General features: G+C 43.5%; 3 protein-coding genes across 3 annotated transcripts; all 3 read left to right on the plus strand.

The window, feature by feature from the left end:
* Positions 1-16856: 16856 nt before the first annotated feature.
* On the plus strand, positions 16857-17777 carry LOC142198608 (taste receptor type 2 member 40-like). Its single transcript, XM_075269636.1, has one exon. It carries the CDS (start codon positions 16857-16859, stop codon positions 17775-17777), a length of 921 nt encoding a protein of 306 aa, XP_075125737.1.
* A 3838-nt stretch (positions 17778-21615) lies between these two features.
* Positions 21616-22491, plus strand: LOC142198609 (taste receptor type 2 member 40-like). The gene has a single exon (XM_075269637.1). It carries the CDS (start codon positions 21616-21618, stop codon positions 22489-22491), a length of 876 nt encoding a protein of 291 aa, XP_075125738.1.
* Positions 22492-32860: 10369 nt separating this feature from the next.
* On the plus strand, positions 32861-33760 carry LOC142198610 (taste receptor type 2 member 40-like). Its single transcript, XM_075269640.1, has one exon. The coding sequence runs from the start codon at positions 32861-32863 to the stop codon at positions 33758-33760; it is 900 nt and encodes a 299-aa protein (XP_075125741.1).
* The last annotated feature ends 38329 nt before the right edge of the window (positions 33761-72089 follow it).

Genomic DNA, 72089 nt, shown 5'->3' on the forward strand with positions numbered 1-72089 from the left:
TCCACCCTGAATTGGTCCAAACTGGGGTTTTTAGAGGCTCCCTCCACCATGAATTTGCCCAAACTGGGCTGTTTAGAGGCTCCCTCCACCATGAATTGGTCCAAACTGGGGTTTTTAGAGGCTCCCTCCACCATGAATTGGTCCAAACTGGGGTTTTTAGAGGCTCCCTCCACCCTGAATTTGCCCAAACTGGGCTGGTTAGAGGCTCCCTCCACCATGAATTGGTCCAAACTGGGGTTTTTAGAGGCTCCCTCCACCATGAATTGGTCCAAACTGGGTTTTTTAGAGGCTCCCTCCACCATGAATTGGTCCAAACTGGGGTTTTTAGAGGCTCCCTCCACCATGAATTGGTCCAAACTGGGGTTTTTAGAGGCTCCCTCCACCATGAATTGGTCCAAACTGGGGTTTTTAGAGGCTCCCTCCACCATGAATTGGTCCAAACTGGGGTTTTTAGAGGCTCCCTCCACCATGAATTGGTCCAAACTGGGGTTTTTAGAGGCTCCCTCCACCATGAATTTGCCCAAACTGGGCTGGTTAGAGGCTCCCTCCACCATGAATTGGTCCAAACTGGGGTTTTTAGAGGCTCCCTCCACCATGAATTGGTCCAAACTGGAGTTTTTAGAGGCTCCCTCCACCATTAATTGGTCCAAACTGGGGTTTTTAGAGGCTCCCTCCACCATGAATTTGCCCAAACTGGGGTTTTTAGAGGCTCCCTCCACCATGAATTTGCCCAAACTGGGCTGGTTAGAGGCTCCCTCCACTATGAATTGGTCCAAACTGGGCTGTTTAGAGGCTCCCTCCACCATGAATTGGTCCAAACTGGGGTTTTTAGAGGCTCCCTCCACCATGAATTGGTCCAAACTGGGGTTTTTTAGAGGCTCCCTCCACCCTGAATTTGCCCAAACTGGGCTGGTTAGAGGCTCCCTCCACCATGAATTGGTCCAAACTGGGGTTTTTAGAGGCTCCCTCCACCATGAATTGGTCCAAACTGGGGTTTTTAGAGGCTCCCTCCACCATGAATTGGTCCAAACTGGGGTTTTTAGAGGCTCCCTCCACCATGAATTGGTCCAAACTGGGGTTTTTAGAGGCTCCCTCCACCCTGAATTTGCCCAAACTGGGCTGGTTAGAGGCTCCCTCCACCATGAATTGGTCCAAACTGGGGTTTTTAGAGCCTCCCTCCACCATGAATTGGTCCAAACTGGGGTTTTTAGAGGCTCCCTCCACCATGAATTGGTCCAAACTGGGGTTTTTAGAGGCTCCTCCACCATGAATTGGTCCAAACTGGGGTTTTTAGAGGCTCCCTCCACCATGAATTTGCCCAAACTGGGCTGGTTAGAGGCTCCCTCCACCATGAATTGGTCCAATCTGGGGTTTTTAGAGGCTCCCTCCACCATGAATTGGTCCAAACTGGGGTTTTTAGAGGCTCCCTCCACCATGAATTGGTCCAAACTGGGGTTTTTAGAGGCTCCCTCCACCCTGAATTTGCCCAAACTGGGCTGTTTAGAGGCTCCCTCCACCATGAATTGGTCCAAACTGGGGTTTTTAGAGGCTCCCTCCACCATGAATTGGTCCAAACTGGGGTTTTTAGAGGCTCCCTCCACCATGAATTGTCCAAACTGGGGTTTTTAGAGGCTCCCTCCACCATGAATTGGTCCAAACTGGGGTTTTTAGAGGCTCCCTCCACCATGAATTTGCCCAAACTGGGCTGGTTAGAGGCTCCCTCCACCATGAATTGGTCCAAACTGGGGTTTTTAGAGGCTCCCTCCACCATGAATTGGTCCAAACTGGGGTTTTTAGAGGCTCCCTCCACCATGAATTGGTCCAAACTGGGGTTTTTAGAGGCTCCCTCCACCATGAATTTGCCCAAACTGGGCTGTTTAGAGGCTCCCTCCACCATGAATTGGTCCAAACTGGGGTTTTTAGAGGCTCCCTCCACCATGAATTGGTCCAAACTGGGGTTTTTAGAGGCTCCCTCCACCCTGAATTTGCCCAAACTGGGCTGGTTAGAGGCTCCCTCCACCATGAATTGGTCCAAACTGGGTTTTTAGAGGCTCCCTCCACCATGAATTGGTCCAAACTGGGTTTTTAGAGGCTCCCTCCACCATGAATTGGTCCAAACTGGGGTTTTTAGAGGCTCCCTCCACCATGAATTGGTCCAAACTGGGGTTTTTAGAGGCTCCCTCCACCATGAATTGGTCCAAACTGGGGTTTTTAGAGGCTCACTCCACCATGAATTGGTCCAAACTGGGGTTTTTAGAGGCTCCCTCCACCATGAATTGGTCCAAACTGGGGTTTTTAGAGGCTCCCTCCACCATGAATTTGCCCAAACTGGGGTTTTTAGAGGCTCCCTCCACCATGAATTTGCCCAAACTGGGCTGGTTAGAGGCTCCCTCCACCATGAATTGGTCCAAACTGGGCTGTTTAGAGGCTCCCTCCACCATGAATTGGTCCAAACTGGGGTTTTTAGAGGCTCCCTCCACCATGAATTGGTCCAAACTGGGGTTTTAGAGGCTCCCTCCACCCTGAATTTGCCCAAACTGGGCTGGTTAAAGGCTCCCTCCACAATGAATTGGTCCAAACTGGGGTTTTTAGAGGCTCCCTCCACCATGAATTGGTCCAAACTGGGGTTTTAGAGGCTCCCTCCACCATTAATTGGTCCAAACTGGGGTTTTTAGAGGCTCCCTCCACCATGAATTGGTCCAAACTGGGGTTTTTAGAGGCTCCCTCCACCCTGAATTGCCCAAACTGGGCTGGTTAGAGGCTCCCTCCACCATGAATTGGTCCAAACTGGGGTTTTTAGAGGCTCCCTCCACCATGAATTGGTCCAAACTGGGGTTTTTAGAGGCTCCCTCCACCATGAATTGGTCCAAACTGGGTTTTTAGAGGCTCCCTCCACCATGAATTGGTCCAAACTGGGGTTTTTAGAGGCTCCCTCCACCATGAATTGGTCCAAACTGGGGTTTTTAGAGGCTCCCTCCACCATGAATTTGCCCAAACTGGGCTGGTTAGAGGCTCCCTCCACCATGAATTGGTCCAAACTGGGGTTTTTAGAGGCTCCCTCCACCATGAATTGGTCCAAACTGGGGTTTTTAGAGGCTCCCTCCACCATGAATTGGTCCAAACTGGGGTTTTTAGAGGCTCCCTCCACCATGAATTTGCCCAAACTGGGCTGGTTAGAGGCTCCCTCCACCATGAATTGGTCCAAACTGGGGTTTTTAGAGGCTCCCTCCACCCTGAATTGGTCCAAACTGGGGTTTTTAGAGGCTCCCTCCACCATGAATTTGCCCAAACTGGGCTGTTTAGAGGCTCCCTCCACCATGAATTTGCCCAAACTGGGCTGTTTAGAGGCTCCCTCCACCATGAATTGGTCCAAACTGGGGTTTTTAGAGGCTCCCTCCACCATGAATTGGTCCAAACTGGGGTTTTTAGAGGCTCCCTCCACCCTGAATTGGTCCAAACTGGGGTTTTTAGAGGCTCCCTCCACCATGAATTTGCCCAAACTGGCTGTTTAGAGGCTCCCTCCACCATGAATTGGTCCAAACTGGGGTTTTTAGAGGCTCCCATCCACCATGAATTGGTCCAAACTGGGGTTTTTAGAGGCTCCCTCCACCCTGAATTTGCCCAAACTGGGCTGGTTAGAGGCTCCCTCCACCATGAATTGGTCCAAACTGGGGTTTTTTAGAGGCTCCCTCCACCATGAATTGGTCCAAACTGGGTTTTTTAGAGGCTCCCTCCACCATGAATTGGTCCAAACTGGGGTTTTTAGAGGCTCCCTCCACCATGAATTGGTCCAAACTGGGTTTTTAGAGGCTCCCTCCACCATGAATTGGTCCAAACTGGGGTTTTTAGAGGCTCCCTCCACCATGAATTGGTCCAAACTGGGGTTTTTAGAGGCTCCCTCCACCATGAATTGGTCCAAACTGGGGTTTTTAGAGGCTCCCTCCACCATGAATTTGCCCAAACTGGGCTGGTTAGAGGCTCCCTCCACCATGAATTGGTCCAAACTGGGGTTTTAGAGGCTCCCTCCACCATGAATTGGTCCAAACTGGAGTTTTTAGAGGCTCCCTCCACCATTAATTGGTCCAAACTGGGGTTTTTAGAGGCTCCCTCCACCATGAATTTGCCCAAACTGGGCTGGTTAGAGGCTCCCTCCACCATGAATTGGTCCAAACTGGGCTGTTTAGAGGCTCCCTCCACCATGAATTGGTCCAAACTGGGGTTTTTAGAGGCTCCCTCCACCATGAATTGGTCCAAACTGGGGTTTTAGAGGCTCCCTCCACCCTGAATTGGCCCAAACTGGCTGGTTAGAGGCTCCCTCCACCATGAATTGGTCCAAACTGGGGTTTTTAGAGGCTCCCTCCACCATGAATTGGTCCAAACTGGGGTTTTTAGAGGCTCCCTCCACCATGAATTGGTCCAAACTGGGGTTTTTAGAGGCTCCCTCCACCATGAATTGGTCCAAACTGGGGTTTTTAGAGGCTTCCTCCACCATGAATTGGTCCAAACTGGGGTTTTTAGAGGCTCCCTCCACCATGAATTTGCCCAAACTGGCTGGTTAGAGGCTCCCTCCACCATGAATTGGTCCAAACTGGGGTTTTTAGAGGCTCCCTCCACCATGAATTGGTCCAAACTGGGTTTTTAGAAGCTCCCTCCACCATGAATTGGTCCAAACTGGGGTTTTTAGAGGCTCCCTCCACCATGAATTTGCCCAAACTGGGCTGTTTAGAGGCTCCCTCCACCATGAATTGTCCAAACTGGGGTTTTTAGAGGCTCCCTCCACCATGAATTGGTCCAAACTGGGGTTTTTAGAGGCTCCCTCCACCATGAATTGGTCCAAACTGGGTTTTTAGAGGCTCCCCCCACCATGAATTTGCCCAAACTGGGTTTTTTAGAGGCTCCCTCCACCATGAATTGGTCCAAACTGGGGTTTTTAGAGGCTCCCTCCACCATGAATTGGTCCAAACTGGGGTTTTTAGAGGCTCCCTCCACCATGAATTGGTCCAAACTGGGGTTTTTAGAGGCTCCCTCCACCATGAATTTGCCCAAACTGGGGTTTTTAGAGGCTCCCTCCACCATGAATTTGCCCAAACTGGGCTGGTTAGAGGCTCCCTCCACTATGAATTGGTCCCAAACTGGGCTGTTTAGAGGCTCCCTCCACCATGAATTGGTCCAAACTGGGGTTTTTAGAGGCTCCCTCCACCATGAATTGGTCCAAACTGGGGTTTTTAGAGGCTCCCTCCACCCTGAATTTGCCCAAACTGGGCTGGTTAGAGGCTCCCTCCACCATGAATTGGTCCAAACTGGGGTTTTTAGAGGCTCCCTCCACCATGAATTGGTCCAAACTGGGGTTTTTAGAGGCTCCCTCCACCATGAATTGGTCCAAACTGGGGTTTTTAGAGGCTCCCTCCACCATGAATTGGTCCAAACTGGGGTTTTTAGAGGCTCCCTCCACCCTGAATTTGCCCAAACTGGGCTGGTTAGAGGCTCCCTCCACCATGAATTGGTCCAAACTGGGTTTTTAGAGGCTCCCTCCACCATGAATTGGTCCAAACTGGGGTTTTTAGAGGCTCCTCCACCATGAATTGGTCCAAACTGGGGTTTTTAGAGGCTCCCTCCACCATGAATTGGTCCAAACTGGGGTTTTTAGAGGCTCCCTCCACATGAATTTGCCCAAACTGGGCTGGTTAGAGGCTCCCTCCACCATGAATTGGTCCAATCTGGGGTTTTTAGAGGCTCCCTCCACCATGAATTGGTCCAAACTGGGGTTTTTAGAGGCTCCCTCCACCATGAATTGGTCCAAACTGGGGTTTTTAGAGGCTCCCTCCACCATGAATTTGCCCAAACTGGGCTGTTTAGAGGCTCCCTCCACCATGAATTGGTCCAAACTGGGGTTTTTAGAGGCTCCCTCCACCATGAATTGGTCCAAACTGGGGTTTTTAGAGGCTCCCCTCCACCATGAATTGGTCCAAACTGGGTTTTTAGAGGCTCCCTCCACCATGAATTTGCCCAAACTGGGGTTTTTAGAGGCTCCCTCCACCATGAATTGGTCCAAACTGGGGTTTTTAGAGGCTCCCTCCACCATGAATTTGCCCAAACTGGGCTGGTTAGAGGCTCCCTCCACCATGAATTGGTCCAAACTGGGGTTTTTAGAGGCTCCCTCCACCATGAATTGGTCCAAACTGGGCTGTTTAGAGGCTCCCTCCACCATGAATTGGTCCAAACTGGGGTTTTTAGAGGCTCCCTCCACCATGAATTGGTCCAAACTGGGGTTTTTAGAGGCTCCCTCCACCCTGAATTTGCCCAAACTGAGCTGTTTAGAGGCTCCCTCCACCATGAATTGGTCCAAACTGGGGTTTTTAGAGGCTCCCTCCACCATGAATTTGCCCAAACTGGCTGTTTAGAGGCTCCCTCCACCATGAATTGGTCCAAACTGGGGTTTTTAGAGGCTCCCTCCACCATGAATTGGTCCAAACTGGGGTTTTTAGAGGCTCCCTCCACCATGAATTGGTCCAAACTGGGGTGTTTAGAGGCTCCCTCCACCATGAATTGGTCCAAACTGGGGTTTTTAGAGGCTCCCTCCACCATGAATTGGTCCAAACTGGGGTTTTTAGAGGCTCCCTCCACCATGAATTTGCCCAAACTGGGCTGGTTAGAGGCTCCCTCCACCATGAATTGGTCCAAACTGGGTTTTTAGAGGCTCCCTCCACCATGAATTGGTCCAAACTGGGGTTTTTAGAGGCTCCCTCCACCATGAATTGGTCCAAACTGGGGTTTTTAGAGGCTCCCTCCACCATGAATTTGCCCAAACTGGGCTGTTTAGAGGCTCCCTCCACCATGAATTGGTCCAAACTGGGGTTTTTAGAGGCTCCCTCCACCATGAATTGGTCCAAACTGGGGTTTTTAGAGGCTCCCTCCACCATGAATTGGTCCAAACTGGGGTTTTTAGAGGCTCCCTCCACCATGAATTTGCCCAAACTGGGGTTTTTAGAGGCTCCCTCCACCATGAATTGGTCCAAACTGGGGTTTTTAGAGGCTCCCTCCACCATGAATTTGCCCAAACTGGGCTGGTTAGAGGCTCCCTCCACCATGAATTGGTCCAAACTGGGGTTTTTAGAGGCTCCCTCCACCATGAATTGGTCCAAACTGGGCTGTTTAGAGGCTCCCTCCACCATGAATTGGTCCAAACTGGGGTTTTTAGAGGCTCCCTCCACCATGAATTGGTCCAAACTGGGGTTTTTAGAGGCTCCCTCCACCATGAATTTGCCCAAACTCTGCTGGTTAGAGGCTCAATCCACCCTGATTTTCAAAACAAATGTTGGTGCCAACCTCAACTTACTACAAGGGCCAAATTCACTGCTGGTGACAAGCTCTCCTCACTGCAAGTGCCAAATACACATGTTTCAAGGTGTTTTCCTACTGTCAGAGAGGTGGTATTGAGTGTGTAAAGTGTGTAGTTGTTAGGCTGTGATGTTGGGGTAATAGAGGGTCTTTGGTGTGTTAGATGCCCCCAGACATGCTTCCCCTGCTGTCCCAGTGTCATTCCAGAGGTGTTGGCATCATTTCCTGGGGTGTCATAGTGGACTTGGTGACCCCTCCAGACACGGATTTGGGTTTCCCCCTTAACGAGTATATGTTCCCCATAGACTATAATGGGGTTCGAAACCCGTTCGAACACACGAACAGTGAGCGGCTGTTCGATTCGAATTTCGAACCTCGAACATTTTAGTGTTCGCTCATCTCTATACACTATGTATTATAGATAGGTTCCTAGGAGCCCTGACAGTATTCTACACTGTGTTTTATAGATAGGTTCCCTAGGAGCCCTGACAGTGTCATACACTATGTTTTATAGATAGGTTCCTAGGAGCCCTGACAGTATTCTACACTATGTTTTATAGATAGGTTCCTAGGAGCCCTGACAGTATTCTACACTGTGTTTTATAGATAGGTTCCTAGGAGCCCTGACAGTGTTCTACACTATGTTTTATAGATAGGTTCCTAGGAGCCCTGACAGTGTTATACACTATGTTTTATAGATAGGTTCCTAGGAGCCCTGACAGTATTCTACACTATGTTTTATAGATAGGTTCCTAGGAGCCCTGACAGTATTCTACACTATGTTTTATAGATAGGTTCCTAGGAGTCCTGACAGTATTCTACACTATGTTTTATAGATAGGTTCCTAGGAGTCCTGACAGTGTCATACACTATGTTTTATAGATAGGTTCCTAGGAGCCCTGACAGTGTTCTACACTATGTTTTATAGATAGGTTCCTAGGAGCCCTGACAGTATTCTACACTATGTTTTATAGATAGGTTCCTAGGAGTCCTGACAGTGTCATACACTATGTTTTATAGATAGGTTCCTAGGAGCCCTGACAGTGTTCTACACTATATTTTATAGATAGGTTCCTAGGAGCCCTGACAGTATTCTACACTATGTTTTATAGATAGGTTCCTATGAGCCCTGACATTGTCATACTCTATGTTTTAAGCCAATTTAACCCTTAAGTACTATCACGTCTATCATACACCACTATCATACACATATCATTATGATAGACACCATGATAGTATTTAAGTGTTAAACTCTGATTCGAAGATAATTTATTTGGCCCAAAAGCAGCCACGTGACCAAACCACCCATACCTGAAATGAAACTTCAGAGGTTCTCCCTTGTCTAGTTTTGAGTATTTTAGCACATAAGAGAATGACCTGTAACCAATGTCTACTGAATGCTGACACAGAATGTAAAACATGTTCACACTAATCCATGAAAATCTCATGCAAAGCACCTTGAAGGTTGATATTTGCATCTCTAGGAACATAACCTTCTCCAGGTAGATTACACCAGTACAGTGTCTACTCCGAAATCATTCCTAGTCTACTCCCTGCTGTGTTATCAGAACATATTGGAAATCTATACTAAGACACAAGGACAATGCATTCCACGCTTCATATTGTCTTCTCCTCTTTTCTTTTTGCTGAAATTTTCCTAGGAATAATAATCAATGCCTTTATTGTCATTGCCATTGGCATTGAGTGGAAGAAGAACAGACAGCTCCAGCCCAGTGACCAGATCTTGTCATGTCTGGCTCTTTCTAGGTTGTCCTTGTTGTTGATAGTATTGGTCATCAACTTTTTCATCACTTTTTTCCCACATCTACAGATCCATGCTAATGAATTTGTTCTTATGGTCCGCTTATTTTTTAGCTACAGCAGCATCTGGTTTGGTACCTTGCTCTCGGTTTTTTATTGTGTGAAAATCACTACTTACAATCACATCTTGTTCACCTATGTGAAGACCAGGATCTCCAAGTTGGTTCCTTGGTTCATTGCTGGATCTCTCTTGGCTTCACTGTCTTCTAGTCTTCCTATAGGCTGGTGTGTCTTTCCACAGTACAAGTTGGATTCATTCAATGTCACCGTGCATGTTCGCTCAAAAGTTCCAACGTTTGTCAACTTGTTCCTCATCTACAACTTTGGCTCCTCTCCACCACTTGTCCTTTGTTGTGTCTCCGTTGTCCTTCTTGTTAAGTACCTTTGGACACACACCAGGATAATGCAAGAAAGTGCAAATTTCCGAAACCCAAACCTGGTGTCTCAATTCAGAGTTTTACGAAGTATGGCTTGTTTTCTCTTCTATATATGTTGTGTATTATATCATTGTTAATTTGACAGCCACCGGGATAGTCAGACATGATAGTCCCTGGATTGTTCTATGCTCAGTCTTTACATCTGCTACACCAGTCCTTCATTCTGCTGTCTTAATCTTCACCATCTCAAAGCTACGTTGTGCATTTCAGAGTTTTTTCTGTCTTCCCAAAATTTTGACTCAAGAGGTAAAGTCACTCCATCTACAGTCGAGGACTGTGGATCCAGAAAGTTCACAAGGTGGAGATTAATTCATGTTAGTTTGTGTTGGTTTTACCAAAATTGAGCACCAAGTTATATGTTCATAGAGTGACATTTCGATAAGACAAACTGTTGATAACTAGGGCATCTGTCAAGACTTCATGGTCCTCATGGTCCAGGTAGCATGCTACATAAAAATGGAACCCAAAATTTAGTAACCCAACTTGAAATTTCATAGACAATGTAGCCGAGGCTTCCAGCTATGTTCTCTTTGTTAGCGTACGTGTGGTGGTTACTGTGAACAGCTGGTTGGTGGGGGTGCTGGTTGTCAGACCCCCGATCCATGTGATAGTTATGATCTCTCCTAGAAATAGGCCATCAATATCTATTCCATGGAAAACCCCTTTAACCCTTGCTCAAAATGCCATCCACATATACTAACGAGATTGAGTTTGGTTATTGATAGGATGACTGAGGTTGCACCTTTGTCTATGAAACACTGGCCCAATGGAGACCCAAATGGTCTATTCTGCAGGTAGAGTCCATAAGGATCTCTGTTTGGTCCATTTTTTTAGCCATTCTAATATTTTTTGGATGGAATGGAAAGAAAACCCAATTTTGCAAATCGCTCTGAACTTCGTAGGAGACCAAAAACCTGATTGTAAAATGTTACAAACAGCCCAAGTCCCTGTTGTGTTCCTGGATACCACAGGAATTACCATGGATTCCACCCTCATTATTGTCTTCTCCTCTTTTCTCTTTGCTGAATTTTTCCTAGGAATAATAATCAATGCCTTTATTGTGATTGCCATTGGCATTGAGTGGAAGAAGAACAGACGGCTCCAGTTCGGTGACCAGATCCTGCTATGCTTGTCTCTTTCTCAGCTGTCCTTGCTGTTGATAGTATTGGTCATCAACTTTTTCATCACTTTTTTCCCATATCTTCAGTTCCATGCTAATGAATTTGTTCTTATGGTCTGCTTATTTTTTTAGGCTACAGCAGCCTTTGGTTTGGTACCTTGTACTCGGTTTTTTATTGTGTGAACATCATTACTTACAGTAAAACATTATTCACCTACGTGAAGACCAGGATCTCCAAGTTGGTTCCCTTGGTTCATTGCTGGATCTCTCTTGGCTTCACTGTCTTCTAGTCTTCCTATTGTCTGGTGTGTCTTTCCACAGTACAAGTTGGATTCATCCATTGTTACCATGCATGTCCGCTCAAAAGTTCCCAATTTCATCAACTTGTTCCTCATCTACAATTTTGGCTCCTCTCCACCACTTGTCCTATGTTGCGTCTCGGTTGTCCTCCTTATTAAGTTCCTCTGGGCACACATCAAGATAATGCAAGAAAGTGGAAATTTCCAGAACCCAAACCTGGAATCTCAAATCAGAGTTTTAAAAAGTATGGCTTGTTTTCTCTTCTTATATGTCACATACTATATCGTTGTTGCTTTGTCAACCACTGAGATAGTCAGACACAATAGCCCCTGGATTGTCCTATGCTCAGTCATTACTGCCGGGATGCCAGTTCTTCATTCTGCTGTCTTAATCTTTACCATCTCAAAGCTCCGTTGTACTTGTCAGAGTGTCTTCTGTCTTCCCAGCAGAAAGGAGGTAAAGTCAGTCCATCAACTTTCACGGACCATATGCATTGAAAGGTCGGAGGTTGAAGATTAGTTTCAGGTTAGTTTATGATTTAATTTTGACTTTTTGGCTAAAATGTCAAAAACTTGTGAAATATTTACAAAACTGAGCATTGTATAAGAGTGACCCCTGTCAGAAAGTAATCCAAAATTTGGTTAACAAGTGTCCAAAGGTTCTTCCAAAAGATGGGGCCAGTAGTTGTAGGTTATAACTAGAGATGAGCGAGTAGGTATTCAATCGAATACTACGGTATTCCAAAATACTCGTACTCAATTGAATACTACTCGCTATTCAAATGGAAAAATTTGATGCAGAACCAGCGTTGATTGGCCGAATGCTATACAGTCAGCCAATCAACGCTGTTTCTTCTCCTTACCTTTAGAAGTCTTCTCCGCACAGCGTCCCCGCGGCGTCTTCCGGCTCTGAATTCACTCTGCCAGACATCGGGCCTGGGCAGAGCTGACTGCGCATGCCCATGCTACAGGAAAATGGCCGCTTTGACTGTAAGCGTTCAACCCTAATTCCGATCCCAAAAAAATTGGGATCGGAATTCCGATCGCGATCATGAAATTTACTTGATTGTCAATCCGATCCCGATTGCTCAACCCTAGTTAGGACTGACCCATGGACCTACCATTCTACTGCCAAGGCAGAGGTCACGTTCTCCTAGATAAGGTATATAACTTTGAACTATATGTACAGAATTGAGAAAAAGTTTTAGGCAAGCGTAGGGAAAAAATGCTACAAAGTAAGAATGTCTTCATAAGCAGAAGTGTTAATATGTTATTTTGCTATTTATTCTGCAGCAGGACAACTCTAAATAATCAGCCAATGTCATCAGGAACTATCTACAGGGAACATTGTCCAATCTGTCTGGGGTTATCTGAAAAGACAGAAGGATTGGACCAAGCCTACGTCCATGGCGGGAACGACCTCCCTACCGAGTTCCATCAAAAATGGTGTACAAGTGTCCCTCTAGATTGGCTCTGGCCAAAATAAAGAGAATCTGGGTCTAAGTCTTGGCCTCAGGTCATGATCTGAAGATAGGAGAAGAACAATACAACGGCTGAAGCTCCAAGTGACGTAAATGTACAAGAAATGGAATCATCAGTAGTGGAACCAGTAGAGAAACCAGATCAGAAGAGCCATGAGAAGATCCAAGGTCAAGAACATGATAGGTCAGACAAGGGCAAAAATTAACTTAATAAATGTGTGTAAATTATTGTGTATATTGTATATGTTGGTTTATGATCAAACAATACAATATGAATGAACTTATGCTACTTTGTTTAACCTAATAAATTGCCTAAAATTGGACTCTCTCATGTCATTTTGGTAACCATAAAACCTTAGTAAAATCTGTCACCCAATTGTGCCACACCAGGCACAGAAAATACATTGGGGAAGATAAGATAATGAAAATGGGGGAAAGTTGTCAACCCACCAACGCATCTCTTCTTGGCGTAGATGGCTGATAATAGGGAAAATCTTTGGTGTGTGGCCTTTTCTTGCACCAAGGATGTAACCTGTTCCCTGTTCTGTGCTTTGCTCACCATTTTCCATGAACGTGGATGAAGACCATAACTGACCAGGGCGGGGACAACTCAGGAGAGGCGTGCACCATTCAGGGTGTTTGTTAAGACTGGTGTATGAAAAGACAGTGTTACTACATCTGACTCAATGTGCCAAAATTCTGGCATAATTTGCTCCAAAAAAGTTGCACACATGCTTTATACTACATTTTAGATAAGTGGGTGGAGCTTATTGGGAAGGGAACAGGGCTAGTCAAAGGGGATGTAAAGTTCTTAAAGGGGTTGTCAGAAAATAAAGAAAGGCTTATTAATTTTCAATTCCTTCGCTGCTCCCATTACGATGTTGTCTTGGTTCCCTGCTGGTCTCCGCTTCTTGGTTCTTCTCAACACAGAGGATATGACTGCTCAGCCAATCATGGGCCGCAGTAGAGACCCGCCTTAACCAACAATTGGCTAGGTAGCATTTCCACTGGGTGTTAAGGGTGACCAGGAAGAAGAGGGAACCTGAGCATTGCTGAAATGGGAGCAGCAGGGGATCGGTAAGGTGAATCTGCTTTTCTTAACTACTGATTAAAAAGTCATTTTTGTTCTCACGACAAAAACTTAAAGGCTTATGTTTTGACCTCTCAAAAAATATATATTGAGGAGAAAGTTTATAAACAAATCCTCCAGGACAGTAAAGTACATGGAAATTCACACCAGCTTAATATTAATATATGACTATGTAAAGACCATGTAACACCTCTGGATCTCCACGTTACCATTAGCCAATTCGAGTAAAACTGAATTTTTCAAAAGTTTCAGGTTACTCGAACCCAAAATTTTGGGGGGTTCATCACTCAGGAAACACTATTATACTCTGGAGTCTACTCCGACCCCATGGTATAATAAGTAGAGTCCCAGGGTATTAAAGTGGGGGTCCCTCAGCCTCTCGACAACCTCCTCATGACTTTTCCGGCCTCTGGCTGACTTCACATGCCTCAGTCACTGCTGGGTCCCAATCATAGGCTTGGGTTAAGCGTCATAATGTTGATGCTTTCCACATGACCACTGAGGTCCATCCACAGGCCTTAGCTATGACTCCTGGCTGTGTGCCATAAGCCAGAGGTCAGAAGAGGCCTGAAGAGAATCCCAGAAGACCACCAGATGCTACCAGGATGCCAAGGAGGGTGAGGTAAGGTGGGTATAACTGTATTATTTGTCCTCACCTCCCCATGGCCTTCACTTATTATACTTTGGGGTCTGAGAAGACCCTAAAGAAGACCCGGCCATGCTGCTCTGATGTTTTCTTGTGGTGGAAGTCCTTGCCGGCTGTGACATCCCGAGTTCCATTCCTTAGGTTGCTGTTTGGTGTCAGCGGTCATGGTGAGGACTTTCCCTGGAAAACAAAAATTTCTGGCCTAAGGACAACTAGGATCCAAATGACCCCTTGAACGGAAACCTAATCTACTAAAAAAGAAGTTACCTGTGGAAGCCCGCAGAACCCATATGATAGGGTTCCACATGGTTTCTGCTTGGTTTCCACCCAACGAGAGGGGAACAAATCCCCTTATGGAGAACCACCGCTGGTGTGAACCCAGCCTTACAAAAAAAAAATACAGCTCCATACACTTTTTAAGGGAAAATATGACTTTTTCCAAAGTTACAGTCAGGATACAAAACTTTCTTTGTGGGTTCCATCCCAACTTTCCTAATTTTTTGTTAAACCAGTCTTGGTGGACACACATCAGACCCATGAGATGAAGTGGGACAGAGTTAGTCTTCCATAGTATCTAAATTCCCTTTCTCAGAAAATATTTGATTGAGGAAAATCGTATCTGCCTAATCTTCTAGCAGCTTGTATTTATTCATCCTATTTAGAGATGAGCGAGTAGTATTTGATCGACTAGGTATTCGATTGAATACTTCGGTATTCGAAATACTCGTACTTGATCGAGTACCACTCGCTAATGCAAAAGTTCGATGCAGAACCAGCATTGATTGGCCGAATGCTATACAGTCGGCCAATCAACGCTGGTTCTTCTCCTACCTTTAGAAGTCTTCTCCGTGCAGCTTCCCCGCGGCGTCTTCCGGCTCTTCATTCACTCTACCAGGCATCGAGCCTGGGCAGAGCCAACTGCGCATATCCGCTTGTAGTGCGGACATGCGCAGTCGGCTCTGCCCAAGCCCGATGCCTGGCAGAGTGAATGAAGAGCCGGAAGACGCCGCGGGGATGCTGCATGGAGAAGACTTCTCGGAGGATCCAGCCCGACCCTCACTCGTGGACTTGGTAAGTATAATTTGATTGAACGTTGCCTACCCCTGAAATGAGCATTTTCCCCCCATAGACTATAATAGGGTTCGATATTCGATTTGAGTAGTTGAATATTGAGGGGCTACTCGAAACGAATATCGAACCTCGAACATTTTACTGTTCACTCATCTCTAATCCTATTCCTTCAGAATCTCAAAATATTCAGAAACCTCCTCACTAGGGTTGAGCCGATCTTGAGATTTCAGGATTGATTTTAAAATCCGATTTCCGATCATTTTCCAGGCGATCCCGATCTCAATCGTGAAATTTGCTCGATTGCCGATCGGGATCCGATTCTTCCTGATTGCTGAAACCTAATTGTATATTATATATACGGTTGGGTTGAGCCGATCTTGAGATTTCAAAATCAGATTAACGATCATTTTCCAGGCGATCCCGATCGTGAAATTTGCTCGATCGCCGATCGGAATCTGATCTATCCCGATCCCGATCGCTCAACCCTACACCTCACTCAAGACAAACCAATCTAATGTAACATTCTAAATACTATAACTACTGTCCAGCAATCCATACATCAACCCAGTCTTTTATATTACAGGTTCTTGAAGGTTAATTTCCCTTCTCTCCATGTTGACTCCAATATATGCTTTAAAGGGGCCTTCCTATCTACAGGATAGGGCATAACTTGCAGATCAGTGAGGCTCTGACCGCTGAGACCCCCACAGATCAGGATAACAGGGGAGTTTAGTCCAATATTTTGAATGGATCAGTGGTTTTCATTTTGATGGGAGAGTCAAGAATAGCCAAACTCGGCTGGAGTGATGTGTGTGCTGCCTGACCACTGTATCACACCACTCCATTCAGAACAGGGGATAAACCCCCTCTTTATCCTAATTGGTGTGGGTCAGAGTTCACTGATCTGCAAGTTATTCCCTATCCTTCAGTTTGGGGTCTCGTCGTTCTTGTTTGGGACGTGTGGGTATGGGGGACATAGAGTGGGTGGGTGATGGGCCTAAAGGTCTTTGGGTGGTAGGTGGGGGAGGTTTAATAGTCTCTGGGGTCTCATCATTCTTGTCTGGTGGCAGCTGGACACGTATTGGGCAGCAATCCCTACAGTGGACTCCTCTTCTCCAAGTAGGATGTAGAGTTTCCTCTTCTCATCGATTGATTCGCACCCCCTTGCCACTGCCCACCTGAAAGTACAGTATCCAAGTAACATATCAGCAACCAAAACTAACAGCACTTATTGCTCAGGAATAGGGGGGACTAGAGAAAAAAATCCAGCTGCACCAAAGTCACTGGAATAGAGCTTGTTAAAGAATGGAAAGAACTGGAGTTTTTGGAGTTGGTGACAGGTCCTCTTTAATGATTGTTACAAGGACAGAGTGTCTACTAAATGCATATTTTATGGTTTATAGACAGAACAGGTGCAAGGAGGATTTACATAGACTGAAACTTGCTGGATGGATTTTCATATCTAACAAGAGCAAGAGGAGAGGATCACACAGTCTGAAGCTGGACTCTAAAGTCAGATCTCTTGACATCAAATATCGAAGGAGAACACAAAGATGACACTATTTTCCCTGCAGAATGTTGTCCTCGCTCTGATTTGTATCCAGTGCACTGTGGGCATCATACTCAATGGCTTCATCGTGGCTACTAATATCAACAACTGGAGAAGACTGAAGACTTTGCAGACCTGTGATAAGATCTTGGGCTGCCTGGCCACTTCCAGATGTTTGCTTCTTTTCCTTATAACATTATTGAAAGCCCTGTTTATATTTTTCCATCAGTTATTTCTAAGCCCAGTGTTTGTTTCATCAATGTTCGTGGGCATACTATTACTGAACCATGCCAATCTTTGGTTTGCTACCATCTTGTGTGTTTTCTATTGTGTGAAGATCACAAACTACAGCCATAAGTTCTTCATCTTCCTGAAGACCAGGATCTCCTCTCTAGTCCATTGGTTCATTCTTGCATCCCTGTCAATCTCTGTAACTTCCAGTCTACCATGTGGTTGGTATGTTTATCGTCTTGACCAGCAAGAGTATTCTTCTGTGTTGGTGGAAAATTCAACCTTCACCAAAGTTATGATATATCCGAACACACAAATTCAGTTCCTGATGTTCCTCATGGGTTCCCTTCCTTCTTTCCTGATTTTTTGTGTGGCGATCCTCTTGTTAATTCACTCTCTGTGGGTGCACATCAGACACATGAGTTGCAATGGGACAGATTTTGGAAGTCCAAGATTAGAGGTCCATGTCCGTGCTGTGAAAAGTATGAGCTTATTTATAATGTTACAAATCCTATATTTTGTATGTATGAATATCCGAGTATCTCCAACATACAATGTCAGCAGCACTTGGAAGACGTTGATTAATGTTATCATATGTATTCCACCGGTTCTTCATTCACTATACATCATCTTCAGCACCAAGAAACTTAGAGAGACATTTCTACAAGGCTTTGGTGTCTTTAAGGTGGACTGAAGAAGACGTGTACTTACAATATACTGTGTGGTCCGAATTCTTTGATTCGTTTTATGTGAGTTAGTTACTTAGTTATTCATGTTTGGAAAAAAAAGGAAAAATCTTAACTATTGTAATCTGTTTGCAAAATCTAATTTATCTGAAGTGTGTATGTATTCTTCTTCTTATTGAATCAGTAATACATGTGAATGCATGGGACTCTGTTATATTCTTTATTTGGGAGAAAGCAGCATTACCTCCACCTTCTACGATCCCCATAGAGATACAGTAGTTGCAGTAAAAACTGCACTTCCTGAAGTCCTGTAGGTGGACGACGGTACTCTGGATTCCATGACGCTGCACGTTCCCGGCTTTGACAATATATAGTGCCAGCTGCTGTATATGCCCCACTCCTACCCCTCTGACCTCGGGAGCAGCAGTCAATCAGGTACCTGAAGTACTTAAACTTTGTAACTTGTTGTTACAGTTCTGTGTGTATATATATATATATATATATATATATATATATATATATATATAAATATATATATAAAAAATAATAAACTTTAACTACAGAACTGCTAGTCTGCAGACACTGCAGCGAGGTCCACAGGCCCAGATGGGCGGCTGTAAGTCTGAACAGTGTGCTACCATTTAAACTGCACTGGCAGTCATGTGGCGTGGTACACAATGTGAACAAGCTGCAGCAACACCCTGCCAGTTAACCTCACAGTACAGCTGAAACAGCAAGGTGGCCAAGGGTTAACCGTCACCCCGGGTCGGCAACAAAACATGCTCCTGCAGCAGCTAGGAGTACAAAGTGTCAGGGTGGTCCTCAAGTCAGACCAATAGGTATATTGGATGGATTCCAAATTACGTCACACTCCGGAGCGTCAGTGATGCAATGACACAGAAACAAGATGAATCTGAGCTAAAGCATAAAGTTTATTGAACAAATCATCTCTTCTTATACACAAAGAAGTGGGCGTACATACAGGGTGTATTATAGAGTAATCATTAACTCGGTAGGCGTGTATGGTTGTGTCACTGAGTAATCATTAACCATTAGGATTCAGCAATTTCTATACATGAGTATTACAAGAATATCCCACCCCTAATCATGAATATTCTAACTGTTCTGACATCTGATGATGAGGTAACTCAGTGCGCATTACGTAGTGTACGTTTTAGTCATCTTACCGCGTGGCATAACAAAGTCTATTAAACATGGGTTTTTCCATTAGTCTCATCTTAAGCTATTTTAATAACCATCTTATCACTTTATTCCAGCCACTTTATTACTCTGTTTATTATGGGATGCGGCATTATGTCTGCAAATATTCTGATTAATATGGAATATGGGTCAAGCTGACCTGAAGATGCATGTTACAATCTTAAGTTATTGAAAGAATGTATACACATATAGGGAATATATATGAACATATTGATTTCCCTATCAAAAAGAAGTTTGACAGTATAAAGAGGCTATCTCAGAGACCACACCTGCTGTCAGCGCCTCAGGCTGGAACAGAGCCCACCACTCCTAGCCTGGTGTAGGGCTGCCAGTTCAGGATTTATAGGTACTAACTACAGAGGAGATAGAGGCTAAAGAAACCCCACACAGAGGCCTAGTCTGAACACCTGCCTGGATACTGGAGCCTAGCCCTGACTACTGTCGTTAGCAAACTTCAGGCAAAGTGTGAGTGCCGGGCGGGCGTCTGCTCACACTATTTAAAGGGAAGTCCCCGCCCAATAGGGGCGGTAGCCATGACCTCACCGCTCATGCTCAATAGGGAAGAAATTAGCTTGTGAGCGGCTCCAAAAAGTCTGAGCATGCTCAGTAAGCTGCAAGCTGGACTTACACTCCAGACACCTCACTACCTGAGGCCAAGGGCAAGAGTTAGATTGACCCGCAGGTGGCGCTGTGCACTGAGAGAGAACCCTGCGGGACCCAATTGTTTAGGCCACATTTTACCTCTTAGAATTAACTATATGACATACTTATCGTGACACTAATTTGTATAATTGTATGAGAGTGTCATCATTTATAAGAGGACGTTCTGATGGTTGATTGGCAGAAATTTGGCTTAAGAATCCTTGTTTTTGGGATCAGAACCAGATTTCACTAGCCCTTCCAGAAAGCCTCCATGGCCATGTTTATGTGATCTAGGTAATCATTACATCTACTTTTAAATCTCTTTTTTTTTTTTGTCATAATTAGGGTTGAGCCGATCTTGACTTTTCAGGAATCGATTTTAAAATCCCATTTCCGATCATTTTTCATTCGAACCCGATCTCGATCCCAATTCCGATCCCAATGCAAGTCAATGGGATTTTTTTATTAATCGGAGATCGGATTTTAAAAGCAATCCTATTCACTACACAGCATGGAATCTAAGAATTGAGCGCTTTAATGGTTAGAATCCACGCTGTGTAGGGAATCACTAAGTAGCCAGAGGATATTTTTTTAATCCTCTGGCTACTTAGTCCCCCTTGGTGTCTATTTACCTGCAGAGATGGCTGCTCCGGTGTTCTTCTTCACCTCGCTGCTGCTCCACGCTGCTCTTCTCGCCTCGCTGCCCCCGCCTCCCAGATTAGGAGAGTGTGGGCGGGTACTGGGAGGGGAGACGTCACGTCTCCCCGCCCTGTCCCCGCCCACACTCTCCTAAGCCACAAGCCCCGCCTTCCTAGCTCACTAACCTGGGAGGCGGCGTCAGTGAGGCGAGAAGAGCATCGTGGAGCGGCAGCGAGGCGAAGAAGAAGGAGAACACCGGGCACCGGACCAGCCATCTCTGCAGGTAAGTAGCTACTAGAGATGTTAGTTTAGTCTCCCATTAGAATGAATGGAGGCAGCCGGTGCGCAGGGGGTTAAGGCTGTGTGCCGGCTGCTTCCATTCATTCCTATGGAACTGCAGCGGAGCCTTCACACTGAGTATACACTCCACTCAGAATGAGCAGAGCGTATACTCAGTGTGAAGGCTAAGCAAAGCTTTGTGGGAAATAGTACCGATCTCGATCCCACCTAAAAAGATCGCTCAACCCTAGTCATAACCTCATTCCCAAATAAACTTTCATCTGCTTTTATCACTTGTAATAACTAGAGTTCCATAACCGGGCCTCATGTGTCTCAATCGCACCCACTATTAAGGGTACCCTAAATCACCATCACCATCACAGAGAAACCTCTACCATTACCCAGCTGTAATCCCTTCAACCACCCCGGGGTTATATGAGATTTTGGTGCCCAAGCCACTGTGATACAAGATGGAGTGTGGAACTGTTGGGCATCCTATCCACACTGCTAGCCCTGGGATGTTATATATCCAACACACAAGTATTAATGCATGTACAATATAGTTATAAAATAAATAAGTAACATGATCACCTTTTATTAGGATTATGACTTAGGCCCCACATTGCGGAAAAACTGCAAATTTTTTTGGTTGCAGATTTAATTTTTCTATATTTGTGCGGAAACAGAGAACTTGCCCAGTAATATAGATGTAAATAAAATAAAACATCTCTTTTTCACCTAAATTATCGAGAACGTTCAACTACAGGGACAAGTGACCACAGATTTTATTACCAAAGTATCAAAATACGCAGCGCTCCAATGGCAGTGGAAAAAGTGGATTTAGCCCGGCAGTGCAATGTTCCGGTTCACATATTTTATTGCTTACAAACAGAACAAGTGATGAACAGAAAACAGGGAGGATTTGCATTAATAGGAACATGTTGGTTGGAATTTCCTATGTGACAGCAGTAAGTTTAGTATAAGAACCTGAATGACACAGCCTAGAGCCAGACTACCCAGGCAGATCTTTTGCAATATCTAGGAAGAAGATACAGCTTTGGAATAATGACACTTTACCTGTATATTACTGCAGCTCTGATATATGGCGAGTGCACCGTGGGCATTTTACTCAATGGCTTCATTGTGGCTACTAATTTTAAGAACTGGAGACTACCCTGTGATAAGATCCTGAGCTGTCTGGCCACTTCCAGATGTTTGTTTCTCTTCTATATGATGTTGCTTAATGTTTTCTTTGTCTTTTCCCCTCAGTTATATCGAATTCCAGTTTTTCGTTCATCCGTGTTGATGTGCACAATGTTACTGAGTCACACCAACTTTTGGCTTACTACCACCTTGTGTGTTTTCTATTGTGTGAAGATTACAAACTACAGCCATAAGTTCTTCACCTTCCTGAAGACCAGGATCTCCTCTCTAGTCCATTGGTTCATTCTTGCATCTCTGCTAGTTTCTGTAGCTTCCAGTCTACCATGTGTTTGGATTGCTGATGATGGTGGCCAGCAAAATTTTACCTCTAGTGCAGCTGAAAATACGACCTTCGGCAAAGTAATGTCCAAAAAGGAAACCTACAATAGGCTCATCATGTTCCTCGTGGGTTCCTTTCCTCCTCTCCTGATTTTTTGTGTAGCGATCATCTTGTTAATTCACTCTCTGTGGGTGCACATCAGACACATGGGGACCGGTTTTGGAAGTCCAAACTTAGAGGTTCACTTTGGTGCGGTGAAAAGTATGAGCTTATTTTTGGTGTTGCATGTTGTATACTTTGTATGTATGAGTGTCCGACAATCTCCGACAAATAATACGTCTTGGATATCAGTTTCTTCCATGGTAGCCTGTATTCCACCACTTCTTCATTCTCTGTACATCATCATCAGCACCAGGAAACTGAAGGAGGAACTTCTAAAATGGTTTTGTGGCCAATAACATGGACTGAAGAAGACATCTGTTTTAGTGTACTATGTGTGGTATTGTAATGTGTGTTAGATATTAGACAGCTTCATATTGTGAAGGGAGAATAAGGCAGAATTATATTGTAAGTGAGGGATCTAAAAGGGACATTATAACATGTGGTGGGCATTATAATGTTCTGGAACTTTATTTTCTAACAGAGCCTCCAATACAGGTGTGAAGTTTGCTTAATTTGCCAGAAATGCTGTCTGACAGCTCAGTTTGTGTCTATCTCATCTCTGTTCTCCTGATTTCTTTGATATTGGTCTGACATCCCACCCTCTCTCCGATCAGATGTTCCAATTATGGTGTATGAATCCAGCTGTATGGGAGCTGAGCTGGGATAGTGTTGGTACAGAACTGGGCTAATAGCAAGAACCAGTACTAGATACTTAGATTGAAATGTTAAATGTAGCGTCGTGTGTTCAACACCAACTCCAACCCCACAATGGTTTTCACCAGAGCCCCAGATGGTGGGGATGCACTTGGCTCCACTGAAGGGCAGAGCGGTATGGGTCAGGAAACACCAAAAACAGAGCACACCGCAAATTACAGTAAACCAGACACAGAGATCTCTGACCAGTAGATGTTTTTAGGTAGCAGTGTAGGTCCTAGGAGCCAGAAGGCTGTGGTGGGTGGTCAGAAGATGGTAGCAGACAGTAAAGCATGGTTCAGGGTCTGGTTCAGGGTCGTCACCAAAAGGAAAACATAGTACAGTGGGTAATCCAGTGGGAATGTCAGGCAGGCCGAGTCGGTAACAGGAATGGTCAATCAGTACCAAAAGGGGAATTCAGGAAGCGGAGGTCTACAGGGAAGCCAAGGTCATAAACAGGAGCAGTACAAAATCAGGAAGCAAAAGCAAGGTCAGAGGTCAAGGTAAGGAGGACAGAAACACAGGTAACCAGAACACAGTAATACGCCTACTATCAGCACACTAGTTCAAATGAATAGCCAGCAACGGGCTGGAGCCAGAGCCCACCTTAAATAGGCTCCGGCCCGCCACTAGGCCAAAAACTGGAGGTTCCCCCATCAGGCTCAGGAGGCGGCTGGCAACTCCTGCACAATGATGTGGAGGTTCCGGTTTGCCTCCTGAGACCCGGAAGAGAGGGACCCAGGAGGGCAGAAGGAGGACGACCAGCAGCCTCCACATGGCACCACGGAGGCTCCAGCCCTGCTCCTGACAAGTATTTGCATCCGGCTCTATATAATATTCTGATAGTTGCAGTGGCTTGGTGTTAGACCTCCACAAATCTCAAATTACTAAGAGGATAGACCATTAATTTGAATTTTGGACAACCCTTTTAAAGAAGTGTTTATGACCTACAAATCAAGTCAAGAGAAGGATTTCTTTCTAGATCAGGGGTGCCCAATACGTCAATCGGGATCTACCAGTCGATCGCAAAGGACATATGGGTCGATTGCGGAATGCAGCCAGGGATCCCTGGTGTCTGCTTGTTCACAGTGCAGGCTGAGAGTCGCCTCTCAGCCTGCGCTGTGAACAAGCATTCTGGACACTTGCAGGCTGGGCAGCAGCAGCTCCGGAGGATGACGCGCTCCCCGCTCTTAGGGATGGAGGGAGCCGGGGTGCTGCTTCTTCACAGTGCTGGCTGAGAGTCATCTCCAGACACTGGCAGGTAGGGCTGCCACAGCCCCAGCCTGCCAGTGTCCAGAGATAACTCTCAGCCTGCTCTGTGAAGAAGCAGACACCGGGGATCCCTGGGCGGCTCTCATGCTCCGTCCGACCCCGCCCACATGCCCGGACCCGCCCACATACACACCCCGCCACACCCACAGGCCCGCCAGGGCCACATGTTGAAGAAGTGTGAGCACCCCTGTTCTAGATGTATTGTAGTAGTCTGCACTATATGTGAAAGCAGACATAGACGGCAGAAGACCAATGGAGCAAATGGACCAAAGTTCAAGTGAATGGGAGTCGAGTTGTAGTAACCCAACTCAGCTGCCACATAGTGTATAGAGCTGTATACTTCTGGCTCTGTACATTGTAGCTTCCAGGCCCACCAATACTACTGTCAGCTGGAACCAGATGTAATATTAATGATATACGCTAAGATTAGTTCTTATATGGTTTACTGTGTGCAGTGCTAATATCTTGTTGTTAACTATTGATTTCTTATGTCTTCCTGGTACATACAATGTATACAAACGCTGAATAAAAAAAATTGATTTAGTATGTATGATTTGTGTATTCTTTTTAATTTACTTTCTTTGACATCTACATAGTCACCATTTATGGTCCAGGGGATTGACTTCAACACATTATAGTCATTGGAAGTCTTTCATGTCATAAAAACCAAAAATCTGGACATTCAGGTGGTAAAAAAGTTATCAAATCTAATAGTTTGCTCAGACATTGTATCATACAGTGATAAGTGTTTGCTGAAGACCTGACAGTGAATGGTTAGAGTTACGGTAGAAGCTATGACTATGGGTTAATGAGTGGTACAGGCAGCCTGTTTAAAAGTACACCATATGGTGATACATCGGGTGTCCGGGGAAGTTTAAGACAGGGTCTCAACTCTTCCGGACGTACCATTCCTGAGATACAGTGTTCCCATAACAATGACCTACATTAGACAATACAAACCTGCAAGTCTTTCACTCATATTCCAAATGTGATACACACGGTCACTCCACATGCACACACCATTACTCCAGGTGTATTCAACACTGATATCCAGCACTGAGATACACACATCAGAGGATTAGATACACAGCTCACCAAACACCAACACATCAGAGGATTAGATACACAGCTCAGAACACAATATCACACATCAGAGGATTAGATGCACAGCTCAGCACACACCAACACACAGATGATTAGATACACAGCTCACAAAACACCAACATATCAGAGGATTAGATACATAGCTCAGAACACAGTATCACACATCAGTGAATTAGATACACAGCTCAGAACACATCAACACACAGAGGATTAGATACACAGCTCAGCACACACCAACACATCAGAGGATTAGATGCACAACTCAGAATACAGTATCACACATCAGAAGATTAGATACACAGCTCAGCACACACCAAAAGACATCAGAGGATTAGATACACAGCTCAGCACACATCAACAGACATCAGAGGATTAGATACACAGCTCAGCACACACCAACAGACATCAAAAGATTAGATACACAGCTCAGAAAACACAAATACACATCAGAGGAATAGATACACAGCTCAGCACACACTAACACACATAGGAGGACTAGATACATAGCTCAGCACACAGTATCATGCAGGCTTCCATAACAAACCAGCCATTTCTCTTCACTGCTGTAAGTCAGCTTTAAAGCGGCAGGGCGCTGTAGATGAAACTTTAAACAAGGTCACATGCACACAACTTTACTCCAGGTATTCATAACAAATGATTGCAGGTTTTTCACTAATACTCAAACTGAGATACACATGATCACATGACGCTTGTAACAGCAAGCTGCCAGCTCTCCTGACTAGCAGGGATGATCCTGTGGCAAATCAATGCTGGTTCTGCAGCAGGCTTGTCCTTGCTAGTCAGGAGAGCTGGCAGCTTGCTGTTACGAGGGAGCTGTCTTTTTATCCGTGCGCTTTAACTGTACAGCGCTCCTCCTAAACACTCTCCTCCTGCTACTCATGGACTTGGTGACTCTCCTTTAGTCGAATAGTGGTTTCCCAGAGGCTCTACTTGAAACAAATATCGAACCTTGAATATTTCACTACTTGCTCATCTCTAGTGACAACACCACCTTCCTTCCTGGATACCATCTGAAACATTACAGTACATTCTGAACAATAAGTGGACCCAAAATCTAAGCCATGAGGAGCAAAGAACTGCCTGTAGAGCTCAATGACAGGATTGTGGGGAAGAAGACATCAGGAGAAAGGTACATTTTTTTTTTTTTTTCTGCACTGAAAGTTCCTAAAAGGTACAGTATCCTTCATAAATCCTAAATGGGAGAAGTATAGAATCTGTGGGTAGTATAGTTGTATCCCTATCAAGTATCTCACATAATGCTGTAGTACCCATAACTATTGCTATCAAGAATACACTGTAAGGAGTGGGTAGGCGGCCCCAGTTTGTACCAGGGACCACAAGACTTCAGTTATGCCACTGCTAGGGACATACAGTTAGATCCAAAAATATTTGAATAGAGACAACATTTTTCAAAATTTGGTTTCAGCTTTAATTCATTGGGTTGAACAAAATGTTTGCATAAAAATGTGAGGAACTAAAGCCTGTAAATAAACACAATCCCTTCATTTCAGGAGCTCAAAAGCAATTCCACAGTTTAAATAATTGGAAATAAAATGTTAATTTGTAATACTTCGTTGAAAACCCTTTGTTAGTAATTAGAGATGAGCGAGTAGTACTCGATCGAGTAGGTATTCGATCGAATACTTCGGTATTTGAAATACTCGTACTCGATCGAGTACTACTCACTATCCGAATGTAAAAGTTCGATGCAGAACCAGCATTGATTGGCCGAATGCTATACAGTCGGCCAATCAACGCTGGTTCTTCTCCTACCTTTAGAAGTCTTCTCCGTGCAGCGTTCCCGCGGCGTCTTCCAGCTCTGAATTCACTCTTCCAGGCATCGGGCCTGGGCAGAGCCGACTGCGCATGTCCACTTGTAGTGCAGACATGCGCAGTCGGCTCTGCCCAGTCCTGATGCCTGGAAGAGTGAATTCACAGCTGGAAGATGCCGCGGGGACGCTGCAAGGAGAAGACTGCTCGGAGGATCCAGCCCGACCCTCACTCGTGGACTTGGTAAGTATAATTTGATTGAATGTTGCCTACCCCTGAAACGAGCATTTTCCCCCCATAGACTATAATAGGGTTCGATATTCGATTCGAGTAGTCGAATATTGAGGGGCTACTCGAAACGAATATCAAACCTCGGACATTTTACTGTTCGCTCATCTCTATTAGTAATGACTGCCTGAAGTTTTGAGCTCATGGACATCACCAGACGCCGCTGGGTTTCCTCCTTGTTAATGATCGGCCTTTACTGCACCGGTCAGTTGCTGTTTATTGGTGGCCTGTCTGACGTGAAATTCTCCATTGGGATGAGATCAGGCGACTGACTTGACCATTCAAGAATATTCCACTTCATTGTTTTAATAAACTCTTGGGTTTCTTTGACCTTATGTTTTGGGTCATTGTCCATCTGTATTACGTATCAGTTTGGCTGGATTTCAGCACACAGTATGTCTCTGAATACCTCAGAATTAGGGTTGAGCTGATCTTGAGATTTCAGGATCGATTTCAAAATCCGATCTCCGATCATTTTCCAGCCGATCCCGATCGTGAAATTTTCTCGATCGCCGATTGGCTTCCGATCTTTTCCGATCCCGATCCTTAACCCTAGTCAATGCGAAAAGTCACTTGAGGTTTGAGCCGATCTTGAAAAAATCTCCGACCTCGATCCCATTGGAAAAGATCGGGTTGGAATTCCGATCGCGATCATGAAATTTACTCGATCGCCGATCAGAATTCGATCTTTTCCGATCCCGATTGCTCAACCCTATTCAGAATTCATCCGGTGCTTCTGTCCTTTGTCACATCATCCATAAACACTAATGACTCAGAGCCACTGGCAGCCATGTATGCCCATGCCATCACACTGCAGCCTCCGCCATGTTTTACAGATAATGTGCCATGCTTTGGATCATCAGCTGTACCGCGCCTTCACCAATACTTTTTCCTTTCCATCATTCTGGTAAAGGATGATCTTGGTTCCATCTGTTCAAAGAATGTTCTGCTAGAACTTCACTTGGTTGGCCGTTGTGAAGGGATTTCTCTTCACGATGGAAATTATTCTGCCATCATCCACCACTGTTGTCTTCTGTGGGCCAGGTCCAGGTCTTTTTGTATTGATGAGTTCATCAGTGCATTCTTTCTTTCTCCAGATGTACAAAGTATATTAAGGATTGCTTATTTGACCTGCATGGAGAGCTCCTTTTACTGCATGTTTTCTTCATGGCAAAATCTTCCAAATGCAAGCACCACATCTGAGATCAACTGCACGCCTTTTATCTGCTTAGCTGAGAATGACACAAGGAAGGAATTGTCCAAACCTGCCCAAGAAACAGGATTTGAGTCAATTGTCCAATGAGTTTTGGTCCCTTTAAAAACAGGGTGGCTCATGTTAAGGAGCTGAAATTCCTAAACCCTTTATCCAATTTTAACATGGATACCTTCAAATGAAAGCTGAAAGTCTGGAATTTATGTCCATGTCCATTATATAACTATAACTTGAATATTTTTCAGTAAACCGGTAAAAAAACCTAAATTTGTGTCAGTGTCCAAATACATATAGGCCTTAGGCTGCCTTCACACGGAGTTTACGCTCCGTGTATTCTGTACATTTTATACGTGTAAAAATACACGTGCAAAATGTAGTTAGCCATTGAGTTCAATGGCATGTTCGTATAACACGCGTCTTTTTGTGCGCGTCTTCGATCAAATACCTATTCGATCGAACGTCGTTTGCTCATCTCTAGTTGTTACATTACTTCCTATGATCTCCAATGATTTGTGGACAATACTTTTCTTGCTTGTACTGAACCATATGACAGTACGACTTGAACTCATCCGAGTGCTGGGTGTATGGCCATGTGCTAACTACTACAACTGTGGGTTCCTGCTAATAAGGGTTCCTTTATAGGGGTTATATAATACAAATGGTAGAACCGTTCTCATACATATTGACTGAGGCCAGACTGAATGTGGGTATGGCTGGTGGTGGACAGCACTATGTAGGAGTTTAGCCAGCGCCGCACCTCCCATGAGGTGACCTGAAGCGACCGCTTCAGGCGGCGCTATGCCAGGGCCCCAGGGAGGGCGGCATTTTTTCTTACCTAAGCCAGTCCAGGACAAGCTGTCCTGGACTGGCTTAGCACGGAGCGGTGGATTGGGGAGGCCACTGGAGCAGCGCTGCTCCAGCAGCCTCCCCTCACGCTCAGGCAGAGAGCAGGTCTTCTCCGTGCCTGCTCTCTGCCTGCAAACGGGGTGCTAAGCCCGCCCCCTTCACTCCGCCGTGCCCCCTCCTTTCGGCTTTCCGTCGTTCGCTTCGGGCGGCGAAAGGGGTAGGTTCACCCCTGAGTTTAGCAACATATAAGAATAAGTTAGAAGATTCATCTGTCAAAGGATTGCTTTTATTGGTGTAATAGAAACACTATACATACTTCGATTAAAATATACTTACCAAGTCCAAGAGTGAGGGTCGGGCTGGATCCTCCGTGCAGCTTCCCCGCAGCGTCTTCCGGCTCTTCATTCACTCTGCCGGGCATCGGGCCTGGGCAGAGCTGACTGCGCATGCCCACACTACAAGCGTACATGCACAGTCAGCTCTGTCCAGGCCCAATGCCTGGCAGAGTGAATTCAGTGCCGGAAGACGCCGCGGGGAAGCTGCACGGAGAAGACTTCTAAAGGTAGGAGAAGAACCAGCGTTGATTGGCCGACTGTATAGCATTCGGCCAATCAATGCTGGTTCTGCATCAAACTTTTACATTCGAACAGCAAGTGGTACTCGATCGAGTACGAGTATTTCGAATACCCTAGTATTCCATCGAATACCTACTCAATCGAGTAATACTCGCTCATCTCTAATTATTATCATTGGCACGGTCAATGAATTTGACACAAATTGCTCTAATCATAGAGTGACACCTGAGTATAACACTAAGCTTATTGTCAATAATTGGAATCTCATGCCAGATATCTGTCCTTATTCATCACACACACGTGATCATGAAAAGTTGTACTTATACACTCCCTTCGAGCTCACCTGTCACACTAGGATTAGGGTTGAGGGATCGGGATCAGGAAAGATCGGATCCCAACCGGCGATTGAGCAAATTTCGCAATCGCGATCGGGATCGGCTGGAAATTGATCGGAAATCGGATTTTAAAATCGATCCTGAAATCTCAAGATCGTCTCAACCCTAACTAGGATACACAGGGGTGTATAGCATTTTTACTGACCTAAGCCAGTCCAGGACAAGATGTTCTGGACTGGCTTAGCGTCACTGTCTCGGCAGCCCAACACGGGAAGTGAGCGGTGGATTGGGGAGGCCCTGTGGACGCAGTGCATACCCACATATTAGCAGCGCTGCTCCAGCAGCCGCAGAGAGCAGGTCCTCTCCCTGCCTACTCTATGCCTGCTAATGCCGCCCCCTCCGCTCCGCCCCCTCCTCCCCACACGCTGGGTGACATGGCCACGTAATCAGGCCTGCTCCCGACATGTGCCTGTGTCCTACGCGCGGGGGTGGGGTGGGTGGGTGGTTGATCGGAAGACCGGACAGAGGACCGGACCAAGAAGAACAGGGAGCTGCAGGTGAGCAGACACTGGTGGGGGGGAGGAGGTTAACCACTACACATCATGGGTCCAAAAATTGAAACACTTTTTAGACTAATTGCTGTGTAGTCAGGGATGAACCTAGCCTTTTTGCCACGTGGGGGCGGGGATTGGGGGGGGTGGCGGGTGGTGGTTGGGATTGGGGGGGCGGCGGCTTTCTGTCGTCCGCCTCAGGCAACAAACAGGCTAGGTTCACCCCTGCTTACAAGGAAGGTAAAATACAAAGGACTAACAAAGAACAGTTCTGTTTAAGCCTGGCCATTGGAGCTTGGCATAAGAAATTGACACACTCACTAAGTTGTTTCCCCAAATATTTTGACCAAGAGGTTACACATCCCCTCACATTTATGGACCCTAAGGTCTCCTCACTTCCTGTGCCCTCCCACCTATGACGTCATAATGCTTCATTTCTCCTAGAGCTTCGATCAGCAGTGATCCCACATGGCCTGCAGCTGCAATGTCTGCTATGATAAGCACGTCTGATTTTCTAATTAGATTACCTCAATTCAATTAGCACCAGGGACTGAGAAGCAAATTTTAAATTACCATACAAAATACACAGGAACTGCACTGATACATTGAGACAAAATCCTCTAAGACGATAAATACAACAGTTAAACATAACCGGACACATCAATTGCGTAGCATAATATATCCGTATTTCATCACATTACCATACAAGATTACATAGCTGGAGCAGCCAGTAGTTAAAGGGGTTTCCCATCTCCCTGTATCAGCAGCTTCTTCTTACTATCTACATATTAATACCAAATGTTACTTTTCTTTGGATCTTCCCGACACTTCCTACTATTTCTGGTTTGATTGCATTTTTATTATCACTTATTGTTATCCCTTATCCCCATTTTCCCTTCCGTCCTCTCCAATTTCTATGCATCTTCCCTCCCCCTATCTGTGTCCCCTTCCTCCACTGTTACATGCATACAAGACTTGTCTTTGCTGGGTATTGTGTGACTGAATGGAGTCAGTGCTAGAAATTAAATATGTCTGTAGACATCGGCTGCTGGCTCCCCTTCGCTGAGCTATGATCAGGCCTCAAAACCCTGACCAAAAAGATGGCTCCCATTGAAATCAATGGGAGCTGCTCAGGTCTTTTTTCCGGGAGCCGTTTCTTCCGGCTCTCGGAAAAAAAGAAGCGAGATGCTCATTCATTAGCAAGGCGACTCGGCCTGAAGACAATCCCTCTTCTGGACTAGGCCCACCCACAGAGTGCGTGGCTGGATGCCAATGCAGTGCACCAGCTTTCAGTCACAGCTACCTGTTTTTTTTTTCTTTTAATGTAGATTGTGAACCCCACATAGAGCTCACAATGTACATTTTTCCCCCCTATCAGTATGTCTTTTTGGAATATGGGATAGAAATCCATGCAAACATGGGGAGAACATACAGATGATTTTTTTTGCCCTTGGCGGGATTTGAACACCAGGACTCCAGCACTGCAAGGCTACAGTGCTAACCACTGAGCCACCGTTTGGCCCCTCTTTTTCCCTGTGAAACATGAACGGTACAAAAATATAAAAAAGCAAACATAATTTTATTTTTTCCATATTTGTGCTGAAAGAGATAAATTGCCCAGTAATGTAGATGTAGATGGAATAATACATCTCTTTTTCACCTTAGCTATTGAGAACTTTCTACTACAGGGACAAGTGACCACAGATTTTATTACCAAAGTATCAAAATAGGCAGCGCTCCAATGGCAGTGGAAAAAGTGGATTTAGCCCGGCAGTGCAATGTTCCGGTTCACATATTTTATTACTTACAAACAGAACAGGCGATGAACAGAAAACAGGGAGGATTTGCATTAATAGGAACATGATAGTCGGATTTTCATATGTAACAGCAGTAAGTTTAGTATAAGAACCTGAATGTCCCGAGCAGAGCGCACAGCCTAGAGCCAGACTACCGAGGGAGATCTTTACTTATATCTAAGAAGATACAGCTCTGGAATAATGACACTATTCCTATACCTTACTGCAGCTCTGATTTATGCCCAGTGCACTGTGGGCATACTACTCAATGGCTTCATTGTGGCTACTAATTTTAAGAACTGGAGACAACTGAAGATTCTCCAACCCTGTGATAAGATCCTGAGCTGTCTGGCCACTTCCCGATGTTTGATTCTTTTCTGTATGATGTCATTCAATATTATCTTTGTCTTCTTCCATCAATTATTTGTAAACCCAGTTTTTATTTCATCTGCCTGGGTGTTCACAATGTTACTGAGTCACACCAACTTTTGGTTTGCTACCATCTTGTGTGTTTTCTATTGTGTGAAGATCACAAACTACAGCCATACGTTCTTCATCTTCCTGAAGACCAGGATCTCCTCTCTAGTCCATTGGTCCATTCTTGCTTCTCTGGTCATCTCTGTAGCTTGCAGTCTACCATATGGATGGTTTGCTAATGATGGTGCCCAGTATGGTTTCATCTCTGGTCCAGCTGAAAATACGACCTTCGGCAAAGTAATGATCACAAGGGAAACACACACTAGGCTCATCATGTTCATAGTGGGTTCCGTTCCTCCTTTCCTGATTTTTTGTGTAGCGATCACCTTGTTAATTCACTCTCTGTGGGTGCACATCAGGCACATGAGAGGTGGTGGGACTGGTTTTCGAAGCCCAAACTTAGAGGTTCACTTTGGTGCGGTGAAAAGCATGAGCCTATTTTTGGTGTTGCATGTTGTATACTTTGTATGTATGAGTGTCCGACAATCTCCGACAAATGGTGGCTCTTGGAGAATAGTTTTTTCCGTTATAGCCTGTATTCCACCGCTTCTTCATTCTCTGTACATCATCGTCAGCACCAGGAAACTGAAGGAGGAACTTCTAAAGTGGATTTGTTGTCAATAACATGGACTGAAGAAGACATCTGTTTTAGTGTACTATGTGTGGTATTGTAATGTGTGTTAGACATTTGACATCTTTATATTGTGATGGGAGAATAATGGGGAATTATACTGTAAGTGAGGGATCTAAAAGGGACCTTAGAACATGTGGTGGGCATTATACTGGGAACTCCGTAACTTCTCTCCTTGATGGAACATCTTTCCTTGGAATCCTGGGTAGGGTTCTGCTCCTTAGTCACTAGACACAGTCCCAGCTATACATCCCCTTTTCATGATTAGGTTACAGGTTTGAGTCCTATAACCCCAAAATGATCAGCTGGTAGGGTTGAGCGATCATGTTCGGAAAAGATCGGATTCCGATAGGCGATCGAGAAAATTTCACGATCACGATCGGAATTCCGAACACGATCTTTTTATGTGGGATCGAGAACGGTGATCTTTTCCCACAATACTTTGCTTAGCCTTCACACTGAGTATACGCTGTATACTCAGTGTGAAGGCTCTGCTGCAGTTCCATAGTAATGAATGGAAGCAGCCGGCACACAGACTTACTCCCCTGCATGCCGGCTGCCTCCATTCATTCGAATGGAAGGCTAAACTAAACATCTGTAGCAGCTACTTACCTCTAGAGATGGCTGCTCCAGTGCCCTCCTTCTTCATTGCCTCGCTGCCCCGCCTCCCAGGTTAGTGTTTAAAGCGCAAGGTAGGCGGGGCTTGTGGCTTAGGAGAGTGTGGGCGGGTACAGGGTGGGGAGACGTGACGTCTCCCCTCCAAGTACCCGCCCACACTCTCCTAACCCGCCCACACTCTCCTAACCTGGCAGGTAGGGGGCAGGGAGCAGCATGGAGCAGCAGTGAGGCAAAGAAGAAGGAAGGCACCGGAAACCGGACCAGCCATCTCTGGAGGTAAGTGGACACCAGGGGGGACTAAGTAGCCAGAGGATTAAAAAATAATCCTCTGGCTACTTTAGTGATTCACTACACAGCATGGATTCTAACAATTGTTAGATTCTAGAGATGAGCGAACACTGTTCGGAACAGCCGTTCCGAACAGCATGCTCCCATAGAAATGAATGGACAAAGCTGGCACGCGGGGGGTTAAGCGACCGGGCACCGGCAAAGTGTACGTGCCAGCTGCTTCCATTCATTTCTATGGGAGCAAGCTGTTCGGAACGGCTGATCCGAACAGTGTTCGCTCATCTCTATTAGATTCCATGCTGTATAGTGAATAGGATTGCTTTTAAAATTTGATCTCCGATTAATAAAAAAATACCATTGACTTGCATTGGAATCGGAATTGGGATCGAGATCTGGTTCGAATGAAAAATGAAAACCCTATCAGCTGGTATTGCCAGAGACTCCATCACAGGCGTGAGTTTAGCTTAATCTGTCTGGCAGCTCAGTCTGTATCTCTTATCTCTGTTCTCCTTAAGGCTCATTAGCATTAATTTAACCTGAAATCTTATAAAACATAAGAAATATGCAAATCTATTCTCCAGGATGTAATTAGGAGAACAGTGCACTCTGTATGCTGCCCTCTAGAGGGCAGACCCCTTAACATCAGTTAATAAGCCTACTAACATGATGCGGGGTTTATTGTCAAATTAGTATTTCTATTCCAAAAGGAACAGATTCCCAGCTATGGACAGCAATGGTTTGGTCTTTTGGACCTCCTCAGCATAGTGCAGGGATACTAATTTGGCAGAGTGAGAGACTATAGACCAGGTTCAGGGGATAATTCAACAATGGGATTATCCATGTTATTAAAGTAGACTATCTGAATGACTTGATGATCGATGGGGTCTGATATCCTACCCGCTCTCCGATCAGCTGTTCTAATCATAGTATATGAAGCCAGAAGCAGATGTATGAGATGCAGGGGATGGGTGTTAGACCCCCTCAAATTATTGATAGAATTGATCATTAATGTTGGGTTTTGGACAATCCTTTTAAGTAAGTGTTCATGAGCTACAAACCAATTTATCAGAAGGTTTTCTTTCTGGATGTGTTGTAGTAGTCAGCACTGTATGTGAAAGCAGACGTAGACGGCAGAAGACCAATGGAGCAAAATTCAAGTGAATGGGATTTGAGTTGTAGTAACCCAACTCAGCTGCCACATGGTGTATGGAGCTGTATACTTCTGGCTCAGTACACTGTAGCTTCCAGGGCTGGCTATACTACTATCAGCTGGAACTAGATGTAATATTAATGATATTCACTATGATTAGTTCTTATATGGTTTGCTGTGTGCAGTGCTAATATCGTAATATTCACCATTGATCTGTTCTGTCTTCCTGGAACATACAATGTATACAAACTCTGAATAAAGAGAATTGATTCCGCATGCATGTGTGATTTTTTTTAAAGATTTACTTTCATTGACATGTCTATCGTTCCTATATATGGTCCGTTGGATTTACCTCTACTTATAAGAGTCACTGAAAGTCCTTCATAATATATCGATGGGATGGATCCTTTGGATCTCTAACACAGCTGGAAGTCATTCATGTGATGAAAAACGAAATTTAGAAATTCAGGTGGTAAAAATTTTATCAAATCTAATAGTTTGCTCAGAAATTATATCATACATTGATAAGTGTTTGGTGAAGACCTGACAATATGTACAAACACCAAAAATTGCCGATAGGTACCAAAACATCACGACAGCAGGTGTGTCTGAAATTCTGACTTGTACACACTGGACTGGGAACCACAAGACCAAACCAGTTTGCAACAAACCAGAAGTGTAAAGGTAGGTTCACACGTCGTTTTTGGTTTAGGAACCTGAGGCGGCCTCCGAAAGACGGGTAGCCGTGACTGAAAGCCGGTGCACTGCACCAAAATCCAGCCACGTGCTCCACTCCGGATTAGGCCCAATGAATGGCCCTAGTCTGGAGGAGGGAGTTTCTTCAGGCCGAATCGCGAGGCGACTCGGCGTGAACAGTGAGTACCTTGTTTCTTTTTCTGGGAGCTGGCACAAGCTAGCTTTTGGAAAATGCTCCTGACTGGCTTCCATTGATTTCAATTGGAGCCGTCTTTTTGGTCAGGATTTTGAGGCGATTACGGCCTCAAAATCCTGACCAACAAACTCTGTGTGAACTTACTCTAATATGAGTAATACCAAATTCAGCAGCAAATGTACAAATAATGATAATTTAGTGTAAAATATATTTTCTTCATCCACAAAAAAATCATACTGTTGTAAGACTGATAAAGAAAAGTATATATACTCGAGTATAAGCCGACCCCCCTAATTTTTACCACAAAAAATTGGGAAAACTCATTGACTCAAGTATAAGCCGAGGGGGGGAAATGCAGCAGCTACTGGAAAATTCCAAAAATTAAAATGGTTTTTGGGTGCAGTATAAAAACTGTGCTTAAAAATTTGGCTTATACTCGAGTATATACATATAATAATTCTAGTCTTTTTATAATAATCAATTGATAATATATATTGTACCTTATAGTTTATTCGTTATTACTGACATTTTCACATTTGGCCTTGTGACTATGATCCTTTCAAGAATGTTCACCTTAGGGTAAGTTCACACAGGGTTTTTTGGACAGACGGCTCCGATTGAAATCAATGGGAGCCGGTCAGGTGTTTTTTTCCAGAATCCAGCTTGTGCTGGCTCCCGGAAAAAGAAGCGATATGCTCATTCTTCAGGCTGTTTCGCCTCTCCTGAAGACACTCCCTCCTCCCAACTAGGCCCATTCATTGGGCCTAATCTGGAATGCAGCGCACGACTGGATGCCGGTGCACTGCACCTGCATTCAGTTGCGGCTTCCCGTTTTTCGGACAGGAGCCTGAGGCGGCCTCCCCCTCAGGTTCCGGTCCAAAAAACTCCATGTGAACTTACCCTTAATCTAAGTACTTCTAACTTTCCAAGTCTAGAAACCTTGAGTGAAGTCTTGTTTTACAACTATTAGGCTAAATACTGGATACCACTTCTTTGAAAAGAGACTGGCGTGATTTTGTGAGGTTTGGGCTGAAACAGGAATAATATACAAATGTAATTGCCATTTCCTTTATTTATTTTTGCTTTTGAGTTGGGGGAGGGGAGCTTGGTGAACAATTTTGTAATTGACTTTATTAACCTATCAAACTTCCTTTGAATAGAAACCAGGCTGTAAAGTTTGCAATAGCAATGCTCTAACTTATCATTGCCTGGAAGACTCTGTCTGTACTGTAAACTGTACTCAATGCAATATGCAGAGCTGAAGCATTTATGAAAGGGGTATGGTCACTTCCAATGGTTCTATCTCCAGTTTTATATCACCCTGAGAAATGGCTCAGGTATCATAAGAAAGACAAGTTGATGTGCTAGTTCTAAAAAAAACTTAGAGAGACCACTAGTACTTGTGATTAGAGTTGATTCGAATAGTATTCAAAACATAGTTTCGAATACCTCGCTCCCATAGGAATGAATGGAAGTGGCCAAACAGCAAGGGATTAAGCGCCGGCCGCTGCCAGTGGCCGCCGCTGCTGGCCACCGCCGCTGGCCGCCGCTGGCCGCCGCCACTGGCCGCTTCCATTCATTCCTATAGAGCGAGGTATTCTATAGTTTTGAATACTGTTCGCTCATCTCTACTTGTGATACAATTTTTGTAGGCGGCATAAAGTTGTGGATACAGCCATGTGAGTGACCCCTCCTTTGGTAAATGCTTCAGCTCTGCATACTTACAATACACATGTATCCAGACTTTCCCTAGTAACAGCTCAGTTAGAGGATTGCTAAAGAGAATGTAACAGTCTGTTTTATAATAAAAAAGTAAGTTAGATAGGATAATAAAGTATATTACACAATAGAAAAAAAATAATAGCAAAAAAATGTGAATTATATTTTAATCCATTTTAAAAACCTTCTAATCCTAATATCTGTGTATTTTCCTACTGGAGAAGAACAAGAATATTGTGGTTACCGTATGTTATGTATTCTGTGGTTTACAGATAGAAACAGGAGATGGACAGAAGGCAGTGAGTATTTCCATGAGCTGAAACATGCAAATGGTTGGATGGATTTGATCTAGTTAGATTTTCATATGTAACTAAAAAACAGATCGGATGTCCTGAGAGGGACACACAGCCTGGAGCCGGACTATAGAGACAGATCTCTCTCTGCAGCACATATCTAAGGAGAACACAAAGATGGAGGAATTGTATCTCATTTATGTTTTCATGGCTCTGATCTATGCCCAGTGCATTGTGGGCATCGTACTGAACGGCTTCATTGTGGCTACTAGTTTCAAAGATTGGAGAAGACTGAAGACTTTGCAGACCAGTGATAAGATCTTGAGCTGCCTGGCCACGTCCAGATGTTTTCTTCTCTCCCATATAATGTTCTTGAATGTCCTGCTTGTGTTTTTCCAACAGTTATTCCTAAACCCAGTGTTTGTTTCATCAATGTTCGTGGGCTTAATGTTACTGAACCACGCCAATCTTTGGTTTGCTACCATCTTGTGTGTTTTCTATTGTGTGAAGATCACAAACTACAGCCATAAGTTCTTCATCTTCCTGAAGACCAGGATCTCCTCTCTAGTCCATTGGTTCATTCTTGCATCTCTTCTCATTTCTGTAGCTTCCAGTCTGCCATGTGGTTTGTTTGCTTTTGATCTGGACCAACAAGGGTTTACCTCTGAAAACATGACCTTCACCAATGTTGTAGTTTCTCAGGACAAACTATATCGGTTCCTGTTGTTCCTCGTGGGTTCTCTTCCTCCATTCCTGATTTTTTGTGTAGCCATCTCCTTGTTAATTCACTCTCTGTGGGTGCACATCAGACACATGAGATGCGGTGGAACTGGTTTTCGAGGTCCAAACCTAGAGGTTCACTTTGGTGCTGTGAAAAGCATGAGCTTATTCTTAGTGTTGCACATCCTGTTTTTTGCATGTTCTAGTATACAACTATCTCCAACATACAATGTCAGCAGCACCTGCAAGGCGTTCATTACTATTATAATATGCTGCCCACCATTTCTACATTCACTATACATCATCTTCAGCACCAAGAAACTTAAAGAGACATTTCTAAAATGGGTTTGTTTTTTTAAAGTACGGATTGAAGTCGTGTAATTACAATGTGTCGTGTGATCTTAAAGGGGTTATCTGATTTAAATTTTAGATAGGGAATGGATTTAAATTTAACACTAACAATGCTTAAACTAGTCCTATTAATATTATAAAGGTGAAAGTTTGTGAGTTTGGATGTTTGTTCCTCAATCACGGCCAAACGGCTGAATGGATTTTGGGGAAATTTCACACACACACACACACACATATTTTCCAGGAAAAGGTAGTAGGCTACTTAAAATTGGGGTCACTCACACCAAATCGCCACCGTGACCCTCCAAAGACCCCTCCGGGCTCGGCTGTAGAAGCTGGCATTCCGCCAGCGCTGGTCTGTCCACGCACCTCCTATTGGTGCATGACAGGCTGTGGGCGGGCTATAGAGCCAGGGCTGCGGCACCATAGGTTGGGAACTGAATGTGGGCATGCCGATTGAGCAGGGACACAGTGAACAAGATGGCGGCAGCCCACATCATCCCGGAGCCGCAGCTATACTAGGCCATCTGCACACATCGTGGACGGAGGAGGCTGCTGCACCCGACACTCCACATACAGGTCAGTGCAGCGGGGGAGGGGGTGTCCCGGGGTGAGGGTGTCCTGGGGGGGAGGGGAGTGTCCCTGGGGATCAAACACATTCCCCAGCTTCATGTCCCCCTCCTACATCGGCCCCAGTGTAGTAGCACTCACCTTGGCCACGCTCCCCCGCCGCTCTCTCTGCTCGCTCAGTGCACATAGTTCTCGGTCTGCTGCCTATATGTGGCGTATAAGCAGCAGAGCACGGCCTGGCATCATAGCAACCTGACGCCGGGGCCTCACTCTGCCTCATATAGGACACACACACACACAGAAGCCTCAGAACTATGTGCACTGAGTGAGCAGAGAGAGCGGCAGGGGAGTGTGGCCAAGGTGAGTGCTACTACACTGGGGCCGATGTAGGAGGTGGACATGAAGCTGGGGGAAGAGATGGGGGGGGACAAGAAACTGGGGGCAGAGATGGGGGGACATGAATCTGGGGCAGAGATGGGGGGACAAGAAAATGGGGGCAGAGATGGGGGACAAGAAACTGGGGGCAGAGATGGGGGACAAGAAACTGGGGGCAGAGATGGGGGACAAGAAACTGGGGGCAGAGATGGGGGAAAAGAAACTGGGGGCAGAGATGGGGGACAAGAAACTGGGGGCAGAGATGGGGGACAAGAAACTGGGGACAGACATGGGGGGACAAGAAACTAGGGGCAGAGATGGGGGAACAAGAAACTAGGGGCAGAGATGGGGGAATGAGAAACTGGGGGCAGAGATGGGGGGACGAGAAACTGGGGCAGAGATGGGGGAATGAGAAACTGGGGGCAGAGATGGGGGGACGAGAAACTGGGGCAGAGATGGGGGACACGAAACTAGGGGGAAGAGATGGGGGGACAAGGAACTGGGGGCAGAGATGGGGGGACAACACCGCCACCGCCAACCCGCAGACGAAGTCGCGGGTAACTGCTAGTACTAAATAAAAGTGTGTATCTCTTGGTCTAACAAGTAATCCTGTTCTATCTATCTATCTATCTATCTATCTATCTATCTATCTATCTATCTATCTATCTATCTATAGTATCACTTTGATATGCTGGCAACCACATTCACCAATCGCTTCTTGAGCCTTGTACTTTATGGTCTGAACTGCTGATATTATACTGAATGGGGTTTGAGCCAGGGCCATTAGGTTTAGGGATGAGCGAACAGTGAAATATTCGAGATTTGATATTCGTTTCGAGTAGAGCCCCAATATTCGACTTCTCAATCAAATATCGAATCCCATTATAGTCTATGGGAAAAAAATGCTCGTTTCAGGGGAAACCACTATTTGACTAAAGGAGAGTCACCAAGTTCACGAATAGCAGGAGGAGAGTGTTTAGGAGGAGCGCTGTGCAGTTAAAGCGCACAGACTTCATTATAGTCTACGGGGTCCGTGCGCTTTAACTGCATAGTGCTTGCAGTTGCGCTGATAAAAAGTCAGCTCCCTCGTAACAGCAAGCTGCCAGCTCTCCCGACTAGCAAGGATGAGCCTGCTACAGAACCAGCGTTTATTTTCCGCAGGCTTGTACTTGCTAGTCAGGAGAGCTGGCAGCTTGCTGTTACGAGCAAGCTTACTTTTTCTCATAGGAATGCATTGACCAGCATTGATTGGCCAGTGTGCAGCATTCGGCCAATCAACGCCAGTCCTGCCGGAGGCTCGTCTGTGAGGAGGCAGAGTCTAAAATTGAACCACAATGGAGACTGCTGTGGTTCGATCTTAGACTCCACCTCCTCACAGATGAGCCTCCAGCAGTACCAGCGTTGATTGGCCGAATGCTGTACACGGGCCAATCAACACTGGTCAATTCAATCCTATGAGAAAAAGTAAGCTCCCTCGTAACAGCAAGCTGCCAGCTCTCCCAACTAGCAAGGACGAACCTGCTGCAGAACCAGCATTGATTTGCCCAGTGTTATACACTGTATAGCATTCGGTCAATCAACGCTGGCTCTGAATCGAATATTTACTGCGAATAGCAGCAGTAGTATTCGATCGAGTACGAATATTTCGAATACCGTAGTATTCGATCGAATACCTATGTATCCGCCTCAAAATCCTGGCCAAAAAGATGGCTCCCGTTGATATCAATGGGAGCCATCTCAGGTTCCAATCCAAAATACTGGTAGCCATGACTGAATGCGGGTGCACTGCACTGGCATCCAGCCACACACTCCGCTCCGGATTAGGCCCGATGAATGGACCTAGTCGGGAGGAGGGAGTGTCTTGAGGTCAAATTACGAGTCGAATCGGCCTGAAGAATGAACATCTCACTTCTTTTGGTTCCGGCTCCCGCAAAAAAGAAGAACTGACCAGCTCCCATTGATTTCAATGGGAGACGTCTTTTTGGTCAGGATTTTGAGGCAAATACGGCCTCAAAATCCTGAACAAAAAACTCTGTGTGCACTTAGCTTCAGGCATTAGACACATTTATGTTGTCAGGGCATAATAAGGGTTAATTATATAGTGAGCGGGGCATCTAATAGGGACATTATAATATGTGGTGGGCATTACACTGTGTGTGGAGCCACTGGTAACTCTGTGACCCCCCTCCTCCTTCATGAACCTTCCTCCCAGAAAATCCTGAGTAGGGCTCTGCTCCTTAGTCACTAGACATAGTCCCAGCTAAATGTTCCCTCTTTATTATAAAGTTACATGTTTGGCTCCTATGACTCCATATGACTGACTAGTATTGTAAGGGAAAGCTGTGGGTGCAAAGCAAAGTCAATACTACATAAGTTCTGCTAACATCTTAACATCTTGATTAGAGATGAGCGAACAGTAAAATGTTCGAGGTTCAATATTCGTTTCGAGTAGCCCCTCAATATTCGACTACTCGAATCGAATATCAAACCCTATTATAGTCTACGTGGGGAAAATGCTCGTTTCAGGGGTAGGCAACATTCGATCAAATTATACTTACCAAGTCCACGAGTGAGGGTCGGGCTGGATCCTCCGAGAAGTCTTCTCCTTGCAGCGTCCCCGCGGCGTCTTCTGGCTCTTCATTCACTCTGCCAGGCATCGGGCCTGGGCAGAGCCGACTGCGCATGCCCGCACTACAAGCAGACATGTGCAGTCGGCTTTGCCCAGGCCCGATGCCTGGTAGAGTGAATGAAGAGCCGGAAGACGCCGCGGGGAAGCTGCACGGAGAAGACTTCTAAAGGTAGGAGAAGAACCAGCGTTGATTGACCGACTGTATAGCATTCGGCCAATCAATGCTGGTTCTGCATCAAACTTTTACATTCAAACAGCGAGTGGTACTCGATCAAGTACGAGTATTTCGAATACCTACTCCATCGAGTACTACTCGCTCATCTCTAATCTTGATATTTACCATTGGTTTCTTCTGTCTTCCTGGAACATACAATGTATATAAACTCAGAATAAAAAAAATTGATTTAGCATATGTGTGTTGTGTATTTCTTTTTTACAATATTTACGTTCATTGACATCTCCATAGTTCCCATTTATGGTCCGGGGGATTGATCGCTACACATTAGAGTCACTGGAAGTCCTTCATGTGATGAAATCCAAAATCTAGAGATCCAGATGGTAAAAAAGTGATCAAATCTAAGAAATCTCAGAAACTGTACCATGCAGTGATAAATGTTTGCCAAAGACCTGAAAGTATCCACAAACACCAAAAATTACCAAAAGGTATGAAAATATCCCAAAAGCAGGCATCTCTGAAATACTGACTAGTACACACTGGACTGGGAACCACATTAGGCATCTGTTATAATGGCTGACACCATATTTGACAATGCAGAGAAGAAAAGTCACCAGATAATATCCCTTATTCTGCCATAGGTGGAAACATACATGAAAACCCACCTGGAGTTTGAAAAAAAGCATCAAAGGTCATTCAGCCATTGCCCGTGACTGCCCACATTCACACAAGGGAGTCACATAATATATATCACTGCCTTTCATGACCTAGACTGACGATAGCCCAACTCCACCTGCACCTCCCATAGCTCAGATCAGACACGTTACACCACCAGTCTTCCTCCTTCTCTTGAGAATTATTATATACTAGCAGGAGGACCCGGCTTCATACAGGTGTATTTCATTTTTGGTTTCTGTAGTGGCCCCATAAGAATTGCTTAATTTTGCACTGGTGTATTTTATATGTCGTTTGCGTGTGTGTCCATAAGCGTCATGTGATCATATGTATCTCAGTTTTTATATCAGTGAAAAACCTGTGATCAGTTGTTATGGATACCTGGAATAAAGCTGTGTGAATGTGAACTTGTGTAACAGTGTCATCCACAGCGCCCTGCCCTCTAAAGCTGACCTACAGCAGGGTTGTTCTGGAAATCTGGAGTATAGCTCTGATGTGTGATGAGCTGAGTATGAGCTGTGCTGTGTATCTAATCTTCTGATGTGTGATACTGTGTGCTGAGCTGTGTATCTAATACCCTGATGTGTGATACTGTGTGCTGAGCTGTGTATCTAATCTTCTGGTGTGTGATACTGTGTGCTGAGCTGTGTATCTAATCCCCTGATGTGTGATACTGTGTGCTGAGCTGTGTATCTAATCTTCTGATGCGTGATACTGTGTGCTGAGCTGTGTATCTAATCCCCTGATGTGTGATACTGTGTGCTGAGCTGTGTATCTAATCCCCTGATGTGTAATACTGTGTGCTGAGCTGTGTATCTAATCTTCTGATGTGTGATACTGTATGCTGAGCTGTGTATCTAATCTTCTGATGTGTGATAATGTGTACTGAGTTGTGTATCTAATACCCTGATGTGATACTGTGTGCTGAGCTGTGTATCTAATCTTCTGATGTGTGATACTGTGTGCTGAGCTGTGTATCTAATCTTCTGATGTGTGATACTGTCACGAACTGAACTCACTGGGTCTTGAACCCATGGCTTCCTGACTATGTTCTGCGGCCTTAACCATTGCACTATTTGGAAACCTGTTTTGTCCTGTGCTTTACCTTGTCTGGTCTCTTCTGTTAGAGTAATTGGGTTATTAAGATCACCTGTTCTGTGGCCAATCACAGTTTAGCCCGTCCTATATGAACTCACAGCTCACTCCATCCTGTGCCTGATTATTCTGGCTGTCTGCTTCCTGTTGCCCTGAACCTCACCACTACTTTGCTGCTCTTGTGTACCGAACCTTGCTAACGCCTGACTACGATTGATCTGCTCCTCCTGTGTACCGAACCTTGCTAACGCCTGACTACGATTGATCTGCTCCTACCGTGTACCGAACCCTGCTAACGTCTGACCACGGTTTCTTCTACTTCTGAGGTACTTATCCTTCATTTATTACTATTTAAGTACTGTACCATTTGCCCCACCAATTGGACTCCAAATCTGATAACTAGCATCGTTACAGATACTGTGTGCTGAGCTGTGTATCTAATCCCCTGATGTGTGATACTGTGTGCTGAGCTGTGTATCTAATCTTCTGATGCGTGATACTGTGTGCTGAGCTGTGTATCTAATCCCCTGATGTGTGATACTGTGTGCTGAGCTGTGTATCTAATCCCCTGATGTGTGATACTGTGTGCTGAGCTGTGTATCTAATCTTCTGATGTGTGATACTGTGTGCTGAGCTGTGTATCTAATCTTCTGATGTGTGATACTGTCACGAACTGAACTCACTGGGTCTTGAACCCATGGCTTCCTGACTATGTTCTGCGGCCTTAACCATTGCACTATTTGGAAACCTGTTTTGTCCTGTGCTTTACCTTGTCTGGTCTCTTCTGTTGGAGTAATTGGGTTATTAAGATCACCTGTTCTGTGGCCAATCACAGTTTAGCCCGTCCTATATGAACTCACAGCTCACTCCATCCTGTGCCTGATTATTCTGGCTGTCTGCTTCCTGTTGCCCTGAACCTCACCACTACTTTGCTGCTCTTGTGTACCGAACCTTGCTAACGCCTGACTACGATTGATCTGCTCCTACCGTGTACCGAACCTTGCTAACGCCTGACTACGATTGATCTGCTCCTCCTGTGTACCGAACCTTGCTAACGCCTGACTACGATTGATCTGCTCCTACCGTGTACCGAACCCTGCTAACGTCTGACCACGGTTTCTTCTACTTCTGAGGTACTTATCCTTCATTTATTACTATTTAAGTACTGTACCATTGCCCCACCATTTGGACTCCAAATCTGATAACTAGCATCGTTACATAATAATCAGGCCCAACATGGAGGCCGGAGGGGCGGAGTCTGCTTTGTCACAGCATGCCTTCCAGATCTCGGAATTGCATAACCTTGTGTATGGCCTTCAAGGACAATTAAATGAAATGAAAAGTCAAGTCACTGAATTACAACAAGTAAATGAATTGCGTGCAAATTCTGCTGCTGTCAGTGCCACTTCTCAAGTTTACCGGATTCCACTACCAGAAAAATTTGGTGGAAAGAGACACTTGTACCGAGGATTCCTTAATCATTGCCGGATGATTTTTTCTACGCATTCCTCACAGTTCCCTACTGATAGGTCCAAAGTTGTGTTCATCATTGCCCTGCTAATAGACGATGCACAAGCATGGGCATCACCTTATTTAGAACAGGATGATGAGATTTTGGACAATCTGAAGGACTTTCTTGCAGCAATGGACTTAGTATTTGATGACCCCAATCGTTGTGTCACTGCTGAGGGGGTTCTGCGGGATCTTCGCCAGGGAAGACGCTCTGTTGCGGAATATGCTGCAGAGTTTCGGCGCTGGGCTTCTGATGTTTCCTGGAACACCTCCGCACTAAAATGGCGGTTCTATGGAGGACTTTCTGAATCTGTTAAAGATGAACTTGTTAAAGTAGATCTTCCAGCTGACTTTGAGGAGTATATACGGTTATACGTCCGTATTGACCAAAGACTCCTGGAAAGGAAGCGAGAAAGACGAGGTTATTATGATGCAGGCACCTTCTCTCATTTACCTGAGGGACGGTTTCTCCCAAAGATGCAGACACCTTCTCAAACAGGTTCGGCCCCAGAACCTATGCAAGTAGATGCCATCCGGGGACCAATTTCAACTGCTGAAAAACGTCGCCGCCTTGCTGAAAAATTATGCCTTTATTGTGGACAACCTGGACATTATGTTCTTGACTGCCCTAAGAAACCTCAACGGGCAGTTGCGGCAACTGAGATTCGACCAAATTTGGAATCTTGTCCCCACTGTGCTTCTCTTAGTCTGGTGACACAGCCTCTGTTTTCCACCACATCTTGTCCTGACAATATGACCTCTAACCGACCTCATTTCACCTTACCAGTTCAGCTTTCATATGGTTCCTACAAGTTGTCCACTACAGCAATGTTGGATTCCGGTGCAGCTGGAAATTTTATGGACATTAAGTTTGCATTTGATAATCATATTGAGCACAGTGCAAGATCTTCACCAGTTGAATTAGTAACTGTTGATGGGTCACCTTTAAATTCTGGTCCGGTTACTCATGAAACTACTGAACTGGAAGTATTGATTGATCCCGGTCATCAGGAGAGGATTTGTTTTCAGTTAATCTCTTCACCAAAATTTCCAGTAATTTTGGGCATTCCATGGCTTAGCATCCACAATCCTTCAGTAGACTGGAAGTCAGGAAATGTAACTTTCACTTCTGAATATTGTCAACAAAATTGTCAACTGAAGCAGCCTATTCTTTCACAGGTGGGAGCTACTGAAAGATCCAGCACTATCGCTGTCGAATTACCTGAACCTTATAAGGAATTTAAAGATGTTTGTGACAAAAGGAATGCCGACCAGCTACCCCCTCACCGCGCATATGATTGTCCTATTGAACTTTTACCAGGCGCATCCATACCTTATGGACGCATCTATCCACTTGCAGAGATGGAGCTGAAGGTCCTGGATGAGTACATCAAAGAAAATCTGGCCAAAGGATTTATACGGCATTCCACTTCTCCGGCAGGAGCACCTATATTCTTTGTACCAAAGAAAGATGGCACATTACGTCCTTGTATTGACTACAGAGAACTAAATCAAATAACCGTTAAAAATCGTTATCCTCTTCCGCTTATTCCAGAGTTACTCGAGAGATTACGGTCAGCAAAGGTCTTTACTAAGTTGGATCTATGAGGGGCATACAATCTTGTCCGTATACGACCTGGGGACGAGTGGAAGACAGCATTCCGAACACGCTACGGCCATTTTGAATCCCTTGTTATGCCATTTGGACTTTGCAATGCCCCAGCAACTTTTCAACATTTTATTAATGATGTCTTCCGAGATCTGCTGGATCAATTTGTGGTGGCGTATTTGGATGACATATTAATATACTCTGAGAACCTTGAAGAACATCGTAAGCAGGTTACCATGGTTTTGAGCCGTCTAAGAGAGAACCAACTATATATTAAACTGGAAAAATGTGAATTTGAAAAGACAGAAATTCAGTTTTTGGGGTACATCATTTCTACAGAAGGATTGCGCATGGACCCTAGTAAGATCCAAGCTATTTTAGACTGGCCTTCTCCCAAGAATGTCAAGGAGATCCAAAGATTTGTCGGCTTTGCAAACTTCTACCGCAAATTTATTAGGAATTTCTCAAAAGTTATTAGTCCGATAACAAAATTAACCCAGAAAGGGATTCCTTTTAAATGGTCTTCAAGTGCCGACGAAGCATTTAACCAATTAAAGACACTTTTTACTTCTGCTCCTATCTTAGTTCATCCTAATCCAGACCTCCCATTTATAGTTGAAGTGAATGCTTCAGATTCAGCAGTAGGAGCAGTGTTGTCCCAAAGAGTTGGAGATAAACAGTTGCTTCATCCTTGTGCTTTTTTTTCTTGCCTGATGTCTCCTCCAGAAAGAAACTATGACATTGGGAATAAAGAATTACTTGCAATTAAGAAAGCATTCACAGAATGGAGGCATCTTCTTGAAGGAGCATCTCATGTGGTTCAGGTTCTTACAGATCACCGAAATCTAGAATTTATTAGATCAGCCAAGAGACTTTCTGGTAGACAGGCTAGATGGTCTTTATTTTTTTCAAGATTTAATTTCATTATTTCCTACAGACCGGGGTCCCGCAATGGAAAAGCAGACGCCTTATCCCGGATGTGTTCTGACATAACACAAGATGACACATCCGAAACCACCATCTTACCTGCTAAGAATTCTGTAGGGGCAATAATTTCCAAGGATATACTTCAGAAGATCAAAGAAGGTTATAATGGAGATTCCTTCCTTAATCATCCCCCCACAGATATTGATTTGGTGTTTAGAGATGGGGTTTGGACTCTTGATCAGTGTGTATATGTTCCTGAGACTACTCGATTGGAAATTCTGCGCCTTGTTCACGACTCTAAACCCGCAGGTCACATGGGAGTCGAAAAGACCAAAGAACTTTTGTCTCGTTCATTTTGGTGGCCTAAATATCAAGTGGATGTAAAGAAGTATGTTTCTTCCTGTCAAACCTGTGCTAGGAATAAGACCCCTCGATCCTCACCAGTGGGATTACTTCAACCCCTTCCTATTCCATCTCGTCCTTGGGGTTCTGTTTCCATGGATTTTATTGTTGAACTACCATCTTCAAGAGATATGCATACAATTCTGGTAGTGGTAGACCGTCTGACCAAAATGGCTCATTTTATACCAACAAAGGGGGTACCCTCTGCTGAAGAGACTGCAGAATTAGTCATCCGAGAAGTTTTCCGCCTACATGGCATACCCGACAATGTAGTTTCTGACCGTGGGGTACAATTTACCTCAAAGTTCTGGAAGAGTTTTTGTGCCACTCTAGGGATTGAAGTAAACTTATCTTCTGCCTTTCATCCACAATCTAATGGGCAAACTGAGCGCATTAACCAAACCCTTGAACAGTATTTGCGGTGTTACACAAGTTATCTCCAGGATGACTGGGTTAATTTCCTTCCTACAGCGGAATTTGCTTATAACAACTCCCAGCATTCTTCTACATCTCAGAGTCCATTTTTTGCCAATATGGGTTTCCATCCTACATTCATTCCCAACCTTCCAATTTCTTCTTCAGTTCCTGCTGTCTCCGACAGACTGTCTACTTTGAAGCAAGTTCAAGAAAAATTGACAAACGCTCTGCATGAAGCTCAAGATCGCTATAAGAAGACTGCTGATAGACATCGCAAGTCTTTTCCTTCCTTTGGTATAGGAGATAAGGTATGGCTCTCTACAAGAAATCTGAAGCTCAAGGTACCTTCAGCCAAGCTAGGTCAGAAATTTATTGGACCTTTTTAGATTGTGGCTCAAATTAATCCTGTAGCATTTCGTTTTAAACTCCCAGAATCTATGCGGATTCACCCTGTTTTTCATTCCTCTCTTCTCAAGCCTTTTGTGGAAAATCCATTCCCAGGACGTAACTTGCCTCCACCTGACCCAGTTATTGTTGAGGGAGAAGAGGAATATCTAGTAGAGGCTATTTTGGATTCTCGTATTCATCAAAATCAGTTACAGTACTTGATAAAGTGGCAAGGGTATGGTCCTGAAGACAATTCATGGGAACCCGTAAACAACATCCATGCTCCACAACTGGTAAGAGAATTTCATCAGCGCTATCCAGAAAAGCCAAGCCAAGTACCGTCCAGAGGACGCTCCTGGAGAAGGGGGAGTAATGTCACGAACTGAACTCACTGGGTCTTGAACCCATGGCTTCCTGACTATGTTCTGCGGCCTTAACCATTGCACTATTTGGAAACCTGTTTTGTCCTGTGCTTTACCTTGTCTGGTCTCTTCTGTTGGAGTAATTGGGTTATTAAGATCACCTGTTCTGTGGCCAATCACAGTTTAGCCCGTCCTATATGAACTCACAGCTCACTCCATCCTGTGCCTGATTATTCTGGCTGTCTGCTTCCTGTTGCCCTGAACCTCACCACTACTTTGCTGCTCTTGTGTACCGAACCTTGCTAACGCCTGACTACGATTGATCTGCTCCTCCTGTGTACCGAACCTTGCTAACGCCTGACTACGATTGATCTGCTCCTACCGTGTACCGAACCCTGCTAACGTCTGACCACGGTTTCTTCTACTTCTGAGGTACTTATCCTTCATTTATTACTATTTAAGTACTGTACCATTTGCCCCACCAATTGGACTCCAAATCTGATAACTAGCATCGTTACAGATACTGTGTGCTGAGCTGTGTATCTAATCCCCTGATGTGTGATACTGTGTGCTGAGCTGTGTATCTAATCTTCTGATGCGTGATACTGTGTGCTGAGCTGTGTATCTAATCCCCTGATGTGTGATACTGTGTGCTGAGCTGTGTATCTAATCTTCTGATGTGTGATACTGTGTGCTGAGCTGTGCATCTAATCCCCTGATGTGTGATACTGTGTGCTGAGCTGTGTATCTAATCTTCTGATGTGTGATACTGTGTGCTGAGCTGTGTATCTAATCTTCTGATGTGTGATACTGTGTGCTGAGCTGTGTATCTAATCTTCTGATGTGTGATACTGTGTGCTGAGCTGTGTATCTAATCTTCTGATGTGTGATACTGTGTGCTGAGCTGTGTATCTAATCCCCTGATGTGTGATACTGTGTGCTGAGCTATGTATCTAATCCTCTGATGTGTGATACTGTGTGCTGAGCTGTGTATCTAATCTTCTGATGTGTGATACTGTGTACTGAGTTGTGTATCTAATACCCTGATGTGTGATGTGTGATGGTGAATGCTGATACTTCATACTGAGCTGTGTATCTAATCATTTGATGTGTGTTACTGTGTGCTGAGCTGTGAATACAATCCACTGATCTGTGATAGTGTGTGCTGAGCTGTGTATCTAATCAGCTTATGTGTGATACTGAGTGTTGAGCTGTATATCTTATCCTCTGATGTGTGATGGTGTATGCTAACCTGTGTATCCAATCCTCTGATATTTTATACTGTGTGCTGAGCCGTGTATCTAATCCTCTCATGAGTGTATCTCAGTTTGGATATCAGTTTTGGACACTGGAGTAATACTGTGTGTATGTGGAGTGACTGTATATATGACAGTTGGAATATGAGTGAAAGACTTGCCGGTTTGTATTGGCTAATGCAGGTCATTGTTTTGGGAACACTGTATCTCAGGAACGTTACGTCCAAGAGAGTTGAGACCTGGTCTAAAACCCTCCCGGACACCTGAAGTATCTGTGTTCCAAATTTGGTGAAGATCGGTTCAGTCGTCTGGTCGCACATAGAGAACAGACAGACAGACAGACAGAAATTCATATATATATATATATATATATATATATATATATATATATATATATATATATATACATATATCTATATATATGCGACTCAGTACATAATTTTTTTCCACAAACTCTTTTTCTGCCTTCTGATTTGGAACCTGATGCAAAATGAATCTTTTGATTTGTCTTACAGATAAAGCATAGGGTTTGTGGGTCATAATACGGTATCACTAATTGGCCAAGAGGAGGAATCACTATCACTGACAGTACACAGAGCTGTATCACCGGTGCACAGGTGCACAACACAATCTGAAAACTTCCCAGCTGGCTGTTTCTTCACAAACTCTCAGCCAACGGCCTTCCATTATGCATTGATGATAGCTTTACTGTTAGTGTTACTTCCAGTGTTCCCCAATGTTATATGGATCAACAAATCTGGAACTCAAGCCACTTGAACCCAAAAGGAAATGAATCTTGGGAGGTTTGCCCCTCACGAGTTGCTATAATGTCCATATATACTAGACGTGACTGAAGGCAGACAGCATGTTATTTTACAAATCTATGGCTATACATGGGATTTGGAGTTTATTGTAAAGTGAATCATTGCTGAATTTTATCCAGCTGTGCCATGTATTTATTTGCAATCAAACAATGTTACAGCGCTCCTTGTTGCTCTATTGATTCTCTTATATTTCTGTAAAGCAGTATTTTTACAGTATTAAATATTCTGGAAGTTGTTGTTATTTATTCTTATATTTATCACTGATATATCCAACTCTGACTGTACCTTCCATAGCTTGCAACAACAACAACTGTGCACCATCAAGTTTCCTTCTCAAGAATTAGTCTTCTCTATTAACTAAATAGTTTTTTTTTTCTTCTAAAAACTCTTTGTCAGGACACCATGACAATCACCAATCTCCCAAATTTATTAGTCTATGGACATGAAAACAGGAAATTAGTGTAACGTCTCTGCCCATTCAGGTCACTGCACCACCCTCTGCTCGCATGCGGCAGTGCAGGAGGCGTGTTAGTTCCTTGCTTAGAATTTTTGGTTGCACTGTGTGAGCACGGCTCTAGTTCTGTAATTGAATTTCCACCACACCCGTCTTCTGCCCTTGTTTGCCTCTGTTCATGAAGTGGTTAATTCTAGTCTTGCCCTGTAATTGACAGCCTATCCACCTATCAACTCCAGGGCGGGTTCTTCCTCCCTATTTATTCTTGGCTCACATTCACACTGGTGCCTGCTATTGCCTTGTGTGTGCTGGCTTTCTCTTGCTGTTTATTCTTGTATTCTGATTCTTGACCTCTGGCTTTCCCTATTGACTATTCTTTTGGACCTCGTTTTGGCACTGCATTGCTCGACAGTTCCTGACCCCTCGGCTAGCTGACCTCCCTTGTTGTTGTTTGTCTTGTCTGCGTTTTGTGTGTCACGTATTTAGGAAGGGTTTTGTCATCCAGTTTTCGCCTATTACCTAGGATAGGACCGGCAAGCAGGAAGGGACAGTGGGGGGTTTCAGCTTAGGGCTCACTGTCTCTTGTGCCCCTTTCCCAGTGTTTCCAGCAGCTACTGGGGAATTGCTGTCCTAGCAATTTCCTAACAGTTGGATTGGAACTTATCATACTGGAACAGATCTTCCCCTTTCTGTGCCTGAGACTTACACAATGGTTCTTACACCCTATGCCTTACTGGGGCATATAGTGCTAACTGGCGCTGAGCCTTTCATTTATGTAACCTCTAAGGCCTCCTTGGTATGCCGTCCGGGGGAGTCCGCATGAGGACCCCCCGAATGGAATGCCGAATGCAACTGCAAGCGGTGTGCCAGTGAAAGCAAATGGACCCCATAGACTATAATGAGGTCCATGTGCGTGCCGGCAGCTCTCCACAGAGAATCATTGTTAGGATTGTGCAGAAGCTGTGGCCATGAGATGGGCGTCGCTGCCTGTTCTTCTGTACAGTCCAGGGTTGCAGGGGTTAACCTGCCTTGCAACAGCCAGGTGTGGTCGAGTCTTTGATGGACTGGTGTGTCGACCAATGGACGCTCGGATTGGGCAGCTGGGCTATTTGCTGGTGACCGCCCCTTGCCTATTTAAGGGGGATGGTCTGGACGCCCGGCGCTCTAAGATCCATTCTGAAACCTGAAATAATGTGTGTGTGTGTGTGTATGTGTGTGTGTGTATGTATGGGTTACAGCCTGTAAACCTTAGTTGCCCTAGCTAGTAATCTTCCCTGAGTCAGCAATGTCACTATTAGTCAGGCAGCATGCTGCCATGTATGTGTGTGGTAGTACTCAGTGGCTTTAGCTAGCATCCCTTCTCAGTCTGGGGTCACTGGAAGTGGGCTTGGCAGTAGTTGCCTTGGTGGTTGGGTGGAACAGCAACACACTGGGTTTAGGTGGTCTCTGGCTAGTCCAGGAGTTCTGGCTAGCCAGTTAGTTTATTTGGGCAAGTGAAAAAGTAAAAAAATTTCCAGCTCCACTCCTTGAGTCCCTTTTTAGTAAAACGTAGCGTTTATTAATACATCGGTAAAATTCCAGTATATGTTACAGGCATGGTTACTGATAAATCAACTCCATGTTCCCAAAAAAATGAAAAGCCAGCTGACGCGTTTCAAGGACAGGCACATCCCCTTAGTCGTAGCCTAACTTACTTTTCCCCTCGGTTGCTATATATACCCTTCCCATGATTGTGAACACGTGAAGTGTCCCGGAAATGCAAAACCATGAGAAGGAAATGAAACCCGTATCATTTGGAACACATACACAGGATAACATTTAAAAACAAATAAAACAACACAAAATTGAGAACATTGAACATAATATATGCAAATATAACTTACCAAGTTACTTATAGCTCTCATATGAGCCGTAGCAAATAGAGTGACAACCAAGACAAAAATTGTACACACACAAGATCCTCTCAGATGTTGTGCAATAATGCATGAATCAATATCCCAATTGTTACATGCCGAGGAATAGAATTTTTTGGCCTCAGTGGTTTTATATTGAAAGACTTTAACTATCATAAGTGATACTCACCTTGTTTGGTTGGAGGAGGAATCCTTGGTTGAGTAATGTTCTGATTGCAGCCAGTTAAATATGAATTTAATATGGAATACAGAAGCATACTTGTTATGCGATATAGGATATGAGTGTGTTTGAACAGCACGGACATTCATCTATAGTCATGTTGAGATGGTTCGCATACTGGTTTTTTATCCCGTGATGTCATATAATGAAATAGAGTTTGCGGAATTTGAATTGTCCATCGTCGGCTTCCGTCCGTTCTCCGTGTGCAGGGAGATCCTGGAGATTAGGTTTGTCCTTTACCAATATACGAGTATAGAGCTTTAAATCAAGATATCCTGATGGGTGGCACATAGAGAATGCACAGGTGGGTAACAATTGGGATATTGATTCATGCATTATTGCACAACATCTGAGAGGATCTTGTGTGTGTACAATTTTTGTCTTGGTTGTCACTCTATTTGCTACAGCTCATATGAGAGCTATAAGTAACTTGGTAAGTTATATTTGCATATATTATGTTCAATGTTCTCCGTTTTGTGTTGTTTTATTTGTTTTTAAATGTTATCCTGTGTATGTGTTCCAAATGATACGGATTTCATTTCCTTCTCATGGTTTTGCATTTCCGGGACACTTCACGTGTTCACAATCATGGGAAGGGTATCAAGGGACTCAAGGAGTGGAGCTGGAAATTTTTTTACTTTTTCACTTTTCCATGGATATTTCCCACAGCCGATGGGTTGTTTCACGTGCTGCCTCTGTCCCGGATACCTGGCTGTACAACTAATATCGTCAAATTGGACTAGCTCAAGTAAGTGGGCTGTATCTATCCCTTTCCCAATACTTCCCACTTACATCAGTTTATTTGAGCGGCTGCTCTGACTGCACAGGGCTCTGTGAATTGTTAACAGAGCAAACCTGGTCCTTTAATTTATCTGGCAGTGACATCAACTGTCAGACCGTGTTCACACTATGTGTTTGCAGTTCAGAAGCCCAGAGGGCTCCACAGGGTTTTCATTTGTTTAGTTTTTTTTAAATAAACCCTGCTGACCATAACAATCATGCGGACAGAAAAGTAGTTCACAATCTATTTTCCTGTCCGCATGATTCGCGCTGGCAGCACACAGCCAGCACATGGACCCCATTATAGTCTATGAAGTCTGTCTGCTTTCACTGCCCATCACTTGCTGTTGCGTTCGGTAGTTCGTTTGGGGGTTCCCCATGTGGATTCACCAAATGGAATACCAAACGCAGATGTGAACGAGGGGTAAGACAAGTGGTTTATTTAGATATGTTGATGGAGACCACGGTGTCTTGGTCTATTATTGAGATGTGTCGCTGACTCTATTACTGACACGTGTTTGACCTTGGTTTTTGGAAGAATTTTATTTTTAAGAATACGTATTTTATTATGTATTCATTAAAAGTTACGTTTTAGATGGTTGACCTTTACTTTTGGATTTTCTTTCTCAGCTCTGCATATTTACAATACAATATATCCAGACTTCCCCTAGTAACAGCTCAGTTAGGTGCTAAGGAGAAAGTTACAGTCTGTTTTATAATAAAAAAGGAATTTAGATAGGATAATAAAGCTTAGTACAAAAATAGTCACCAACCACACATCCACAATAGCAAAAACAAAAATGGGAGTTGATCTGTAATAAATACTGGAACAAGAACATAGCGATCGCTTTCTGCATTCTGTGGTTTACAGATAGAAACAGGAGATGGACAGAAGGCAGTGAGTATTTCCATGTCCTGAAACATGCAAATGGTTGGATGGACTGGTTGGATTTTCATATGCAAAAGGGGTAAGAACACTAAAAAACAGATAGGATGTCCTGAGAGGGACACACAGCCTGGAGCCGGACTATAGAGACAGATCTCTCTCTGCAGCACATATCTAAGGACAACACAAAGATGGTGGAATTTTATCTCACTTATGTTTTCATGACTCTGAGCTATATCCAGTGCACTGTGGGCATCGTACTGAACGGCTTCATTGTGGCTACTAGTTTCAAAGATTGGAGAACACTGAAGACTTTGCAGACCTGTGATAAGATCTTGAGCTGCCTGGCCACGTCCAGATGTTTTCTTCTCTCCCATATAATGTTCATTAATGTCCTGTTTATATCTTTCAATCAGTTACTCCTAAGCCCAGTGTTTCTTTCATCACTGTTCGTGGGCATACTATTACTGAACCACGCCAATCTTTGGTTTGCTACCATCTTGTGTGTTTTTTATTGTGTGAAGATCACAAACTACAGCCATAAGTTCTTCATCTTCCTGAAGACCAGGATCTCCTCTCTAGTCCACTGGTTCATTCTTACATCCCTTCTCATTTCTGTAGCTTCCAGTCTTCCATGTGGTTGGTATGCTTATTATCTGGACCAAGAAGGGTTTACCTCTGGTTTAGCTGAAAATACGACCTTCACCAATGTTGTAGTTTATCGGGACAGACAATATCGGTTCCTGTTGTTCCTCGTGGGTTCTCTTCCTCCTCTCCTGATTTTTTGTGTAGCCATCTCCTTGTTAATTCACTCTCTGTGGGTGCACATCAGACACATGAGATGCGGTGGGACTGGTTTTCGAAGTCCAAACTTAGAGGTTCACTTTGGTGCTGTAAAAAGTATGAGCTTATTCTTAGTGTTGCACATCCTATATTTTGTGTGTATGTCTATACGACTATCTCCGACATACATGGTCAACAGCACTTGGAAGGTGCTCATGACTTTTATACTGTGTTGTCCACCATTTCTCCATTCTCTGTACATCATCTTTAGCACCAAGAAACTTAAGGAGACATTTGTAAAATGGTTTTGTTGTCTGTAATGTTGGGTGAAGAAGTAATGTACTTACAATGAGTTATCTGCTCCATAAGCCTCGTGTGACAATGAGACTTTACTAGTGCACCTATAATAATTAGGGTTGAGCGATCGGGATTGGAAAAGATTGGATCCCGATCAGCGATCGAGTAAATTTCACGATTGCGATCGGGTTCCGATCCCAAAAAAAAGATCGGGAACGGAATTCTGATCCCGATCGCTCAACCCTAGTTACCTGCACAGAACCGCTGCCGCTCCCCGGAGCTCCGGGCCATTGTTCTCTGTCCTCTTCTCTCTCATCCAGATGATGGCAGAGCACCGTGTGCACCCCCCCCTCCCTAGGATAGTGTTACTGATGCTGGGTGTAGGCACAACAAGACCTGCCTACTCCCAGCATCAGTAACACTAGCCTAGGGAGGTGGGGGCACTCATGTCTCCCCGCCCTGTACCCACCCACACTCTCCTAAGCCACAACAAGTCTTCCCTACTCCTAGAATCAGTAATACTAGCCTAGGAGGCAGGGGCGTGCACGGTGCTCTGCCGGAGTCCGAATAAGAGAGATGAGAGGACACAGAACAATGGCCCGGAGCTCCGGAATGCGGCAGTGGTTCTGTACAGGTAACTGGACAGAGGGGGGACTAAGTAGCCAGTGGATTTTTTAATCACTACACAGCGTGGAGACCAAAAATTGAAGCCTTCAATTTTTGGACTCCACACTGTGTATTGAATAGGATTGTTTTTAAAATCCGATTTTCGATCATTAAAAAATCTCATTGACTTGCATTAGGATCGGGATTGGGTTCGGATGGAAAATGATTGGAAATTGGATTTTAAAAACGATCCTGAAATCTCAAGATCATCTCAACCCTAATAATAGTATAGAAAATACATATAATATAGCAAAAATGTACTTCATTAAAAATGTACAATAATGGCCAAAAGTTTTGAGAATGACACAAATCTTCTATTTTCACATGATCTGTTCCCTCTGGTTTTTCTGTGTTTGTCAGATGTTTTTATCACATACAGAAATATAATTGCAATCATATTCTGAGTAATAAAAGCTTATATTGACAGTTAGAAGGAGTTAATGCAGCGTTGCAATATTTGCAGTGTTGCCCCTTCTTCTTCAGGACCTCTGCAATTCTCCCTGGCATGCTCTCAATCAACTTCTGGACCAAATCCTGACTGATAGCCGTCCATTCTTGCACAATCAATGCTTGCATTTTGTCAGAATTTGTAGGTTTTTGTTTGTCCACCCGTCTCTTGATGATTGACCACAAGTTCTCAATGGGATTAAGATCTGGGGAGTTTCCAGGCCATGGACCCAAAATCTCTATGTTTTGTTCCCTGAGCCATTTAGTTCTCACCTTTGCTTTATGGCAAGGTGCTCCATCATGCTGGAAAAGGCATTGTTGATGGCCAAACTGCTCTTGGACGGTTGGGATAAGTTGATCTCGGAGGACATTCTGGTACCGTTCTTTATTCATGGCTGTGTTTTTAGGCAAGACTGTGAGAGAGCCGATTCCCTTGGCTGAGAAGCAACCCCACACATGAATGGTTTCAGGATGCTTTACAGTTGGCATGAGACAAGACTGGTGGTAGCGCTCACCTCGTCTTCTCCCAATAAGCTGTTTCCAGATGTCCCAAACAATCGAAAAGGGGATTCATCAGAGAAAATGACTTTACCCCAGTCCTCAGCAGTCCACTCCCTGTACCTTTTGCAGCATATCAGTCTGTCCCTGATGTTTTTTCTGGAGAGAAGTGGCTTCTTTGCTGCCCTCCTTGAGACCAGGCCTTGCTCCAAGAGTCTCCGCCTCACAGTGCGTGCAGATGCACTCACACCTGCCTGCTGCCATTCCTGAGCAAGCTCTGCACTGCTGGTAGCCCGATCCCGCAGCTGAAACACTTTTAAGAGACGGTCCTGGCGCTTGCTGGTCTTTCTTGGGCGCCCTGGAGCCTCTTTGCCAACAATAGAACCTCTCTCCTTGAAGTTCTTGATGATGCGATAGATTGTTGACTGAGGTGCAATCTTTCTAGCTGCGATACTCTTCCCTGTTAGGCCATTTTTGTTCAGTGCAATGATGACTGCAGACGTTTCTTTAGAGATAACCATGGTTAACAGAAGAGAAACAATGATGCCAAGCACCAGCCTCCTTTTAAAGTGTCCAGTGGTGTCATTCTTACTTAATCATGACAGATTGATCTCCAGCCCTGTCCTCATCAACACCCACACCTGTGTTAATGGAGCAATCACTGAAACAATGTTAGCTGGTCCTTTTAAGGCAGGGCTGCAATGATGTTGAAATGTGTTTTGGGGGATAAAGTTCATTTTCTAGGCAAATATTGACTTTGCAAGTAATTGCTGTTAAGCTGATCACTCTTTATAACATTCTGGAGTATATGCAAATTGCCATTAGGAAAACTGAAGCAGTAGACTTTGTAAAAATTAATATTTGTTTCATTCTCAAAACTTTTGGCCATGACTGTATACCTATTAGTAGTACATATGATAGTATGGAAATATATTCTATATCTATATAGGAGAAAGCCAAATCTCCCTCATATGCCAACACATAATAATGTTAATACCCTGTAATTGTAATATAAACCTGTAGTATAATAGTCCCTTAATAAGGTAAAAGAAAAATCAAAAGGGCACAAAAAACTGGCAAAAAAATGAAAAACAAGTGATAAAAGGGTTATTTTTGAGGACGGTTCCTCAATTCCAATAATAATGTACAGTAGCCTTGCATCCATAGCATTGCCTGGTATGAGGTCAGATTCCGAACCAGTGACTGTAAGGGATATGTAATACACTACACTTCCTTAAACTGCAGGAAAGGTGTAATTTATGGATACATTAGGTAGGGGATGGAGGGTATACAGGTGCAGTGAACACTATAACTCATTTGATTTACACTAGGTTCACACTAGCATCGGTCTATCCATCGCTTGGGTCCACATGGGGTCCTGAAAGATGAAGGGTCTGTCTACTAAAAAAAAAAAACAGTTACCCGCAGACACCTGCGGACCCCATAGACTGTAATAGGTCTGCTGGATGTTCATCGGGTTTGCGTCGGTTTTATAATGAAACCATGAAGGACTTTTCTGTCCACCCATTTTAGGCGGAGTCTCCTATAGAGACTCCAATGTGGATGTGACGCTAGCTTAAGACATGTACTGATTTGCTACTATGAATTACATGTCACTTGACTAAAAATCACCACTGAAACAAAGATTTCCAATGTAATATCCATTAGGTTACAGGTGAAGTGTATAGTAACTTGTACAAAACATTACGGCCAGCAGTTCTTCAGCATAGAGCACAGACCTAGTGTTATTGCACTTGCCTATTATCATTGCCTATATTGCACTTGTTTGTGTGTTAAGTTCTCTTCTATTATATTTTCTTATTGTATTTCCTTCAATTGCACTTGCTTATTATCTTTTCTTCCATTGCACTTGCTTATTATCTTTTCTTCCATTGCACTTGCTCATTATCTTTTCTTCCATTGCACTTGCTTATTATCTTTTCTTCCATTGCACTTGCTTATCTTTTATGCTATTGTACTTGCTTATTATCTTTTCTTCTATTGTACTTGCTTATTATCTTTTCTTCTATTGTACTTGCTTATTATCCTTTCTTCTATTGTACTTGCTTATTATCTTTTCTTCCATTGCACTTGCTTATCTTTTATTCTATTGTACTTGCTTATTATCTTTTCTTCTATTGCACTTTTTTTTTTCTTTTCTTTTTCTTTTTTGGTAGAGTTGGAAGGGACCTCAAGGGCCATCGGGTTCAACCCCCTGGTTTTCCTAAATCATCCCAGCTATATGTTTATCCAGATTCCGCTTGAAGATTTCCATTGATGGAGCGCCCACCACCTCCCGTGGCAGCCTATTCCACTCTCTCACTACCCTCACTGTCAGAAAGTTTTTCCTAATGTCTAATCTGTATCTCTTTCCCTTTAGTTTCATCCCATTGCTTCTTGTACTTCCTTGTGCTAATGAGAATAGGGGAGATCCCTCTGCACTGTGACTACCTTTCAGATATTTGTAGACTGCTATTAAATCTCCCCTCAGCCTTCTCTTCTGCAAACTAAACAATCCCAGTTCTTTTAGCCGCTCCTCATAGAACATGGTTTGCAGACCTTCCACCATTTTGGTTGCTCTTCTCTGGACTTGCTCCAATATATCGATGTCTTTCTTGAATTGAGGCGCCCAGAACTGTACACAGTATTCCTACTTGCTTATTATCTTTTCATCTATTGCACTTGCTTATCTTTTCTTCTATTGTACTTGCTTATTATCTTTTCTTCCATTGTACTTGCTTATTATCTTTTCTTCTATTGTACTTGCTTATTATCCTTTCTTCTATTGTACTTGCTTATTATCTTTTCTTCTATTGTACTTGCTTATTATCTTTTATTCTATTGCACTTGCTTATTATCTTTTATTCTATTGTGCTTGCTTATTATTATTTTTATTATTATTATTATTTTTTTTAAATGTAGATTGTGAGCCCCACATAGAGCTCACAATGTACATTTTTCCCTATGAGTATGTCTTTGGAATATGGGATGGAAATCCATGCAAACATGGGGAGAACATACAAACTCCTTGCAGATGGTTTTCTGCCCTTGGCGGGATTTGACCACCAGGACTCCAGCGCTGCAAGACTGCAGTGCTAACCACTGAGCCACCGTGTGGCCCCCCTATTATTTTTTAGTTACTTGCTCATTATCTTGTCTTTTACTAAAATCGGTTACATTACAGACGTGTGACTTCCCTGTTTCTCTTTGTCCCTTGAACCTGCCATAAAACAAATTTCTACATGAATCCAATATTCAGAATTTGTAACAGCTTAACACATTTTTCAGTGTAAATTACACAAAAAAGAAATTAGAATTTTTTTTCTTTTGTAAATTTCTTTTTAAGTACAGAAATTGCACCGTATTGTTCATCTACTGCCAAGCTAAATAATTCCCCTCCTCCGATCTTGAACCTTTGTCATTGTTTCCTTGTAACCACAGGGACATGGTGACTGTATATTTTATGGCTTACAGATAGAACAGGCGATCAGACGGCAGCGAGGATTTGCATTGCTAGGAACATGTTGGTTGGATTTTCAGATGTAATAGGAGTAAGTACAGTGTAAAAGAGACCTGAATGTCCTGAGACAAACACACAGCCGGGAGCCAGACTACGTAGTCAGATCTCTCTCTACATTCACTAGCTAAGAAAGAGATTTAGCTCTGACATGATGGAACTTTATGTGTATATTCTTGTGGCTCTGACTTGTGCCCAGTGCACTGTGGGCATCCTACTCAATGGCTTCATTGTGGCTACCAATTTTAAGATCTGGAGAACATTGAAAACTTTACAACCCTGTGATAAGATCCTGAGCTGTCTGGCCACTTCCCGGTGTTTGCTTCTTCTCTATACAATATGGCTTAATGTTTTCTTTGTCTTTTCCCCTTGGTTATCCCTAAACCCAGTTTTTTTTTTCCAACTGTGTTGGTGTGCATAATGTTACTGACCCACAACAACCTTTGGTTTGCTACCATCTTGTGTGTTTTCTATTGTGTGAAGATTACAAACTACAGCCATAAGATCTTCATCTTCCTGAAGACCAGGATCTCCTCTCTAGTCCATTGGTTCCTTCTCACATCTCTGCCAATTTCTTTAGCCTTCAGTCTTCCATGTGGTTGGTATGTTTATGATCAGCAAGATTTTATCTCTGGTTCAGGTGAAAATAAAACCTTCATCAAAGATGTGATGGATCTTAAAACACACAAAAAGCTTCTCATGTTCCTCGCGGGTTCTCTTCCTCCATTCCTGATTTTTTGTGTAGCCATCTCCTTGTTAATTCACTCTCTGTGGGTGCACATCAGACACATGAGATGGAGCAGGGCAGGTTCTCGAGGCCCAAACTTAGAGGTTCACTTTGGTGCAGTGAAAAGTATGAGCTTATTTTTGGTGTTGCATGTTGTATAATTTAGATGTATGAGTGTACGACAATCTACGACAAATAGCGTTCTTTGGAGTTTGACTTCTTCCATAATTGCTTGTAGTCCACCATTTCTTCATTCACTATACATCATCTTCAGCACCAGGAAACTTAAGGAGGAATTTCTAAGATGGTTTAGTTTTCAATAACTTGGATTGAACGAGTCATTTGTATTAATGTACTGTGTGTGATCCTTAGTCTTGGCTTTGTTTCCTTCTACTAAGACTGTGCTGTAAATGTATCAATCCAAGGAACGTTCAGCTCAAGAATTCTTCCAAAAAGACTTTTTAGGACAAATGATAATCCTTATGTTATTAGTAAGTGTGCATCTCTTGCTTTAGCTACTAAGTCTGTTCCGTATACATGCTTGAATACACAGTCATGGCCATAAGTGTTGGCACCCCTAAAATGGGCAAAATTACTGGCACCCTCAACATAATATTTGGTCGCAGACCCTTTGGAAAACATAACTGAAATCGATCACTTCCTATAACCATGCACAAGCTTCTTACACCTCTCAACTGGAATTTTAGACCCCTCTTCTTTTGCGGATGTCTCCAGGACTCTCATATTTACAGGGCGCCTTCTCCAGACAGTAATTTTAAGATCTCTCCACAGGTTTTCAATGGGATTCAGATCCTAAATCATTCCTGGCCACTTCAGAACTCTACAGCGCTTTGTTACCATCCATTTTTGGAGGCTTTTTGAGGTATGTTTGGGGTCATTGTCCAGTTGGAAAACCTATGACAGAAGACGCAAACCCAACTTTCTGACAAAAGGTACTACATTGCAACCCAAATTCCTTTGATAATCTTCAGATTTTATGATGCCTTGAACACAGTCAAGGTACCCTGTGCCAGAGGCAACAAAGCAATTCCAAAACAGCTTTGAACCTCCACCATATTTTACTGTTGGTCCTGTGTTCTTATCTTTGTTGGCCTCATACATTTTTCAGCAAACAGCAGAATGATGGGTTTTACCAAAAGCTCTATCTTGGTCTCTTCTGTCCACAAGACATTTTCCCAGAAGAACTTTGGCTTACTCATGGACATTTTGGCTGTAAACCTCAACGTGGTTTTTCTATGTATCTGTGTCAGCAGTCGGGTCCTCCTGGGTCTCCTACTATAGTGTTCCATTTCATTGAAATGTGGACGGATAGTTGGCGCTGACACTGATGCCCCCTGAGCTTGCAGGACAGCTTGTATTTATTTGGAACTTAACTTGGGCTGCTTATACACTATTCGGACTATCCTGTGTTGCAACCTTTCATCAGGTTTTATCTTCCGTCCACATCCAGGCTCCTTAGCTACAGTGCCATGGGGTGTAAACTTCTTGATTATGTTGCACACTGTGGACAAAGGAAGATCACGGTTTCTGGAGATGGACTTGTAACCTTGAGATTGTTTATATTTTTCTACAGTTTTGATCTTCAAGTCCTCAGATAGTTCTCTTCTCCTTTTTTCTGTCCTCCATGCTTAATGTTGTACACACAGACAAACGATGCAAACATTGAGTTAACTTCTCTCCTTTTTATCTGGATTAAGGTGTGATTTTTATATTGCCCACACCTGTTACTTGACACGTGTGTTTGAATGAGCATCACATGTTTGAAACAAAGCTATTTACCCACAATTTTGAAAAGATATCAACAAAGTTCTCCAGCTCATTTTTGGAATTATGTGTCCAATTTGCCTTTTTTTTCTTATCTATCTTGTGTTAATCCAATATACACAAAGGAAGTAATCATGTGTATAAAAAATGTGCAATTGCAATAATTTTCTGGGAGAAATACTTCATTTTCGGTAAACTTTTCAGGAGTGCCAACAATTACGGCCATGACTGTTTGTGTGTATATATATACAGTATATATATGAAGAGCTCAACGGAAAAATGGCCTAAGTCCAAAAATCAATATTGTGAGAAAAACGAAATTTAAAGTTTTAGCCTAAAGCAAACGGGCATTATTGTGGAATATATCTATCCAATGTAATCAGCTAATGAACACCGTTAATCCTAATCATAAATTGTATTTATTAAAAAAATTGCAGCTTCATGTATAAATATTATTTATTTAATATTATTAATTAATTACTACTATTATTAAATGATGAAGAATAATAATTACCTGCCTCCCTTTTCGGCGCTAAATATGTGCAAAAGTCGATTTAGAGCCTTTTAAACAATAAGACAAAGTTTTTACACTAATATAAACAACAGACCGGAAGTCACGATTTCAATGAAAAAATGACCAACGAGAGTGAAGTAAGGAAGTTTGTATTGGATTTAGGCCATTATTCCATTGAATGTAAATTCTTCTGCATTGAAATATATGGACTTAGGTCATTAATCCTAGGTACCTTGTAAACCCAATGCATAGAACGAGGTACAAAGAAGCTTTCTAGGTAATAATTTGAAATATGACAAAATGTGGACTTAGGCCATTTTTCCGTTGAGCTCTTCATATATATATATATATATATATATATATATATATATATATACAACTCCTTCTGGCATGTGCTAGCATTGCTTTGATGTAGTGTGCGTTGGTGCACATATCAGTGCTGGGGCCAGGATAAGGATAATACTCAATGCTCACCTCCTGGATCCTATACTGTGGGGTCTGATCTGGGGATATTATACTGTGTGGGGTCTTAGTCAGGGGCTTTATATGGTGTTGGGGCTGTAGGTATTGTACTGTGTGTTTATGTTGTGACAAATTTATGTTGTGAGGGCATAATAAGGGTTAATTATATAGTAAGTCGGGCATCTAATAGAGACATTATACCATGTGGTGGGCATTATACTATGTGTGGGGTTACTAGTGAAGGATGGTGACTTTCTGACCCCCCTCTTCCTTTATGGAGTAGGGCTCTGCTCCTTAGTCACTAGACACAGTCCCAGCTAAACGTTCCCTCTTCATAACAAAGTTACATGTTTGGCTCCTATAACTCCATATGACCAACTGGTATTGTAAGGGAAAGCTGTGGGTGCAAAGCAAAGTCAATATTATATGGCCGTCTCTATTGACTCATATAAGGATGTGTTCACACCAGCACTTAAATTTATGAATTCTCCTGCTAACATCTTGATAGTCACCATTGGTTTCTTCTGTCTCCCTGGAATATACAATGTATACAAAATCTGAATAAAAAAAATTTGATTTAGCCTATATGTGTGTTGTGTATTTCTTATTGACACAATTTTCTTTCATTGACATCTCCATAGTTCCCATTTATGGTCCAGGAGATTGACCTCTAGACATTAGAGTCACTGGAAGTCCTTCATTCTGGAGGAATCAGAACATTAAACAATAATGGATCCTTGTTTTTCCCAATGGTACATCAGTGGATCACCAGAGAAAACCATAGATTTTACATTTTTGGAGGATCTTGTCTGGTGATCCAATAATAATGGAATTTTTGGGGAGATCACCCCTGGAGGAGAGGAGAAGGACATATCTATTCTCTTCCAGATCAGTATTATCCTGTTTTATACATTCTCCTTCCATACTGTTGACTAGAGATGAGTAAATCTATTCTGTTCTAGTTTGTTGGTTGCCTTATATTGCTCTGGGTTTGACACTCTGAGATCCCAGGACTCTATTTAACCCTTCTCTACCTGTTAATCGCAATACACAACCTAAGGCCTTATTCACACAGTCAGTATTTGGTCAGTTGCATCGGAGATTTTTTGAACATCTTTCCATTATATCTTATCTCTATTTAGTCTCCAGTCTTGCTTTCGGCTCCCAATGACTGATGGAAACCACTGACTAAAACACTGATGTGTGAATCCAGAAGGTCCAACCATCAGTGAAGCTCTACTGAACTTTATGGCAGAGTCACCAGAAAGAAACCTCATTTTAGTAATAGACACATGAAAGCCCACCTCGAGTTTGAAAAAGAAGCATCAAAGACATGGTGTTGGCCATTTAACCATTACCCTTGGGCCATAATATCACTAATCGTCCAAGATGAGGAATCACTACCGCTGACAGTACACAGTGCTGTATCCCCACGGCATAGGTGCACAACACAATCTAAAATCATCCCAGCCGGCTGTTTCTTCACAAACTTTCATCCAACAGTATTCTATTGATAGCTGATAGATAGATAGATAGATAGATAGATAGATGATAGATAGATAGGAGATAGATAGATAGATAGATAGGAGATAGATAGATAGATAGATAGGAGATAGATAGATAGATAGATAGATAGATAGGAGATAGATAGATAGATAGATAGATAGATAGAAGATAAATAGATAGATAGATAGATAGATAGATAGATAGATAGATAGATAGGAGATAGATAGATAGATAGATAGATAGGAGATAGATAGATAGATAGATAGATAGATAGATAGATAGATAGATAGGAGATAGATACATAGATAGATAGGAGATAGATAGATAGATAGATAGACAGATAGGAGATAGAGAGATAGATAGATAGATAGATAGATAGATAGGAGATAGATAGATAGATAGATAGATAGATAGACAGATAGGAGATAGATAGATAGATAGATAGATAGATAGGAGATAAATAGATAGATAGATAGATAGGAGATAGATAGATAGATAGGAGATAGATAGATAGATAGATAGGAGATAGATAGATAGATAGATAGGAGATAGATAGATAGATAGATAGATAGATAGATAGATAGATGATAGCTTTACTGTTTGTGTTACTTCCAATGCTCCCCAATGTTAAATGGATAGAGAAAAGAATCCGGAACCCAAAAGAAAACGAATCTTGGGACATTCGCCCCTCACTAGTTGCTATGATGTCCATATATATGTTATATTCTATATATTATATTACAAATCTATGGCTTTACATGGGATTTGGAGCTCGGAACCCCAAAAAATTATTGTAAAATAAATGATTGTAGAATTTTTTCGAGTTGCATCATGTAGATATTTGCAATCAAACAATGTTACAGTGCCCTCGTTGTTCTATTGGTTCTCCGAACGGAATACCAAATGCATTGGCCAGCGATGTGCAGTGAAAGCACATGGACACCATACGGTCCTTCTGTGATTCTAATCTTTTTCTAATAATCAGTTGCTAATACATTATATTTGACATGATAGTTTATACATTATTACTGACATTTTCCAATCTGGCCTCTTGACTATGTTCCTTTCAAGAATGTTCACCTACGATCTAATCACTTAGAACCTCCCAAGTCTAGAAATCTTGTTTTCAGAACTAATAGCCTAAATACTAGATACCACTGCCTTGAAGACAGACAGGCGTGATTGTTTTGACTACATCATGGTTTGGGTCGAAGGATGAACAATGTACAACACTTTAAAGTATAACTCTTATTTTGTGTTAGGTGTGTTGGTGAACAATTTTGTAATACACTTTATTAACCTATCAAACTTACTTTTAATACTTACTTACTTTCCACGTCGTAACTCCTCCGCTCTGCATCATCCTACTTAACAAAAGTTCAGCATTTTTCTTAAAATGGGGGTTCACGTGCGTTACAATTTCATGAATCGAATCGGTTTTATTAGCGGTATTGGAAATTTGGCAATTGTGGATGATCAGGCTCAGACTGGTTAACACGGTATAAAGTCGCTAGCTCTTTAGGATTCTGCTTAGCAAGAACTAAGTATCTTTGCATTATCTCTGTGTATCTCTTAATTTTCACATCATCTGGTATGTCAGAGCTGTGTAAAATATCGCTAATTTCAGTATCCAAGCGTTGTATTACGCTCTGTCTTACATCGGGTGGCGGTGTAAAGACTTGACTTATTCTGTTGAGTTCGTGTTTGGGTACCAAGTACATTTTCTCCGCATGATTCATTATTTGTAAAAAGCAATCTCGTTATTAACGGAATTGGAAATCCCAATAGCGGACCTATGACTCCACCTGTCTGATTCACTAAGCGCTTCTTTTTCTTTATGGAGATTGATTTATCACACAGCCTCCTTATAGCTTTACGCCGCTTCTTTAGTATCTTTTTCTGATGTTCCTTTAGCGGAATTCGTCCTTTCAAGATGTTTAAGGTGATCTCGCCTATGGAGGCTATTAAATCATCGCTAGCATGACACAAAATAGATTTCCTGACAGAAGGCGTCGCTTTTACAAGTGTTTTTAAGAGAGCCCAATTACGGTGTAATCTCTTCGACATCTTGCTGTTGCTACGTAGTCAGCCTAGAATGCGCTTAACCTTCTAAATCTCACTGTTTATTAGTATTTTTCTTCAGAATATACACAGCCGGCAGAGCCGGTGGTAAGAACCCCGACCTTAAATGGAGATGCTCGGGGGTGGTAACACTTAAATCTACTAGCAGGTGCCCATAAGCATCCTCAAAAGCTTCCAAGAAGAAATGTGTTTTCCCAGGATACATCTGTCTCGCTAACGTCAGAATTTGCAATTTATCATGCGGGTTATTAAAGAGAACCATGTACTTGGTGTTTAAATTTATCGTTCTTTTTACCCTGACAAAATATGTTCTGCATCAGATACAAAATACTTAGATTACTATGATGAACATAATTAGTAAATGCCCTTTCAAGCTCGTTTACACTAGTGGTATCCATAGGATCATCAACAACTGTCAAATTTACCTTGTCGGTCGGGAATAACTAATCGTCTACAAACGTATGCGGCAATCCTTCAATAAACCTGATGTGTGGAAAAGTAAGAAAGACTGTATCTGGTATAATCCCAACATCATTGCAAACAAAGGCCTCAGAGAAGTTCGGTGTAATGTTAAAGGGAGCGCCCTCTATAGGTTTGTTTGACTGAGACTCTGTCTTCCTAATTACATCATGGAAGTTAGACTTGCACATTCTCAGTCACTGCCCTCTATTGGTGTGCATACTTGAGGCACTGACATCCTAATTACATCATGGAAGTCAGATTTGCATATTCTTCCCATGTGGAAAAATAGAGAGAGTTCATCATAAAGTTTTTGCCAACAAGCATAAAACCAAACAATATTATCGAGTTGGTGTGATTAATGCGTGACAGTATTTTCTAGGAGTTTTCTTACAAAATAACTCTTTCCACAATTAGACGGACCGGCCTAAATGCAAAAGTATGTTGTAAGAGTGTGTCCATGGTAAAACACAAATGACCTCGCTGTAAAATCATGTGGCAACTGTCTTTCAAAAACAGGATCCAAGAGCTTCTTAAAAAGAGCAACTAATTCGGCTGAAAAAAGCATGGTGTAAGTGTGTCATATGTATATTAGAGACCGAAAGGTAGTGTGGTAAAATCGTCTCGCAGCTGTCTCTTTGTGTATACACACCTCTGGGTTTTGAACAACAGCCTTGTTTCAATCTGTCACAATTTCTTATTTCTAACAAATCCAGGCTGCTCCACAGAGATACATTTCTGGGTTTCAAGTCCACAACTAAATGCAAAACTAAATCCATTAGGCTGTCAAAATTGACATCGCGACAATTAGCAACATTTAGCGTGATGCCCTTAACCCTCAAAACCGTCTTACCGGTATTCAGTTGCTAGCCATAGGATTTTGGACTTGTAGATACAAATTCTGTGATGTAGGTGTTATCGGGTATCTCGCTGGTTAATTCACACAAATAATCACCTAAAGGGGAACACCAGTCACCTTCACGATCAACAAAAATGACAGAGTCTGTGTTGTGATACAGGCACCTTTCCCTCAGCCTGTCCAACAAGGAGTAGATCTCTAGTCTGGCGTAGGCGGTTGTA

The sequence above is a fragment of the Leptodactylus fuscus genome, chromosome 3, assembly GCF_031893055.1.
Source record: "Leptodactylus fuscus isolate aLepFus1 chromosome 3, aLepFus1.hap2, whole genome shotgun sequence".
Classification (NCBI taxonomy): Eukaryota; Metazoa; Chordata; class Amphibia; order Anura; family Leptodactylidae; genus Leptodactylus; species Leptodactylus fuscus.

Coding starts and splice junctions, on each gene's coding strand:
- LOC142198608 (XM_075269636.1), top strand. CDS start 16,857: ATGACACTATTTTCCCTGCAGAATGTTGTCCTCGCTCTGATTTGTATC.
- LOC142198609 (XM_075269637.1), top strand. CDS start 21,616: ATGACACTTTACCTGTATATTACTGCAGCTCTGATATATGGCGAGTGC.
- LOC142198610 (XM_075269640.1), top strand. CDS start 32,861: ATGACACTATTCCTATACCTTACTGCAGCTCTGATTTATGCCCAGTGC.